Consider the following 72089-nt stretch of genomic DNA (forward strand, 5'->3'; position numbering starts at 1 on the left):
CCTTCAGATCTGAATCAATATGATCATTAGATGGATAAAGTTTCCAACTTTATCTATAACAAGGTTACAAACTTTCAAGATCTAAATTGTATGCACTAAAGTGACCTAAAGCTCATAATACTCAAAACTAGCTAGATCTAACAAATACATCATGAAGATTCAAGCTTTATACCTCCAGAAGAAAGATCAAGGTGAATAAGGTCTGGATCTACAATCTCCAATGCAACCGACACTTCTCCAATGAGCTCCTTCTTCTCCAAGATGAACCAAGAACACTATAAGGCACTCAAAAACTCAAGGATCTCATAAATGGGGCTAGGTTTTCCAAATTAGGGTTTGAGACGATGGAGGTTGAAGGTAATAAGGGTTTGGAATGAGTTAAGGTCTTTAAATAGGGCCCAAAACCCAAATATTAGGGTTTTCAAGAGGCTTGCATATGCCTAGCGTACTGGGTTGGGCCTCCGCGATCAACCATAACTAGTACGCCCAACGTACACCCTATACGCCCATCGTACTAGGCTAAATCCAAAACCTTACTAACTTCTCACGGTCCTAACTTCTTCGTTCCAACTATGTTTTCGACGATCTTTATATCCATAAAAAGGTATTGAAGAACCCTACATTATTATCTAGATATCTTGGACTAAAAACCTCTCGAATAATAATCTATATTTCATGACAGAACTCAGCCTATGACTTTTCCCTTTATATCCTTTGACCCAATATATAATTCAAGGGTTAAATCTCTTAACCATCATTACCTCCTTCCACAAGGACTACACTTTACCTCTTTAAGGCCCAAAGTCTTTATACAATCGATTTCTGTCCTACGGACCTTAAATAAGAAATGAAAGGAAACAGGATGTTATAATTCTCCCCCACTTAAAAATAGATTTCGTCCTCGAAATCAGATCTCGCTTCCACTTTATGATGCAACCTCTCACAACAATCAAGCTGTCCGAAAATCCTCAAAATTGATCAACACAAAAAATTCTCAGCCAAAAGCCGTCATGCTAATCCCGCACATAAGTGCACCACTATAATGAAAACTAACTGATCACATACCAAACTAGTCCACATTTCTACTTGGCTCCAACAGCCCAACTTAGTTATCCACTAACAACACTCAGGATTACCGCTGATCCACTAAACGACAACATCACTCGAGCTTACCCTGATCCCCAAACCATCAGTACTCGGGCCTGCCCCCGATACACTAATCAACTAAAACACTCGGGCCTACCCCCGATCCACTAACCAATAACATCACTCAGGCCTACCCCCAATCCACTAACCAACAATAACACTCGGGCTCAACAAGACTTAACTAATCCTACCATGTCTTCGGGCCGTGACTCAAACCTCCAAGCCCCAATTAAATAAGAACAGACAAGGAAGCCCTCATCATATCCTTCAACCTGGGCTCGTACACCCTAGAGTCTAAAGCACAAGAATGCCCTACATATGCAATCACAACTAAAACTAATACGACTCGAAGGGAAATCCAACAGCTGACGATGACCTCGACGGAAAATCAGAAGATTCAGCAGTTGCACGAACGTCTTGAACTTGGAGAAATCCGACTAAGAACCGAACCTTGGCACAAGGTCTTCCTGCTACGAGGTTCCACTCTCCCCCACTTGAGATATGCTATAATCTAACAACTTCACAATACTTCAATACTCAGACTCACTTGAACTCTACCACTCGATCCCAACCACTGATATCTCGATACATAGGAGAATCTGAACCCACACAACATTCATAAATTTCCAACACACATGCATTACGAGGATAATGATAATTAATCCATTCATAACAAGGAATCAGTTTTAACATAGCTAAATAAGATAATTCCATTCACCCGATCATCTAAGATTACAACTGAACTTTGAAACATAAACAAGAATTACAGATGAATACCAATACTGCAACAATTGCTAAATAAAAGAACTAATAACTCAAACCTCATTCTCCAAGACCCCGTCTGTCCCACGATGACCGTCGGACAATTGCCAAGCTAGGGGTGTAGGGTCCAGAACCTCACCGAAAATGAGAAATGGACAACGAGCTCTGATGTGGCCCTCCTGGCCACAATGGAAACAAACACGTGAAATTCTCCTGTAATGTCTACCAAAATGACTCTCCTCGCCACACCTACGGCATGCAACATGTCGAAACCTTAAATAATGAAACTTCTCGCACCTGCCACACTAAGAACTCCTCCCCTTAGCTGATCTTGAACCTGGGTTGGCAAACTTGACCTGCTTGGTCTCTGGCTGATACTGTCTTGAAGCTATTCCTTCCTCCTTCTGCTGAATCTCCAACTCAATCTCCCTCCTCCTCGCACTTGACTGCATCTCAGTCAAGGTCTGGTATTGCTGAGTAGATACAAACTCTCGAATCTCCATCTTGAGAACACTCAAGTATCGCGACATCTACACCTGCTCTGAAGTGGCATACTCAGGGAAAAAAGAGCTCTCTCTGTAAACATCTTGGTGATCTCCATCACTGACTCCGATGTATGCTTGAGCAACAGGTACTCTTCTGCTAGTCGCTCCCGCTCCAGCAGAGGAACATACTCTGCTCGAAACATATCTAGAAACTGCTCCCAAGTTACCGTGGCTTGCTCTGCATGCAAAAAGCCCTAGGTCACATGCAAATTTCACCTTTTGGCCCTCGGGACATGAACACGTGAAGAAGCATCGCTCCATGTCAGAAATCCATCTCGAAGAGATGATCGGGTCCCTGACGCCTATGAAATTTGGAAGCTTTGTATAACTAAACACTTGGTAAAACACCACCCCACCTCCCTGGGATCCTGTAATAGCGACGATTATTGTGGTTGCGGCAGCAGCTACATGTGAGATGGCGGCATAGCATCGATCAAACTCCTAGATCAACGCAGTCTTGACCAACCCAAAAAACTCCAAAATCTCCACCCTGATCGCCTCGGCCACACCAACAGCAATGATCTCGCCGATCTCCTCCTCACTCATACCTGCTCCTCCAGTGCCACCAGCTCCGGATCATGAACCTTCGATAACGGCCATATTGAAAAATACACCAATGAAATATCAGACATCAAACACAGTGCTCAACAAACCAGGATAACCTCCTATTAGTTCCTTAGTAACCTTGAGGTTCCTCCTAAATCTCATATGGGCCCTGTGCTTTCAGCAGTAAGGGCCTATACTACCTTCCACACCTATCCGTAGTCGATTTATAATTCATCCCAAGGTCCTAAGGCACTGCACTAGACACTCCTAGGTGTGCTAACACCCATGTGCTTCTACGAGCTACAACTAACTTCCTAGGTACTCCTCCTATGGTTACCGTCATTATTGAACTATAGGTTGCTTTTGTGCATGCTTGTTGTACACAATACGGGGTCAGATAGATTGTCGAATAATCAACTCTGCCCTAAGTCCACAATAGGGGGCCAGATAGACTGTCGAATTATCGCACTACAGGTTGTTGTTGTGCATGCTTGTTGTACACAATACGGGGTCAGATAGATTGTCGAATAATCAACTCTGCCCTAAGTCCACAATAGGGGGTCAGATAGACTGTCGAATTATCGCACTACAGGTTGCTGTTGTGCATGCTTGTTGTACACAATATGGGGTCAGAAAGACTGTCAAATAATCGAATCTGCCCTAAGTCCACAACCAAACAAGGAACATAAAGTAAGGCTATGTCGATCATTCTAAGGCTAATTAATCTCGACCATGTACAACTAATCAATATACATGCAACAATCACATAATCAAATAGTAAATATCAGTCAAATCACTATACCATAAGGCATCACAGACATCAGACATTACTATCCATAAGTTCCTAAAAGAACCTTAGCTTATCCAATAGCATTCTTTCCTAATAGTTCACATATCAGCAAAATAAAAACTCATCACATATATAACAAGTATGGGTATTTTGGTAACCACACTCCTATTCGGGCTTTGGCTAACTGTACACACCACATATTCCCGTAAAACCAATGTTAAGTCAAGCTCGACGTTCCCGATCCCAAGCCTACAATCAAACAAGAACATGACAAGAGATCGAGCCTATATCCCTAACCCAACCATTTTATTATAAATTCTTTTTCAAAAGGATTTTGTGAAAACTCTCGGATCCTAGTTACAAACTAGATTCACACAAGTGTTCCTCCAATTCGCTCAAACCAAGGCTCTGATACTAATTTGTAACATCCCAATTTCATAACCAAAATTTTTTGTTTTTATTAAGGTAAAAGTACCCAAATATAAAACCATTTTAACAAAACCATTTATTCCGAATTACATTTATTGAAAATCAGAGTATTATAATAAATGTGAAATCCTCAATGTTGCTGATGAGTGTGTACAGTCCCGCCTTCACCTTCCCACAATCACCGATGATACCTGGAAAACAACAACAACAACTAAGTAAGCATATAGCTTAGTGATTTTCCCCCAAACTACCCCATACGATAAACATACATGCATGTATAAGTGACCACAACCATCAGATTGGAATGCCCATGCCCAATCAGTCCTCAAACTGGAATGCTAAAAAGCAACGGGTCCAATCAGTCCTCGGACTAGAATACTCAAGGTTTATTGGCCAACCACCTCAACCCAACCGCTCGTCTTGAGCCTGCGTGACTTCAGCTTACAGTGTACGTGCATCGGTTATCTAGGCATACATCACAAATCAGGACCGCCTCAACCCACTACCACCATATTGTTGGATTAATGTCTAAGTCCATAACTATATTTGGTATGTACTTGACCCGACCCGACATGGTCCATTTGGGTTGCACTTCACCGGCACAATTTATATGGATAGTCTTTTGAGAATAGTATATTTATGATTTATATTAATATATTATAAGTTCTAATATATTAATATGGAATCATATTATTTAATTAGTATTGATCAAGAATTAATTTAGAATTAATTAAGTGATCAAAAAGAACTAATTAAATATGGACTCTTATATATATGGAATGGGCCAAGTTCATTTAGGTTGGGCTAAGGTTTCATGGATGGTCCATGGAGCTTTTAACCCATGGATCCTATGTAAATGAAAGGTCATGGGTATTAGGGTTTACATGGATGTAACCCTAATCCTCCATAATATATAAAGGGGTCCTTGGCTCACAAAATTGACACAAGTGTGTGAAAATAAGAGTGAGCCGATTTTAGTGTGCATACATATTCTCTCAAGTTCTTCCAAGGTGTTTTGGTGATTTGTGATTCCATTTGAGGCTTCCACACTATTGGGGCTAAGCTCTTAAAGCTTGAAGACATCAAGCTACATCAAAAGGTATGTCATCTAACTAGAACTTTGTAGTATAGGTGCTTCATAATATGCTAGTTAGGATGAAACCTTGGAATATTTAATATTTGCATGTATAATAGAGAAAACATAGATCCAAGGTTTATAGGGTTGCATGTACACCATAGGAGTGTTAGAATGCTCAAAACCCAACAGTGGTATCAGAGCCATGGGTTGTTTTCTGTTATATTGATGCAAATGTTTTATTTTCAAGTTGAAAAAAAAGGAAAAAAAAAACATGACGTTTGTCAAATTTTAAGATAATTACTTGTTGTGTGAAAAAAACTAATTATTTATAAAATTTGAATCATTTGCTATATGAGTTGAATTAGGTCAAATTTAGTAAAAGATAAAATGATATGATTATTTTATTAGTTTTAAAAGTTTGATCTAAATGTTTTAAGGAGTTACAAATTTTGTCATAAAATTTTGGAGCTTAAAAGTTTTTTTTAAAGTTGTGATCTTAAGTTTTTTGAAACTTCCATAAGTTATGGATATGAAAGTTTTTTTTTTAAAAAAAAAAAAAAAATTTGATTCAAAGTTTTTATGGAGTTACAAAATTTGGTATTAATGTTTTAAAGAATTCCATAACTTGTTCTTAAGTTATGGAACATGGAAAGTTTCATCATAAAACACCATTAATTCCATAAGTTATGGAATCCAAAGGTTTTCAAGAATTACAAAACTTGCCCTCAAGTTTTGGAATTTGAGAAAAGTTTTTTATGAAAAAAAAAGAATTGAATTCTAAAACTCTTGGGTTCATAACTTAAACAATTAATTAAATGGTTTTAATTTTGAGTTTAATAATTGGAATTCTGATGTTTTGTTGAATAGTTCAAATTAACTCTTATGGACTTTATTAATAGTTAATTAAAGCGTTTAATTAAAAGAGTATTATTAAATCCATAAATATATGGTTTGAGTTTAATTAAATTAAAAGTCTAGTTTAATTAATAGATTAAACCACCAAGTATTTTAAATGTCTAAAATACACCCTTATACTATTATAATATTAAAAGTTTAATATATTATATGTATAAGAGCAAGTCGTCTTACCATTAGTAGGCCTCATTCACGAAGCCGGTCTATAAGGGGGGTATAAGGTTACTGCCTATAAAATGGCAGTTTAATGGGTGTCCACTCTCACTCACCGCTTCCTTGACCGGTGGAGGGTCGTTAGCCGAACAGGTAGGACAAGGACTATAATTCTCCCTTCATTATAAGTATAATGATAAATACTAAGTAACTAAACACTTATAAATTCCCAATCTTAGTTACTTAGGAAAATGTGAATAAGGTGCTAATCCATGAAATTACACTTTGCATTTTGTTTAAGCTGTTAGTGGAGCGTGTGTGGTTAACCGGCACACTAACCTGGACTTAACATGGTAGGCAAAGGGTAACTTAATGTTTATCATAGTATCGTTGGAGCGTGTGTGGTTAACCGGCACATCGATTGAGGGGTAAATATTAAGGGTACCAAGTATATTTGCATGGTTACTTCACACCTTGTTTTGTGATCCTCGGCATCCCAGTCACAAAACCTGAAGGGCACACTCGAGATTAAAACATGTCATTGAAAAGTTCAATGAATCTCAAAAGAATCTAGGAGTTTCAAAACCAATTAAAACCTAATAATACATTTCGTTTATCTTGGTGGAAATTGGTGAATCATCATTCACCTACCTTCAAATATTTTATAGTTTGGATTACGGCATCCCTCTTCCAAGTTATAAAATAGTTTGTTGGGTCCTAGCCTTAATATATCATATTGGGTGTTATATTAAGGACTTAAATCAACTTTACGTGAATTTCTCCCATTGTTGATGTCTGGTTTAGACAACAATGATCTTCCCAAACCAAGCTTTCCTAATGAATATGACTTCCCAAGTTTGGCTCATGGAAGTCATACTTCTCTTCCTCCACCTCCTCCAATTATTCTCCCTAACCCACAAGTTCAAGGTCACTCAACCCCGAATGGAAAGCAAGGTCTATGTGTGATCACATCTTAGAGATGAAGTCACATATTGACAAGCCGGGAGAGTTGGGTGTCAAAGTCTTGAGAAAGTTGGATGTTCAATCACTTTCTAAGTCACATAGTGAATTCCTTTGGGACTACTATGAAACAGACTATGACATGACCCTTAATGATCTTATCTATTTGCTTGGTGCTGCTGAATCAGCAATAATTTGGAGCACTGGGAGAGCAAATTTGATTTGTAGATCAACTTCCCAAACTACCATGGACATTGACAATGGTAACATTGGATATCTAGAAAAGCCTTCTCTTCCCAAGGAAAGGGATTGACCATAGTCAACTAGGTTGACCAAATGGTAAAGAGAAAGGCTAAGTCTGCGATAGTCCCATGTACCATTCCCAAAGAGTCCCTATGTTTCTCTTGCCAAAGGAAGGGGCATTGATTGCGAAGCAGCCTATTTACTTGAAAGATCATAAGGTTGATCAAGTCAAGAAGATTGACTCTACTTCAGTTAAAGTCCACTATCTAACTCTGTTAAGTTTCTATTCTGAGATTCTTGTTACATGATGTGACTGGGTCACATGTTGATGTTTTAAGAATCAAAGAAAAGTGAAGAAACTTAAAGGAAGTATATGTTGATTCTGATCGTGAAGATGGATCTCGATCGCATGGTTCTGTGATCAGAATGTTGAGTTGTTGCTTAGGAGTTATGATATATTGCTTAGGAATAGATAACAACAAAGTTTTTCATGTGCTTTTGCACTGTAAGGATAGTTTTTCCGCAAAGTTTTTAAAATAAAAGAAAAAATATTTTGATTTTATTTATTTTAAAATATCCTTACAATGGCATTTGTGAAAAGGAAAAAAATTGTTGCTTATATGATTCCATTAATAGCAAGAGTGGAAATACGAATTTGATTCTTTCATTTGTGGTAGTGTCTAAATTTTCCAAATAATGAAAGATTCTCATCACCCAAGTTTCAGTTGGATAGAAACTTGGAATCATGCAAGTTGTATAGTATGATGAATGAGAACTTTCAAGCATTGGAAAATTAAGACTAATTACTTGTTCACATGGATGTGTGAGTCAAGTAAAGGACTAAGGGATCGAGTACACATTCTTGTACACTGATCAAGCCCACCACAAATGTAACTTGAGTGACACATCTTAAAGAAGGTTTATTAACACTAGTGAAATGTAAGAGTAAAAGGTTTTCTACTCTTGTACATTTGAATTTGGTAAGTTGTGATGTTTTGGATAAAACAGAGACCAACTTAGGCCAATTGTGTTAAGTGTTTGTCTTGATTAGAATCCACACTATCTCTTGAATATTTGGCAAGAAAGTCTTATAGGTCAAGGAGACAGTGGGAGTCTAAAAGATCCTGAAAGGGTTTCAAGAAGTAATCAAGAATAAAACATGTATTTCATCACTAGCACACAACTAGAGGTTTATAACCTATCGTGTTGACATTTTTGTGCCCATTCCAGTTAAGTTGGCTATATATATTTGAGTTCTACATGTTCTCAATTGTTTGCATAACTACTTGGAAGCAATGGCAGGCCCTTGTGCTGCCAGGTGGCAAGAGGTTAAGATTGCACAAGTTCAATCCATATGAGTTAGGATTTGTCACTAACCTAGTCTTGTGATTATGGTTTGACAAATTCACATGGATAAGAACACATACACCATAAAATCTAAGTGTCATAAGGTTTCTCTCCGATTCATGAAAATGATGGTGAGGAAATTCTTTCACTAAGTAGATTTTAAGTAGATAGCAATTGTGATATTTGCAGTTCTCAAAGTCGTTAGTGGAGCGTGCGTGGTTAACCGACACACTAATATTGACTTATGAGAAATGGCAAAAGGTCTAAACAATTGAGACTATGATTATGGCATCCCTTTTCATAGTTCTGAAATTGTTTAGACACACCTGTGATCTATCTAAGATAAGGTGTATGATTTTGATAAAGTCTTATCAAAGCAATCTAGTATCAGAAATCTGAACTTTGGTAAGAATGTCAATAAAGTATTGACTTCTAGAAGTCCAGTTGTTTTCTGGATACATGTCAAAGCTAGCGGGAGCATGAGTGTTATGCTAATAATCATCATGTTAGTGGGAGCATGATAATTATGATAAGTATTGCAAGTTAGCAATGTTAATTATAGAAAACAAAAGTTTCAATTCGTGAGATTGCAGGGGTTGAAAAAGTTGTTTTGCTATAATTAAGGGAGATGATATTATACTTCATGTCAATTCTAAAAGGCTTAGAGTGAGATTTTAAGCTTAGATTGAGATTTTAATCATCTTTAGTCAAGAATATACATATATATATATATATATATATATATATATATATATATATATATATATATATATATGAATTTCATGTTGGATTGGTTCAACTTAAGGAAATTCTATATATTGCGTTCTCAAAATTCGATTATGATTACGACATCCCTGTTCATAGTCAAATTTTGAGAATATGGAAAACAAAAAATTATTATGGCAAAAGACTAGAACCATGTCTTTATGTGAAACATCATGAATCGTGTCCCATTTACTTTGGGTACAAGATCGATTACATGTGCTATAATATTTACCCTTTCTGAATTTTCCAAATGCCTTGGGGAATTAAGGGGAACAATGTCTAGAATTAGATATGACTAAAGTGATTAAGCAATTGTCGAGGACAATCTAAGGTTTACCAAAGATTGGTTGCTCAAGGACAGTTGGAAGTATACTATTTAATATTGGAAGGACCATGTTGACATAGTCTGAAAAGAGGCAACTCTTGTTCAGAAGCGGTAGTCAAAATGGGAATATTGAGTTGTCTTCATAGGTGGAAGCAATCTGTGTAAGGTTAAAGAAACTTAATGCAAGAAGCATGTTCAAAGCAATGCGCTTTGAGTTTGAGACATCGTTTCCATGGAATTGATCTCTATTGGGATACTCTGTAATGATTGTTGCCAAGCCTTTGTGGCTTTGTGCATAATCATTACAAGAGGAACATTGCATATAAGTTTAAAATCTAAACAGATTTCGATAAATGATAGGAATTTGGAATTCTTACATTTAAGACAAGGATTTGGGAGTGTGAAAAGAGAATCATTGAAATTATGTTCAATTGATCTAGTTCACAAAGAAAAGGATCATAGACAAACATAGAGTTCATACTTGGTGTATGACAAAGCTATTGTTTAAGAAAAACATAGTGTACATGCTTGGTGCATGGGATAACTAGTGTTTTTAATTCAAGTATAAAGTTGATAAAACCGAAACAATGAATAATGAGTAATCGGTATGGTGATAAATAAAAGTGTTTATTTATATTCATAGGGTTTGATACCATATTTGATTCATTTATTCTTGTGTTTCACTTTGCATGTTTTGACTTCCAGAATAACTAAGTCACTCTTCCTGAATGATTAAGTTATTCAAACCATCCACAGTCGGTCATATGTTGGAAGTAGATATGAATCAAGACTGTCATGGGTTGGTTTGTAGAGGTCCAAGTTGGTGGACAAAGTGGTGCTACAACACTCATGAGTGCTCATAAGTTCTGAGTATTGGATTCAACCCACGCTCATTTGAATCACTTCATGGATTTTATCACGAGTGATCATGAGACGATAATATCTTATATTCTTCAAACCTAGAGATATGAGTTGTTACTATGAGTTGGTTATACATTGATTGCACGAAAACGCATTTGGTAACTCGATGTTATAAAACGTGCCTTTGTGTATGATTCAACAAGTAGTATAAAAAGCCATATGAGTCGAAGTTTATCCATTCCTTTTACCTTCGGGATAAAAGCGATATCTGTGGGCCCCTCGATGATTTAGCGATGACACATGTGAGTGCTTGGCCAAGCCAGGACTGATTTGATTTGTTCAATCAGTCAGTCATCATAAATCGAAAATCGGGAAACAACAAATGGACAGAGAGAATAATTATAATCCATGTCTCAGTCCATATGATATCTAGAATGGAGGAATATATGATCCCTTATCTAATGGACAAGTCATTGACAAGGTCAGAGTTCGACAACGGCTTTAAGAGCTACGATTGCCAGTTAGGTTTTGAAGTCATACTCAATAATAGTTTTAGACTTATCCAAGTGGGAGACTGTTGGATTAATGTCTAAGTCCATAACTATATTTGGTATGTACTTGACCCGACCCGGCATGGTCCATTTGGGTTGCACTTCACCGGCACAATTTATATGGATAGTCTTTTGAGAATAGTATATTTATGATTTATATTAATATATTATAAGTTCTAATATATTAATATGGAATCATATTATTTAATTAGTATTGATCAAGAATTAATTTAGAATTAATTAAGTGATCAAAAAGAACTAATTAAATATGGACTCTTATATATATGGAATGGGCCAAGTTCATTTAGGTTGGGCTAAGGTTTCATGGATGGTCCATGGAGCTTTTAACCCATGGATCCTATGTAAATGAAAGGTCATGGGTATTAGGGTTTACATGGATGTAACCCTAATCCTCCATAATATATAAAGGGGTCCTTGGCTCACAAAATTGACACAAGTGTGTGAAAATAAGAGTGGGCCGATTTTAGTGTGCATACATATTCTCTCAAGTTCTTCCAAGGTGTTTTGGTGATTTGTGATTCCATTTGAGGCTTCCACACTATTGGGGCTAAGCTCTTAAAGCTTGAAGACATCAAGCTACATCAAAAGGTATGTCATCTAACTAGAACTTTGTAGTATAGGTGCTTCATAATATGCTAGTTAGGATGAAACCTTGGAATATTTAATATTTGCATGTATAATAGAGAAAACATAGATCCAAGGTTTATAGGGTTGCATGTACACCATAGGAGTGTTAGAATGCTCAAAACCCAACACATATGTCGACATATAAACTAACAAGGATCAAGTAGGCATATAATATAGGAAAACATTAATCATACATCTCACTACAGCCTACTAGTCCTCACATAGCACACTGTCCTGCTAACAGCTAACCTCCATGAAATGCATTGCCATAAGTAACCAGAGTTGAGATAGCCACACGAACAGATGATCCTACTCTAGAGCCACAACCAAAAAAGGACAGGAAAGAAAGCCTAGCTCAAAAGTTCTCAAGCTTTCCAATATGACTACATACAGCCCCTAGGGCACTCCACCAAATGATAACCAGCAAGTACAGGTAGTCATACAGATCTACAGATCACTAATGCGTAGCAACATCCTATATACCAATATACAGATCTAACAGATCATTATAGCATATCAACATCCTAAAATATCAAGATATAGGTCTAACAGATCAATACAACACAACAACATACTATAAACTAGGATACATAACCAAGAATCCAAGGAATGTATAACCATATGTACTCATAGGTGAGATAGACACCCGAACAGATGATCCTACTCTAGAGCCACAACCAAACAAGGAACATGAAAGAAAGCGTAGATCAAGAGTCCTCAGTCTATCCTATATGACCTCATAATGGCATCATTCTACGAAATGATAACCAAAACTAGTGGGCCGTTATTGGTTCCTTCGAACCATGGGTACAATGAGGCAAAACTCATCTGAAACGAAGATCTCTGAAACACTGCGATACGGTCCCCTCTATGCACTGCTTGCACCCGCGAATCCACTAACACTAGAACCAGATAAAATCCTAATCACCAATCAAAACGTTCAATTTTGACTTAAAGTCAAACTTGGTCAAAAGTCAATGGTCAACGGAACTCAACAAAAGTCAAAGTCCAAGACATTGAAGTATGCCTACCGTACTCAACATACGCCCAGTGTACGCGATCTGATCCCACTCCTTCATTAAGCACTTAATCCCCTTAAGGTATTTTGTCCACGGCTCCGATCTAGACTCAAAACATCGACTTAAGTCATAAAGTTCCCACCTTTATGACTTTCCATGCCTAGAAAAGGTCCAAAAGCTAAAACCCTAACTTATTAATCCATTAAGACATCACAACTCTTTCATGGAAGTGATAGAAGGACCAAGATCACTTCCTATGGTTTCTAATAGCTCCATAATGGACAAAGTTTCCAACTTTATCCATTAGGATGGTCCAAACAACCAAGATCTAGTCTTTAAGTCTCAAAGGGACCAAAAGTGCATCTTTCTCAACTTAATCCATTAAGTCTAAGTCTGCAACCTTCAGATCTGAATCAATATGATGATTAGATGGATTAAGTTTCCAAATTTTTCCATAATAAGGTCACAAACTTTCAAGATCTAAACTTTATGCACTAAAGTGACCATAAGCTCATAATACTCACAACTACCTAGATATAGCAAATGCATTATAAAGATTCAAGCTTTATACCTCCAGAAGAAAGATCAAGGTGAACAAGGTCTAGATCTACAAGCTCCAATACAACCAACACTTCTCGAATGAGCTCATTCTTCTCCAAGATAAACCAAGAGCACTCCAAGGCACTAAAAAACTTATGGATCTCACAAATAGGGCTAGGGTTTCGAAATTAGGGTATGAGAGGATGGAGGTTGAAGCTAATAAGACTTTAGAATGAGTTAACGTCTTTAAATAGCGCCGAAAACCCAAATAGTAGGGTTTGCAACAGGGTTGGGCCTCCGCGATCAGCTATGCCTAGTACGCCCAAGGTACACCCTGTATGCTCAGTGTACTAGGCAAAACCCAAAACCTTCCTAACTTTGAACATTCATAACTTCTTCGTTCCAACTATGTTTTCGATGATCTTTATATCTACAGAAAGGTATTAAAGAGCCCCACAATATTATCTAGATATCTTGGACTAAGAACCTTTCCAATAATAATCCATATTTCACGACATAACTAAACCAATGACTTTTCCCTTTCTACTATTCGGCCCAATATAAATTTCATGGGTTAAATCTCTTAACCATCATTACCTCCTTCCACAAGGACTACACTTTACCTTTGTAACGCCGTAAACTTTCAAACAAAATTTTCGTAAAAAGAAAACCCAAATATCTCATTTCAAAATCACAATTTCCACAAACATCAAGTTATCAAAACACATGTCTCAAAAACTGTTTATAACACAAATCCAGGATCCTCAAAATAACATATCTCTGATGCAGGTGTGTGTACAATCAAGCCAACGCCTTCCCGTGATCCTGAGAAGTACCTGATACACATATCACATAACAAGGTAAGCACGAAGCTTAGTGAGTTCCCCAAAATACCACACACAGCTCATTAGCCACTCTAGTCTATAACTCAATAAGACCCTCTAGTTAATGTGAAGTGGGACCCTCCGGTCCCAACTCAATAAACTCATAATAACAATACACAACATAAAACACAAAGACATAATGCAGAATATTAAGATACACAGGTAAGCACGATAAAAATCTCAATCACACAAAGGTACCACCCATGGTAAGTATAGTGAGAAGACTCACCTCGTAAGCTAGCAAGTAAAAGTCTCGTACTCAGGAATCTCGAACTAGCTTCCGCCTAACACATTGGTTAAGTATCTCTAATCAATACTCCACTCATACACAAATACACCATAGGTTGCTCTCTCATTCTCTCCAACTCTTGGAATGGGTAAAAGACCATTTTACCCCTCCATGGTCTCCATTACTTATGTTCACCAAACCCTAAAGTCAACAGAAGTCAATCTCGAGTAAACAGACCCAGTTTGACCTGACTCGCCGAGTGCACTCTTGTAACTCGTCGAGTCCAGTCGACCCTCAGAAGTCTTCGTGAAGGTCCAGCTCGTCGAGTTAACCCCTAACTCGCCGAGTTACAACATAGCCAGCTCATCGGGAAAAACCCTAACCGACTCGTCGAGTCGGCTCCTCGACTCGGCGAGTCAATTCAGACTCTTTTCTCATTCAAACGATTTCAAGGCAGAAAACCTTCCCAAACTCTAGATCTATACTCTCAAGGCTCATTTATCACGTAAAGTTACATACTTTACGTCCATGCATGGCACTTAGGGCTTGAAATGCCAAAACACACCTTAAAAAGGGATTTTCACTCAATAGTATTATTATGGCTGAATAAAGCAGAGACTTTTGGACTCTAGGGACCTCACATGGTCCAGATCTGAAGTTCAAACCTCAACATGAACTCAAAATACTCTAAGTCCTCATATTAGATAGAAAAAGCCCTAAACTCCCAAAATCATGAGATCTACTCAACAAAATGAGAAAGGTGCCAGTTTTATACCTTTCCCAGAAGATCTGAGGTGAAATAGCCACATATCTAGCAACTCCTTCTCGTCCCTTGCCTTGGAATCCTTCTCTTCTCTTCAAAAGATTCACCAAACTCTCAAGGTTAGCTCAAAACTCTCTTTCTAAGCTCACATGCCAATTAGGGTTTACTCTCAGGGAGGTATAGCCGCAAATGAGGCTATAAGTGCCCTTAAATAGGCCCCAAACCCGGAGATTTAGGCTTTCTCATCACAACGTCTACTCGGCGAGTCGGCTCCTGGACTCGTCGAGTAGGTCATTAATCCCACGTGGCACATCGCGACTCTACTCGGCGAGTTGTAGCACCGACTCGTCGAGTAGCTCAATAGTCCTGAAAATAATTAAATAAATAAACAATATACCTGGAAGTCTGGATGTTACAATTATCCCCCACTAGAATCAGACTTCGCCCTTGAAGTCATGATCTAGAAATAACTCTGGATACTGCTCTCGCATCTCGGACTCCGGCTCCCAAGTCAACTCGGACCCTCTCCAATGCTGCCACCGGACCTGAACCAGGGGTACCTCTTTGTTCCTCAGAACCTTCACCTTTCGATCCGTGATCGCAATCGGTCTGTCAATGTAATTCAGGCTCGCATCCACCTGAATGTCCTCTAATGGTACCACTGCCGTCTCATCTGCTACACACTTCCTCAGTTGAGACACGTGGAAGGTGTTATGAATCTAGCTCAACTCCGCAGGTAGCTCCAAACGGTACGCTACCTTACCCACTCTGGCGGTCACCCTAAAAGGACCGATGTATCGGGGCCCCAGCTTGCCCCTCTTCCTGAATCGGATCACCCCTTTCCACGGGGATACCCTCAGGAGGACAAAATCTCCAACCTGAAATTCAAGCTCGGATCGTCGCCTGGCTGCGTAACTCTTCTGGCGACTCTGGGCCGTCAGTAACCTCTATCTGACCTGCTGAATCTGTTCAGTCTTCTTGAGCACTATCTCAGTGCTACCCATCACTCGCTGCCCCACCTCTCCCTAACAGATAGAAGTCCGACACCTCCTCCCATAAAGAAGCTCAAAAGGAGGCATACCAATACTGGAATGGTGGCTGTTGTTGTAAGAAAACTCAGCCAAGGGCAGATATGTGTCCCAACTTCCACCGAAGTCCAATACACATGCTCGAAGCATGTCCTCGAGAGTCTAAATCGTCCGCTCACTCTGCCCGTCTGTCTGCGGGTGGTAGGCTGTACTGAAGTGCAATCGCGTACCCAACTCCTCATAAAACTTCTTCCAGAATCTGGAAGTAAATCTCACATCCCGGTCTGACACTATCGATGTTGGCACTCCATGCCGAGCTACCACCTCTCTTACATATATCTCGGTCAGTCTCTCTGCAGAAGAACTCTCACTAATAACAAGGAAGTCAGCGCTCTTCGTCAACCGGTCCACAATCACCCAAATCGCGTCGACACCTCGCGCGGTCCTTGGCAATATGGTGATAAAATCCACGAAAATCTGTTCCCACTTCCATTGGGAAACCTCTAGTGGCTGCAACTTTCCATGAGGACGCTGGTGCTCGGTCTTAACCCGGCGACAGGTCAAGCACCTTTCTACTACCCAAGCCACGTCCCTCTTCATACAGGGCCACCAATAGTCTCTCTTCAGGTCCAAGTACATCTTAGTGGCTCTTGGATGGATCGAGAATCTCGATCTATGCGCCTCCTCCATCAGAACACGGCGAGCTCCGCCAGCATAGGGCACCCAAATCCGCCCTCGGGAAGTCATAAGCCCACGACTGTCTGTCACAAACTCAGACACCTGGCCAATCACCCGCTCCCTCTTGCGGTTCTCCGGTCTCACGACCTCCATCTGGGCTTCTCGAATGGTATCTAAAACTGGAGTCATCACCGTCATCTTCATACACACATCTCGAATCGGAGCGCTCTCGGCTCTACGGCTCAGGGCGTCGGCTACCATATTAGCCTTGCCCGAATGATACATGATCTCACAGTCATAGTCTTTCACCACATCCAACCACCTCCTCTGTCTCATATTCAGGTTGGGCTGATCCATGAGATACTTCAGGCTCTTGTGGTCCGTGTAAATAGTACACCGAACACCATAAAGATAGTGGCGCCAAATCTTGAGGGCGAACACCACTGCCCCTAACTCCAAATCATGGGTGGGATACCTCGTCTCATGAGGCTTCAGCTTCCTCGATGCATATGCTATCACGTGACCCCTCTGCATCAACACTGCACCATCCCTGAGATAGACGCATCGCAATAGACCACAAAGTCCTCCACTCCCTCCGGAAGGGCTAACACTGGAGCTTCGCACAATCTCTGGCGAAGAGTCTCGAATGATGCCTTCTGGTCACGCCCCCAAACAAAAGTAACACCCTTCCGGGTCAATTTGGTGAGAGGAACTGCAATCTTGGAGAAATCCCTGATAAATCTCCGATAATAGCCGGCTAATCCCAGAAAACTGCTGATCTCGGATGGGGATCTCGGCACCTCCCATCGCATAACCGCCTCAATCTTGGCCGGATCGACCAATATCCCATTCTAATTAACGAGATGTCCCAGGAACTGGACCTCTCGTAACCAGAAATCACACTTGGAGAATTTGGCATACAGCCTCTCCGACCTCAAAACCCCAAGAAACTCTCGCAGATGCTCCTCATGCTGCTCTCTGGATCTCGAATATACTAAGATATCGTCGATGAACATGATCACCGACCGGTCCAACATAGGCATGCACACCCGGTTCATGAGATCCATGAATGTCGCTGGTGTGTTGGTGAGCCCGAAAGGCATCACCACAAACTCGTAATGCCCATAATGAGTTCTAAAGGCCGTCTTCTGAATATCCTCCTCGCATACTCTCATCTGGTGATATCCGGATCTCAAATCAATCTTGGAAAACCAAGATGCCCCGTGAAGCTGATCTACTAAATCGTCGATCCTTGGAAGTGGATAACGGTTCTTGACCGTCAACTTGTTCAACTCCCGGTAATCGATGCACATCCGGTGTGAAGCATCCTTTCTCTTGACAATAAGGATCGGCGCTCCCCACGGCGAGCTACTTGGTCGAATAAATCCCTTCCCCAACAGCTCCTGAATATGTGAGGATAATTCTTGCATCTTTGGTGGAGCTAAGCGATAAGGTGCCTTAGCGATAGGCGCCGCTCCCGGAACCAAATCAATCCGAAACTCCACTTGCCTCGCGGGAGGCACACCCGACAACTCCTCGGGAAAAACATCAGGAAACTCGCACACTATCGGAACCTCGGACATAGATCTTAGCTTCTCTAACACTGTCCGCGAATCCATCACGTATGCCAGGAAACCCATACATCCCTGCTATAAACTCTGCCTCGCCCTGGCAGCAGAGCAGAAAGCTGACCCAGATCTGGTACCCTCGCCATACACTATAAGCACTCCTCCACTAGGGTCTCGTATAGTCACCAACTGACTCTCGCAGTCGATCACTGCTCCAAAGCGGCTCAACCAGTCCATGCCCACGATGACACAGACATCACCCATCGCGATCGGTACCAGGTCAATCGAAAACTCGAAACCAAAAATCTCCAGTACACATCCTCGGAATACATCGGTAGCAAAAACCTCATTCTCATTTGCTATAGAAACCCTCAGAGGTCGACTCAACGCCTCACGTCGGATACCGATGTGACGACTAAAGGCTAAAGACACGAAGGATCGACTCGCACCCGAGTCAAATAACACTAAAGCAGGTACAGAACTCACAAGAAATGTACCTAAATATAGCACATAATAAGCACAATAAATCTCGGAATAAATAAATAAGGAAATACGTACCAGCCACGACATCAGGTGTTGCGCGGACCTCCTCCGCTGTCAGTTGAAAAGCTCTCCCACGAGCCTTCGGAACCTCGGCCTTCACCGGTCGAACATCAGTGGCGCGCAATGCAGCAGGAGCGGAACCCTGGGCTGATCCCTGAACAAGCTGAGGGCACTCGGCCTTCCGATGGCCGGTTTGATTGCAGTGGAAACAGACTGCAAATCCCTTGGGGCAATCCTTCGCCATATGCCCATCCTTGCCACATTTGTAGCAAATCCCCGTCCGACAAGATCCCTCATGACTCTTGCCGCACTTGCCACAAGTGCGACCCTTCTGGCCTCCTGATCTCGAATCATCGGGCTTAGCCCGCTTGGCTTTCGGCTGCGACTGCGCCGGCCGCCGGTCTCTCTCCTGAGACCCCGCATCCTCCCTGGCCTAAGTCTCCAGCTCGATCTCCCTCCTCCTGGCATTTTCCTGAAGCTCAGCAAATGTTCGATAAGACGAGTTCGCCACGAACTCTCGAATATCCCTCCTCAGAATGCTCAAATACCGGCTCATGCGTGCCTGCTCAGTCGACACATGCTCAGTGCAGAACAACGCCTTCTCGTGAAACATCCGTGTAATCACAGTCACCGACTCTGTCTTCTCCCTGAGAGACAGAAACTCCTGGGCCAACCGTTCGCTCTCCACAGGGGGAACATACTCATCTCGGAACATCACAAGAAACCTATACCAAGTCACTGCAGATTGCTCAGCAGGAGTGAAACTGGCTGTCGCAAACTTCCATCAGTCCTTCGCTCCCAAGCAAAGCTGGTTCAGCGCGAACCGTACCCTCAAATGCTCAGGGCAAGAACAAGTGTAGAAACACCCCTCGATATCAGAGATGCACCTCATCGCAGCAATCAGATCCTGAGCCCCATCAAACTCTGGTGGCTTCATGTTGCTGAATTCCCGGTACAGTAACAAGTCACCTCCCTGTGGTCTGGCAGCAGCGAGAGCTGCGGTGGCTGCAGCAGCAGCGGCCTCAGTAACAGCGGCATACCGCTCATCAAATGTCTCAATCAAAGTGGTCTTAATAGACCCAAACATCTCAGGAATCTCCGTTCGAATAGTTGCGGTCACCTCCTGATGAATCATCCTGCGAATCTCATCATCACTAGTCCCACTGCTCCCGGGGTTGTGGCGTGTACCCACCATGATGTCTCTGAAACACAACACAAAATCATCAAAGTACGGGCCCAATACTACCTTCCACACCAACCAGTAGTCATCCCAAGTCCTCCTCCTAGGACCCCAGTTCACTATTACTCTATCTCTCACGAATAACGGACTACTCTCTTAGAGGATCCCTCATATACTCATCTAGATATCTCCCCTAGATTATTCCTTGACTCAAGATTTTCTCTCTCTAAGCGATCCTGCTAGATACTCTCACTCAGTGCATACTCAAAGCATATAACAGATAGCAACGACTCCTAGCTAAGGTATCACAAATCAGGAAATTCTAGCCCTAAAATATGAAGTACCTAGCCTATCCTCTAGAATGCATTACTAATATCTCATAAATATCTCATAACACAATTAAATAAGGGTATTTTGGGAAATCACCGTTCGGGCTCTGGCTGATCGTACACACCGCTTCAACTCGTTTTCTCTTAAAACCTCCTGTTCGATTTTAGAAAAAATCATTTCGTTTGAAATCTTTTCTCAAATCCTCAGTTTGAGTTCAGACATACCCGAAGGTGCATCCGAATCCCTCAACCCAAGGCCCTGATACCAACTTGTAACGCCGTAAATTTTCAAACAAAATTTTCGTAAAAAGAAAACCCAAATATCTCATTTCAAAATCACAATTTCCACAAACATCAAGTTATCAAAACACATGTCTCAAAAACTGTTTATAACACAAATCCAGGATCCTCAGAATAACATATCTCCGATGCAAGTGTGTGTACAATCAAGCTGACGCCTTCCTGTGATCCTGAGAAGTACCTGAAACACATAACACATAACACGGTAAGCACGAAGCTTAGTGAGTTCCCCAAAATACCACACACATCTCATTAGCCACTCTAGTCTATAACTCAATAAGACCCTCCGGTCAATGTGTCTTAGTGGGACCCTCCGGTCCCAACTCAATAAACTCATAATAACAATACACAACATAAAACACAAAGACATAATGCAGAATATTAAGATACACAAGTAAGCACAATAAACATCTCAATCACACAAAGGTACCACTCATGGTAAGTATACTGAGAAGACTCACCTCGTAAGCTAGCAAGTAAAAGTCTCGTACTCGGGAATCTCGAACTAGCTTCCGCCTAACACATTCGTTAAGTATCTCTAATCAATACTCCACTCATAAAAAATACACCAAAGGTTGCTCTCTCATTCTCTCCAACTCTTGGAATGGGTAAAAGACCATTTTACCTCTCCATGGTCTCCATTACTTATGTTGACCAAACCCTAAAGTCAACAGAAGTCAATCTCGAGTCAACATACCCAGTTTGACCTGACTCGCCGAGTGCACTCTTGTGACTCGTCGAGTCCAGTCGACCCTCAGAAGTCTTCGTGAAGGTCCAGCTCGTCGAGTTAACCCCTAACTCGCCGAGTTACAGCATAGCCAGCTCATCGGGAAAAACCCTAACCGACTCGTTGAGTCGGCTCCTCGACTCGGCGAGTCCATTCAGACTCTTTTCTCATTCAGACGATTTCAAGGCAGAAAACCTTCCCAAACTCTAGATCTATACTCTCAAAGGCTCATTTATCACGTAAAGTTACATACTTTACGTCCATGCATGGCACTTAGGGCTTGAAATGCCAAAACACACCTTAAAAAGGGATTTTCACGCAATAGTATTATTATGGCTGAATAAGGCAGAGACTTTTGGACTCTAGGGACCTCACATGGTCCAGATCTGAAGTTCAAACCTCAACATGAACTCAAAATACTCTAAGTCCTCATATTAGATAGAAAAAGCCCTAAACTCCCAAAATCATGAGATCTACTCAACAAAATGAGAAAGGTGCCAGTTTTATACCTTTCCCAGAAGATCTGAGGTGAAATAGCCACAGATCTAGCAACTCCTTCTCGTCCCTTGCCTTGGAATCCTTCTCTTCTCTTCAAAAGATGCACCAAACTCTCAAGGTTAGCTCAAAACTCTCTCTCTCTAAGCTCACAAGCCAATTAGGGTTTACTCTCAGGGAGGTATAGCCGCAAATGAGGCTATAAGTGCCCTTAAATAGGCCCTAGACCCGGGGATTTAGGGTTTCTCATCACATCGTCTACTCGGCGAGTAGGCTCCTGGACTCGTCAAGTAGGTCATTAATCCCACGTGGCACATCGCGACTCTACTCGGCGAGTTATAGCACCGACTCGTCGAGTAGCTCAATAGTCCTCAGAATAATTAAATAAATAAACAATATACCTGGAAGTCTGGATGTTACAACCTCCTTGAGGCCCAAAGACTTTATACAATCGAGTTCTGGACCATGGCCCTGAAATAAGAAATGACAGAAAACAGGATGTTAGAATTCTCCCCCACTTAGAATAGATTTCATCCTCGAAATCAGCTCTTGCTTCCAATACATGAAGCAACCCCTCATAACAACCAAACTGTCTAAAAATCCACAAAATTGATTGGCACAAAACCTTCTCGGGCAAACGTCATCATGCTAATCCCGCACATAAGTGCACAACTGCAACGAAAACTAACTGATCACATACTAAACTATTCCATATTCCTACTCGGTTCCGACAACCCAACTTAGTTATCGACTAACAGCCCTCAGGATTAACTCTGATCCACTAACTGACAACGGTACTCGAGCATACCCTGATCCACTAACCATCAGTACTTGGGACTGCCCCCGATACACGAATCAACTACAGCACTCTGGCCTACGCTTGATCCATTAACCAACAACATCACTCAGGCCTACCCCCGATCCACTAACCAACAATAGCACTCGGGCTCAACAATACTTAACTAATCCTACCAGGTCTTCGGGCCGTGACTCAGACCTCCAAGCCCCAATCAAACCAGAACAAACAAGGAAGCCCTCATCAGATCCTTCAACCAGGGCTCTTAACACCCTAGAGTCTAAAGCACAATCATGCCCTACAGATTCTATCACAACTTAAACTAATATGACTTGAAGGAAAATCCAACAGCTGGCGATGATCTCGACGCGAAATCAGAAGATTCAGCAGTTGCGCGGAAGTCTTGGACTTGGAGAAATCTGACGGAGAACCGAACCTTGGCACAAGTTCTTCCTTCTATAAGGTTCCACTCCCCCACTTGAGATATGCTAGAATCTAACAACTTATCAATCCTTTGATACTCAGACCAACTTGAACTCTACCACTTGATCCCAACCACTGATATCCTGATACACAGGAGAATCTGAAACCACACAACATTCATAGATTTCCAACACACATGCATTCCAAGGATAATGATAATTAATCCATTCATAATAAGAAATCAGTTTCAACAGAGCTAAATAAGATAATCCCATTCACCTGATCATCCTTGACTACAACTGAACTTTGAAACACAAACAGTAATTACAGATGAATATCAATACTGCAGTAATTGCTAAATAGAAGAACTGATAACTCAAACCCCGGTCTCCGAGATTCTGTCCATCCTACGACGATAGTTGGGTAACTGCCAAGCTATGGGTGTAGGGTCCAACACCTCACCGAAAATGAGAAATAGACAACGAGCTCTAATGTGGCCCTCCTGGCCACAATGGAAACAAATCCGCGAAGTCCGACTACAATCTCTACCAAAATGACCCCCTTCGCCACACGTGCAACATACAATAGGTCGAAGCCATCCATCATGAAACTTCCTGCACCTACCACACTCGAAACTCCTGCCCTTAGCTCATCATGAACCCGGGTTAGCGAACTTGACCCACTTGGTCGCCGACTGATATTGCCATGAAGCTATTCCATCCTCCTTCTGCTGAATCTCCAACTCAATTTCCCTCCTCCTGGCGCTTGACTACATCTCATTTAAGGTTTGGTATTGTTGAGTATATACAAACTCTCGAATCTACGTCTTGAGCCAACTCAAGAATCACGACATCTGCACCTGCTTTGAAGTTGCATACTCAGGGTAGAAAAGAGCTCTCTTTATAAACATCTTGGTGATCTCCCTCATTGACTCCGATGTCTGCTTTAGCAACAAGTACTACTGTACCAATCACTCGTGCTCCACATGATAAACATACTCTGCTTGAAACATATCCATAAACTGCTCCCAAGTTACTGCGGCTCACTCTGCATGTGAAAATCCCTGGGTCATATACTCCCACCAATCCTTCGCACCCTAGTGAAAAAGGTTCAGTGCAAATTTCACATTTTAGCCCTCAGGATATGAACACGTGAAGAAACATACCTCCATGACAGAAATCCATCTTGAAGCGATGATTGGGTCCCTGACGCCTCTAAACTCCGGAGGCTTCGTATAACTGAACTCTCGGTACTACATCACCCCGCCTCCCTTGGATCCTGCAATGGCGACGACTGTTGTGGCTACGGCAGCAGCTACCTACGGGATGGTGGAATAGCGCCGATCAAATTACTCGGTCAACGCGGTCTTGGCTAACCCAAATAACCCCGTAATCGCCTCCCTGATCGCCTCAGCCATACCGGAAGCAATGATCTCGTAGATCTCCTCCTTACTCAGACCTACTCCTCTAGTGCCACCAGCTCTGGATCCTGAACCTTCAATAGCGGCCATAATGAAAAATACACCATGGAAAGATCAGACAACAATCACAGTGCTCAACACACCAATCTACCCTCCAATTAGTTCCTTAATAACCTACAGGTTCCTCCTGAATCTCATACGGGTCCCGTGCTTTTAGTAGTAAGGGCACATACTACTTTCCACACCTAACTGTAGTCGATTTATAATTCATCCCAAGGTCCTAAGGCACTGTACTAGACCATTCCCAGGCATGCTAACACCCATGTGCTTCTACGAGCTACAACTAACTTCCTAGGTACTCCTCCTAGGGTTACCATCGTTATTGCACTACAGGCTATTTTTGTGCATGCTTGTTCTACACAACATGGGGTCAGATAGACTGTCGAATAATCGAATCCACCCTAAGTCCATAACCAAACAAGGAACATGAATTAAGGCTAAATCGATCATTCTAAGGCTATTTAATCCTGGCCATATACAACTAATCAACATACACACAGCAATAACACAATCAAATAACATATATCAGGCAACTCACTATACCATAAGGAATCATAGAGATCAAGCATTACTATCCAATAGTTCCTAAAAGAACCTTAGCTTATTCACTAGCATTCTTTCCTAATAGTTCACATATCAGAAAAATCAAAACTCAACACATATATAACATGTATGGGTATTTTGGGAACCACTCTCCTGTTCAGGCTCTGGCTGACTATACACACCGTATTTTCCTGTAAAACCAATGTTAATTCAAGGTCCACATTACCGATCCCAAGTCAACAATCAAACAAGAACATGACAAGAGATCGAGCCTATATCCCTAACCCAACCCTTTTATTATAAATTCCTTTTCAAAAACATTTTGTGAAAACGTTTGGATTGTAGTTTCAAACTGGATTCACACAAGTGTTCCTCCAATTCGCTTAAACCAGGGCTCTGGTACTAACTTGTAACGTCCCAATTTCATAACCAAAAATTTTCGTTTTATTAAGGTAAAACTACCAAAATATAAAAACATTTTAAGAAAACCATTTATTCCCAATTACATTTATAGAAAATCAGAGTATTATAATAAATACGGAATCCTCAATGTTGTTGATGAGTGTATACAGTCCCGCCTTCGCCTTCCCACAATCACCGACGATACTTGAAAAACAACAACAACTAAGTAAGCATATAGCTTAGTGAGTTTCCCACAAAATACTCCATACGATAAACATACAAGCATGTATAACGGGTCACAATCATCGGATTGGAATTCCCAGGCCCAATCAGTCCTCGGACTGGAATGCTAACATGCAACGGGTGCAATCAGTCCTCGGACTGGAATACCCAGGGTTTGTTGGCCTACCTCCCCAACCCAACCGTTGTCCCGAGCCTCTGTGGCTTCGGCTTACAGCCGACCCGCACCAGTCATCTTGTCCTACAGCACCAAGCAGGACCGCGTCAATCCACTACTACTGTATGCCGGCATATAAATAAACAAGGATCAAGTAGGCACATAATACATGTAAACATAAATCATACAGCTGACTACCGACTACTAGTCCTCACACATCACACTATCCCGCTACTAACTAACCTCCATGAAATGCATAACCATAAGTAACCAGAGGTGAGATAGCCACCCGAAAAGACGATCTTACTCTGGAGATACCACCAAACAAGGAACATGCAAGAAAGCCGAGCTCAAGAGTTCTCAGGCTTTCCTACATGACTACATACAGCCTGTAGGGCACTCCACTAAATGATAACCAACAAGAACAGGTACTCAAATAGATCTACAGATCACTACAACATAATAACATCCTATATACCAAGATACAGGTTTAACAGATCACTACATCATAACAACATTCTACATACCAGGATACATATGAAACATATCACTACAACACAACAACATACTATAAACCACGATACATAGCCAATAATCCAAGGAATGCATAACCGTATGTACTCATAGGTAAGATAGACACCCGAACAGATGATCCTACTCTAGAGCCACAACCAAACAAGGAACAGGAAAGAAAGCTTAGATCAAGAGTCCTTAGTCTATCCTACATGACTACATACATTCCCTATGACATCCTTCTACTAAATGATAACCAAAGCTCGTGGGACGGCATTGGTGCCTTCACTACTAGAAAAACAGCCTTTTACGACGCGCAATGTGTGTCGTAAAACGCTCAGACGACGCGCAAATGCGTGTCAAGGAAGGCCCTGTCATAACGAGAGACGACACGCTTTTTCGCGTAGTCTATTTACGACGCGCATTTACGACGCGTATTTACGACACACATTTACGACGCTCATTTACGACACGCAATGTGTATCAAGGAAGACCCTGTCATAAAGGAAGACGACACGTATTTGCGTGTGGTAACCTTACGACGCGCCTTTTAGGACACACATTGCGTATCATTAAAACCCCTGTCATAAATGAAGATGACACGCATTTGCGTGTCATAAAATTCAGCAACCATTTACGATATGCATATACGACGTGCCTTTACGATACTCTTTTACGCATAATACAAAAATATAGAAACAAATATATCCCAAAACAATCAATTTCATCCAATAACATTATGTCAAAAAAATGTAATACATTGATATTAAAGGGATCTAATTGTACATTGTTATTAAGAGGTTTTCCCTAACTATATAACCTAATATTACATTGCTATAAAGGGGCACCTTCTTGTTTCAGTAACTCGTCATTAAGCTGTCTGAAAAGCTCTAAAACCCTTCATGTATCCAATCAATCATCATGTCTCTTAGCTTCAATATCAATCCCAACTCTTGATCAAGAACAACACGGAAATCCTACACAATAATCATGTCAGTTGTACAATATCAGTATCAACTAATTAATAATACACATGGTATGTATGAGAGTGGAATCAAAATGATCTACCAATAAGAGTTTTGTACTGCCTTGAATCAAAGTATTTTTGGTGGCCTCAAGGGCAGCTTCCAAAGGATACTCCTTACATGTGTCATCTTCCTTTTGAATTTGCAGGAGAGTGTCTAGCAGTTCAAATAAGAAAAGAAAACCAATTGGTTTAAAAACTGTAGAGTAATCAACAAAAGAATAAGAAAGAAATTATTAAAAACACAAACATATTAATAACATAGTAGTTTCATTTGGTTTGTATCTATATAAAAGCATCATTCAGTTCCATTACTACTAAATTTTCAAAATTAACTTACAAAGTAATTTATGAGTACATTGCTAAATTTAAAAAATGAAAGTAATTATTACCAGTTTTAAAATTAGAGAATGGTCCCTCCCTTAAATATATTTAACTGCAGGAATAGTCCCTATTAAAATAACTTACAAAAATATTCCATATATAAAAATAGTGTATAAATAGCCCATGTTTAACAAAATTAACATTAATGGTCCCTGTATAAAAAATGATCAAATTGACCAAAATGGTCAAAATGATCAGATTGAGCAAAATGGTCGAAATGACTACTTTTAGCAAAAAAAATTATACTTCTTGTTTTAAGAGTTTCACGTTTACATCAGTGTATTGCTTTTATTTTTGTTTAAGTAGGACAGATTACAAAAATTGAAAAAAAGAACCCGGTAAAAATGACCAAATTGGATAAAAAGGGAATATTGAATACCTTGACAACATCAACATTTTTTTTGCTTCATATCTGCAGCAAAATGAAGGTATGTGAACTTGGCAACAGTTGTGACCAATGCGTCTCTCTGTGTCTGCATACCCACGACAGCTGTCACATGCACAACATGGCGAATGCCATGTATTCTATTAACATTGTTTGTCTATTTGCTTTGTGGTATTGATGAAGCATCTGATGAGACCATTTTCGGCTCCAGTGATAACCCTCTCTTCATCAAGCTAAACAATATCGGAAAGGGGCAAATCAGTAATTTGTAATTAATAAATGGATATTGATAATTTGTAATCATTTAAATACAAACGAAAACATCATTCTCACCTTCAACAAGGCGTTTACTGGATTTGGAGAAAGACCAGTAAAGCGATCGCTGGATATTACAAATAAATGAGTTAAATATGTGCAAAAGACGTAAATACCCTCCAAAAGTACATTGCTAATATCAAAAAAATTACCGAATTTGCATTGAGAATTACCTGCAATCCTTGAAAAAGCCCCATGAGTATAATAACATGGCCCCATTTTCAGTCCCACATATAACTTTTCTACCATTCTGAGAACCAAAAATAACCACATTAATATGAAAAAGACTAATATTACCCTCATGTAAAAACGCACATGGCATCTTTGATAACAGTTTTCAAAAGGCATCAATTTCAGGGACTAAAAGTGTGACAAAAAGACTTTTTAGGGACGAAAAAGGTGAAAAATGAAAAAAGGACCATATTTCTAAATTTCAACTAACCACAGGGACCAAAAGTGTAATTTACCCTACATTCTATTATCACTCTCTACTAAAAGAGTTGGTCTCAAAAACATACCTTCATTATCACTATTGATAATGGTCTCAAAAACATTCTATTATTTTTTTCCAACCCAACAAACTCTCTTTGTGCAAAAGACATGGATGCCCGCCTCGTCAAAAATAGTACTAAAAGACATGCTTTCTATAGCTATTTTTGATGATAAGGGTATTTACGCCTTTTGTACAGACAAAACATTGAAAACCAATTACCTTGCTACTTCGTAGGTTAGAAACAGATAGAGTGCCATCTCCACAACGTAAAAAATAAATGAAAACAAAAATGATTTCATTGTTAAAATGGCTTACATGGAATTTTCCATAAAAAAATAAGAAATTTATAAATAAATATTAAAAAAGGGACATTTTTTTCCTACCTTGTTCCCAATAGTTTCATGGAATCAGGCTCAAAGGTCATATCAATAATATACTCTTTATGAACTTTAAATGAAATGCAGCATGTCTGTTGTCTTGTATCCCATACCTACATTTAAAAAAATCAAAATAAGAAATAATAATAATAATAATAATAATAATAATAATAATAATAATAATAATAATAATAATAATAATAATAATAATAATAAAAGAAAAAGATATTACTAAATGAAGGAAAAATATAATAACAAACAAGAAACCTTTATATGCCCTTCATCACCTCACGAAGCAATTGTTGTTTCTGTGAGATTAACTAGCCTGTTCACAGCTTTCCTAAAAAATATTTATTGTTAAAGCAAATCTGATAATTATATATAATTAAAAAATAATAAAATAATAAAAAACACCTACTCATGAGAATTTTCAAGACGAGCAACTGGAGATCCTGTTTCAATATCAGTTGCAAGAATAGAACAATCTGGAGAACCTGTGAGGATCACTGATGACAAAAACACACATTCATAATCAAGTTTAAAGAAATAGCAACATACTTTACTCTTTTTATTATTTGTAAGAAAAATAGAAGTATGTTGCTACTGAGGGTAAAAAAGTAAATTACATGGTTCAAGAGTATATAAAGTATAAACAATGTTGGTTCATTACCACGTCCTTCATTGATAAATCTTACAGCTCTACAAGATTCAGTGTGTGCACGAACTTTCAACACCCTGAAATGATAATTTTTAGAGAAATCACATTATAAGAACGGTTTTTAATGACGAAATTACCCCTAAAAAAATGTTATATATAAACAAACCCACGGTTGTTCCGAATAAAATCAGCTTTACTCATCTTACATATAAACAAACCAAAGCATCAAAATCAGAAAAGTAAATAAATATATAAACTGGGAATAAATAAAAGATTGAAATTGAAAATTGAAATCCTGACCTTATCTTTGACCATGCTGTTATGGGCATCCGTATTGAGCATAATCACAGAATATGCAAGAACATATGCTGTGACAGCACTAGTGAAGGAATTAGGGTTGCACTTGCAATATCTTTCAACAAATTTTTCCATGATTCTGTCAATTTTTTATCCTTGCTGCCACAAAATTGTTAAAAATGTGAATTGAATATGCAAGTTTGATCAAACTCATACTGAAATAAATAATTTACTGAGTCTGTGGCAAGGATAGGAACCACAAAGAGAACTGACACAATCCATTTTTGCTCCTATAAAAACATATATAGTTACAAATGGATATAATTTTTCATTAAAGAATATCTAAAATCTTGATATTACAAAAAAATGTTATGAAAAATCAACTAATCTCAGGAGTGGTATACCGTTTGAGATGTTGAACAATTAGGATACTTGATAGAAGCAATGCACTATCAAAAGGTGCTGTAGAAGCAAAAGGGCAAAAATGAAATAAGCAAAAAAAAAGAATAATATGAGATTTAATTTGATGTAGATTTAAGTAAAATAAAGGGTATCAACATATGGAAACGGGGACCAACATACTATATAAAACTATAACACTACACCAAAACACAATAAAATAATATGACAAGAAGCAAGAAGAAGAACAAAACATAACAGGGGTATATTTCGTTTAAGCATTTTAACAAACACTTTGCGTGCATATATACAAATAGAGCGTAAACTCCAAAAACAATTCAAGCTGCAAGGAAGAAGTGAATAATGAAAGAGGTAATTATGCACACTTAAGTGTATATGAGTTTGCAAAATACATATTGGAATAGAATCTGAATTCAAACGAAGCTAAAGAAAATAGTTCACATTATTGCTATATTATGGAAGACTAATTAAACAAGTAATTTAGCAGAAGAGGGATGAATTAATACCTCAAACTTCCGGCTTTGAACATAAGATGTCATTACCATCGACAGAGACAGACGAAGGAGGAGTGGTGCGCAGATGAGGAAGAAAGATGTAGGGTTGTCATTTAGGGAAGAAGAACACAATCCAGGCGACCAGTCGCCTTCGTGAAGCAGAGGAGATAGAATATTCATGTTCGACTTTTGCATGCTTCTGGTAAGGGCAAGTGGAGAAAACGACATACAAAACTCCAACGATGGATTGCCTGTTGCCTTGATCGACATCGAAAAACGGGAAGGAACAGGTGGCGGCGGTCGGAGTCCAAGGGATTGAAGAAAGCAACGCTCGATGTAGGAAGGGGGAGGAAGACCGACGATAATTTTTTTGGGGAAAAGAACACACCTAGGGCAAAATAGCGGAAACAAGGAAGGATGGTTTCTAAAGAGGAGTCGCGCTTATCGGAGGAGAAGTGAGCTGAGTTTGCCGGCAAGGCGACGTGAAGTCGCGGAACAGATCGATTGTAGAGAGCACTGAGTGAGTGAGTTTTTGTAATGTTCTTGAAAAAAGCCCTAGATCCTTTAAATTTTGTGATAAAGAGACGCGCGTTTGTAAAATTATAAAGCGACACTTACAGAGGACGCGCATTTAAGATACAGCGCCCTCCGTGTTTTAATTTTTTTTCTTACGACACTAATTTAAGGGCACGCAACAATTCGTGACCTAAATCTTTAAATTTTTTTGAAGAGATGGCACTTTTTTAATGTCACTCTCTTTTGCGTAACATAAATCAATGAGTGTCGTGGTTTGCGCGTCGTAAAAGGGTCTTTTTCTTGTCGTGCTTCGAACCACGGGTACAATGAGGCAAAACTCATCTGAAGCGAAGAACTCTGAAACATTGTGATACGATCCCTTCTCTACACTGCTTGCACCCGCAAATCCACTAACACCAGAACCTCATAAAATCCTAATCACTAATCAAAAACCTCATAAAGTCAAACTTGGTTAAAAGTCAACGGTCCATGGGAGAAAAAAAAAGTCAAAGTCCAAGACTGTTAAGTACGCTCTGCGTACCCAACGTAAGCTGCCTGATCCCACTCCTTCATTAAGCACCTAATCCCTTAAGGTCTTTTGTCCATGACTCAGATCTAGGCTCAAAACATCGACTTATGTCATAAAGTTCCCACCTTTATGACTTTCCATGCCGAGAAAAGGTCCAAAAGCTAAAACCCTAACTTATTAATCCATTAAGACATCACAACTCTTGCATCGAAGGGATAGAAGGACCAAGATTATATTTTATGGTCCTATTAGCTCCACAATGGATAAAGTTTCCATCTTTATCCATTTGGATGGTCCAAACAAACAAGATCTAGTATTTAAGTCTCAAAGGGACCAAAAGTGAATCTCTCTCAACTTAATCCATTAAGTCCAAGTCTCCAACCTTCAGATCTGAATCAATATGATGACTAAATGCATAAAGTTTCCAAATTTATACATAACAAGGTCACAAATTTACATGATCTAAAACTTATGCAGTAAAGAGACCAAAAGCTCATAATACTCAAAACTAGCTAGATCTAATAAATGCATCATCAAGATTCAAGCTTTATACCTCCAGAAGAAAGATCAAGGTGAACAACATCTGGATCTACAAGATCCAATGCAACCAACACTTCTCCAATGAGCTCCTTCTTCTCCAAGATGTACCAGGAACACTCCAAGGCACTCAACAACCTAAGGATCTCACAAATGCGGCTAGGGTTTCGAAATTAGGGTTTGAGAGGATGGAGGCTGAAGGTAATAAGGGTTTGGAATGAGTTAAGGTCTTTAAATAGGGCCCAAAATCAAAATATTAGGGTTTGCAAGAGGCTTGTGTACGCCCATCGTACATATGGTATGCACAACGTACTAGGTCGGGCCTTCGCGATCAGCCATGCTAGGGATCTCAACGGGACCCAACGGGAGCAGAAATAGTTGCGCCCGCCCCTGCCCCCGAAATCACTTATTGCCCCCGCCCCCGCCCCCACCCCCGAATCCCTCATTTACATAGCCCCAGATTCCGCCCCCGAATACCTTCATTACCCCTGAATCCGCCCCCGCCCCCATTCCCCTGTCTTATGGCTTAAAATTGATTTTTTTGTTAAAAAAATTGTTATATTTTGGGCTAAAAAACTATTTTTCATAACTTTAAAAACTTAAAATCTAGTTTTTTTAAAAATTAAAAAACTTAAAAATCCAACATTACCAATTCAACATTGCAAAACGACAAATCGAACAAACTTACAAATATAAAATACGACAAATCCAACTTTACAAAAAAAAAAGTATGACATGTCTAAAAATATATGACCAATTCATTATCGTATCGTCGTACGATATGAAATGGAAAAAAGTCATGAAAACCTAAACTTAGATCATATATTGTCCATATATATTTTTATATTAAATATATATATATTATATAAATATTCAAACGGGGCCCCCACGGGAGTACGGGACGGAAATACCCACTCCCACCGCCGGTCCCGAAAATACAACGGGGTTTAATCCCACTCCCGCCCCCGTCCCGCCCCCGAATTTTTTAAAATATTAATCCCTTACGGAATCAGGGTCCCACAGGAGTGAGGTCCCACGAAAGTTTTTGACATCCCTAAGCCATGCCTAGAACCCCCAGCATACACCCTATATCCCAATGTACTAGGGTAAACCCAAAACCTTCCTAACTTCGAATGGTCGTAACTTCTTTGTTCCAACTCCATTTTCGACGATCTTTATATCCAAGGAAAGGTCTTGAAGAGCCCCACAATATTATCTAGATATCTTGGAATAAAAACTTCTCGAATAAAAATCCATATTTCATGCAAGAACCCGGCCTATGACTTTTCCCTTTCTCCCTTCAGCCCAATATACAGTTCAAGGGTTAAATCTCTTAACCATCATTACCTCCTTCCACAAGGACTAAACTTTACCTCTGCAAGGCCTACAACCTTTATACAACCGACTTCCGCCCCACGGACCTGTAATAATAAATGAAAGGAAACAGGATGTTACAAATTTTTTAAAGAATATGCAAAGGTCAATGATTGTTTTTGACATATTTGCTGGCAGACCAGCTCAGACCCTTATTGGTAGAAATCGTTGCATGAGGATGTGATAATCATGAGACTTTAACCCAATTATATTTAAATCATTAGGATGCACCTTATTCTTAAAGTTCGATCCAAAATCGTCGGGTAGTCTCACACCTCAAACGAACTAACAGAAACATTCTCGATTGAGTGGTTTGAAAGAGTAATATGGATGTTGTGGATACCTCTTGTTGTTTTTCTTTTGTAACCAAAGAGTCTCTTGAATACCCCATTTATCCAAATCTTCTATTTCTTTGTGCGTATCTTTTGATTTTTCTTTCCTGAATAAAGTACCCAAGAAGCTCTCACCCACATTTTTCTACACATGTATAACATCCTGATTGTGCTTTGGTTTAAGAGAAGACCAGTAATCAAGTTCGCAGAAGATACTCTTTTTGGTCCAATTTAACTCTGACTAAGTTTGGTTTCTTTTTACACCACCATCATAGTTAGGATGTTGCCTAGAATACGATCGGAGTGACGGTCTATTTGCTTTATTATTGATGCATTACTGTATCGTCTAGGAGGCTTTCTTGACTCTTTTTTTGCCATTAAACAATAAAGTTTCCTTCCATTTATACTTTCTATGTAAGAATCATCTGTGGCCAACATAAGCTATCTTTCTGGTTACAGAACATGAGGGTGTGTCTTTGTTGCAAGTAGCACATGCTTTATAACCTTGACTACTCCATCCAGACATACTTCTATTAACATGATAATCATTGACAATCGACAATAATATTGCACACATTGTGAATACAGTGTGTGTTGATACATCTCTTATTTGAACTCCTTCGACCCACAACATTTTCAACTCGTCCACCAAAGGCCTTAAGAAAACATCAATGTCCTTCGCAGGTGATTTAGGGCCATGAATTAGCAAAGTCAACATGAAAAAAGAATCTTTCATACACAACCATGGTGGTGTATTGAACGTTGTCAATACTACAGACCACATACTATAAGGCTAATTCATGTTACTCAATGGATTAAAGCAATCGACAGTCAAACCCAAGCGAACTTTTCTGGGTTCTTTAGCAAACTCAGGATATCGCTTATCAAATTCATATCATGCCTTCGCATCAATCGGATGACACATCCTACCATCATTCGAACGTCGAGTATTATGCCAAATCATATCATTTGCTGTTAATTTGGAACTGTACCTTCGATGAAGCTTGGCAGTCAAAGGAAAATAAGGTAACACTTTTTATGACACTTTCTTCCCCTTTGTGTTTTTGTCAACCCACCTACTCTCGTTACAAACAGGACAATTTTCCATTGACTAGTTCTCCTTCCAAAACAGAGCACAATCATTAAAACAGGCATGGATAGATTGATATCCCAATCCAATCTTTCTCAACTTCTTTCTAGCTTCATAGTGTGAAGCTGGAATCTTATTTTCTTTCAGGATTGCAAGTCTTAAAAACCCTAAAAATTGGTCAAATGAACTGTCTGTCTACCTGTTGATGAATTTAATGTGCATCAATTTTGCTACGAAGTTTAGGGAAAATATCCAACTGCAACCAGGGTATAACTTGGTATTGGCCTCTTCAAACAATGCATCAAACTCTAGGTCTAAACTAATTGCTTCTTGGTTTATATTTTATATATGTTGATTTTCCTCTCCCATAACATCATCTATTACATCAAACATCTCTTCATGTTGTTTTTCTTCTACTATAACTCTAGTACTACGATATTTTGAAGCCCAAAGGTTGTCTAAATCCGAAGGACGAAATTCCTCACCATGACAAATCCATATTAGGTATGATTCTTCAAACCCAAAATCATGTATGTAGGTATAAACCATAGTCACAATATGCCAAAACATATTCACATAATCTGTTTGCATGTAACACGTTTTCCCTTCATCATCGGCATGGTTCTTGGCAATCTCTATAAAGTTGTTAAGACCTTTTATGAATTCTAGAGACCTCCGATTTTGCAATGTAATCCAACTCTTATCAATTGTCACAACTGTTTCATTATTAAGAATTAGAATGTATGCATATTAAATATATGACTAATTTGTTTGGATTTAGTTACTAAAAGTTAGATTGTATTTTGGGCTTTGAAATTTAAATTGTGTATAAGTTGAAAGAATCATAAAGGTTCTTGTTTCATGTTGACTTTGATAATTCATGGCCCTAAATCACCTGCGAAGGACATTGATGTTTTGTTAAGGCCTTTGGTGGACGAGTTGAAAATGTTGTGGGTCGAAGGAGTTCAAATGAGAGATGTATCAATACACACTGTATTCACAATGTGTGCAATACTATTGTCGACTATCAATGATTATCATGTTAATAATAGTTTGTCTGGAAGGAGTAGTCAAGGTTATAAAGCATGTGCTACTTGCAACAAAGACACACCCTCATGTTCTGTAACCATCAAGATAGCTTATGTTGGTCACAGATGATTTTAATGTGCATCAATTTTGCTACGAAGTTTAGGGAAAATATCCATGAATATTCAAAAAGGTAGAGTAAAAATCGACGATTCAAAAAGCAATATCGAAACATGAATATTCACAAGAGTATGCTTCTAAACCCACTTTTCGAATACCATATCTCATATATGAATGTATATTACATGTTGACTGTTTAAGAAAAATTTGGTAGCATTTCCCCTTAGCTACTAAGTATATATAAATATATACTCGGGGAGTAAAGAGAAAATAACAACCAAATCTTTCTTAAACAATCAATAATGTAATACACATTCACATCCTAAATAAGATAAAGTTTTCAAAAACCAGTCCGAAAAACGGGGACAGCCCGAAATTAATTTCTAAATTAATTTCGCGCGGGTATTTCTAGGCTCTTGATGATTTAAAAGGATTAAACTTAAACTGAAAACCTATTTTTTATTATAGCATTATACTTTATATAATCAAGTTATTAGATTATAACTTAGTAGATTTAAGGTCTTATATTTTTTGTTTTTATTGTTTTACTGTTACATTATAACATTTTACTTTAAATAATTTATTAGAATTGTAAAATATTTTTATTATTTATAGCATCTTACTTTCCGATATTTTTATTATTTATACATCTTACTTTTGTTTTTACTTTTCTATTATGGCATTTACTTTTTCATATATATTTTTTTATTTATAGCATCTTACTTATGTTGTTTTTTCGATTATAGCATCGTACTTTACATCATTGCATTCTACATCAATTGCTTCACATTTTATAGCATACTACTTCTACATCTGAACATCCACATTAACATGCTTCAAACACAACAATTTTCCAGACTAACAAAATCAAATAGTTAATAGCATAAGTATTATCCAAATTAATAAAATCATACACAACCTAGAACTTCATAGCTTGTATATACACAACCCTAAAGAGGGACAAAAAAGGGGAAAAATCAAACAGTATATACACAAATCAATTTGCCTACTTGTATTGCTTTACTTTTTATAGCATTATACTTCAATTTTAGACAAAAATGGGACAAAACTATATGCCTATACACCCACATTAACATGCTTGAAACAAAATAATTTTCACGTTTAACAAAATCAAACAATAAATGGCATAAATACTATCCAGATTAACAAAATCATACACAACCAAGAAGTTCACAGCTTCTATGTACATAAATCAATAACACTAAATGTAACCCTAAAGTTTCACAAAATTTCAAACACATTAAGACTAAATATTTATGAAAAAACACAGCCAAATCACAAAAATCTGATTCATAAACTTTCAAAGTACATAAATCATAGATCAAACTTCACATTATGAAGCAAAGCCAAGTCACCATTCATACCTGTTGAAGAAGTGGAGTACACCGGAATCAGAAAACCACTGTTCGCCGGAAGTGAGAGTGTACCGACGACGACAGACGTAGAAACTGAATCGATATGAGCTAGAACGAAAATGTCGGAATGAAAGGTTGAAGGAGCAGACGGAGGAAGAAGTGATGGTGTTACCTGGTCGACATGTTGTCGACAACAAATTCGCTTGAGAGCTCGAGGGAGAGAGAACGAGAAACGATTGCTTGCTGTGTCGACAAATGGGGAAAATAGGGTTTATCTCGTTTCCAATTAGGCTAAACCGTATAGGGACGACTTGTCGTCCCTATAGCTTTCTACAAAACGATGTTGTGTGGTCTTTTCCAGATAAATACATTAAAAAAACTATATATTTAAATTTAATTATTTTTGGGACGATATGTCATTCCACCAGCTTTTCGGATACCTGCAAAATATTTTTCGTTCTCGCTCAACCAATAGAGACGATTTATCGTCGCTTTAGCTTCAGAAGTCAAACTTAATTTGTCAACCTTATAGCGATGACATGTTGTCCTTATAGGGTCCTCTATAACGACGACATTTGTCGTCCCTGTAGCTTTGGTCTCTGTAGAAGTTTATTCTTGTAGTGTATAAAGTTGTGGTAAACAACAAGACTCCTAGATTTTACATGGTCTACTTTTCTTGAGTTCACTCGAGCATTACCCAACATATTTTAGATAGGGTATAAATTATAATAGCTATAAATGATGTTCAATAGTGGCTTATACAAGAGATATGTGGACGGACTTAGCCTTTAGTTGTAAATTCGTTGGGTATTGTTCTCGAAACCCAGATGACAAATTGTGATGACAAGTCAACTTTTTAAATATATATTTCAGTTTTAAAAATTACTACGAAAAAGACAATTAGCGCCGACTGGTCTCATTGTCGCCGGTAATAAGTCGCCGCTACTGCTTCGTCGCTATTGATCAACTTGTCACCGCTAAAGAGAATTGTCGCCGCTAATGAGTATGTCGTCGCTAAAGAGTGCATTCGCCGCTAATGACATAGTCGCCGGTAATGATGAAGTTGCCGGTAATAGTGTCGCCGGTAATAACAATTTTCATTTTTTAATTTTTTTTAAATCAACGATTTTGGTTGCCGGTAATAGTGTCGCCGGTAATTACATAACAACATTCGATTAAATATAAAAAATAATAGTGTCGCCGGTAATTACAAAACAAACATCCGATTAAATATCAAAAGTAATAGTGTCACCGGTAATAATGTCACCGGTAATAATGTCGCCGGTAATTACAGATCCGATTAAATATCAAAAGTAATAGTGTCACCGGTAATAATGTCGCTGGTAATTACAGAAAACAACCAAAAGTTTTACAATATAACAAGTAGCAAAGCGTGACAACAAGTGTAATATGCAAATAAAACTCGTCCCTATATACCATCATCTTCATTCCCATCGTTTCCTCGATTATTCTGTGATTGAAAAAACGAATAAAGCTCATCCCTACATGTCGAGTCGTTGAGTATTGCACGAAGATTTTCCAACTACATAATAAATAACAACATATGTAAACTTATAAGTTAAATTATCAAACATAAACAAAAACTATCAAAGTCCATTGCTATTTTTAAATTAAGACAAAAAGCCAAAGTACATTGCTATTTCTTGCGCTTGGGACAAAAACCCAATTACCAAACTTTTTAGCAAATAATCACCACAAAACCAAAATTACCAAATCAACATGCATTTTGTGATGCCAAAGTAGATTTCTATTTTTAAACAAAGACAAAAAACCAAAGTACATTGCTATTTCTTGCACTTGGGACAAAAACCCAATTACCAATGCTTTTAGCAAATAATCACCACAAACCAAAATTACCAAATCAACATGCATTTTATGATGCTAAAGTAGATTGCTAGTTTATAAACTAAGACAAAAAACCAAAGTACATTGTTATTTCTTGCACTTGGGACAAAAACCCAATTACCAATGCTTTTAGCAAATAATCACCACAAAACCAAAATTACCAAATCAACATGCATTTTATGATGCCAAAGTAGATTGCTATTTTAAAACTAAGACAAAAAACCAAAGTACATTGCTATTTCTTGCACTTAGAACAAAAACCTAATTTCCAAAGCTTTTAGCAAATGATCACCACAAAAAACAAAAGTAGATTGTTTTACATGTGATGGTTGTGAACTTGTGATGGTTGCGATGGTTGTGAAATCGGCGGGAGAGCAGAAGGTTTACAGCCGATGCCTCTGATATGTCTACGTCGCTCTCCGAATACTTTCTCAAAAGCAGCTCTTTGTTGAGCGGGTGTTAACTCACTTTCATATTGGGTTTGTTCTAAGAGCTCTTCGACTAACCGATTCTGTAATTCCCAAAAGTGAGTAACAATTAAGTATAAATAAACACTTAATTATATGATAAAATTATAATTAAATCCTTACATATTGTTGTTCCGCCTCGGTAGTAACAAATACACCATCCCTATCGGTATGAGCCTTGTGAAACGTTTCCACTCTCTTAAGGTTTTGTTTAACATTAAAAATTAGATTATATTTTAAATAAATAACTACATGTATCGTACGTTACCTTCATATAGCAAGTACTGCTATACGAGCTCGACCCCCCACGATTCACGTTCGTTTGCATTTGACGGATTTTTTTGTTCCTGAAGCAATTATGTGTTCGTCCGTTTGGAAATACTCAATAGCTTTCTTCTAGTTATCAGCATCCATACCCTCTGGAGGGTTGGCTAATGCTCTCGGGATATCATCATACCCTCCGACTATCAAAAAATATTCTTTTGCATCAGCTTTCCGTTCTCGATAACCTTTTAACAAAGCTGCTTGAAAACTCTCTGTCAACATATTAGCTTGTACATCCTGGTACATCTGATCTAAATCAAACTTTGTCTACAAAAAAAGTTAACAAAGTAAAAACCAGTCATAATTAACCATATAAAATATTTTTAAATAAATAATTACCCCTAAATGTTGTATTACGGTGTCCTTTATTGCAGGGGAAACTTTTTTCCAAGTCCATTTATCAAAAGGGACCATATGCCACATTGTTTTTCCAATTTCTCGTGAAAACATGTATTTCGTCTCTCCTACGGGATCATATGTTATATCCCTATCATACTCCATGGTAATCGGTTTGCCCTTATTCTGTAATATCGCTCTTTCAAGCTTTATATTTTTGGCTTTGCCTCGGACTTTCGTACGTGCACGTTGCTCAACTAGAAATATAATAAAAAATTATTAGAAACGGTATTTAATTTATAATAACTGAATAAAAATAGTAAATAAAAACCCATAATAAGACTTACGGTCCTGCTCATGATCACCAACACCTCTACTACCTGGGAAAGGTGGGTCCTCAGCTCCATCACCCCCATGTCCACGGCCCATAACAGCAGCCATGGTATACACAAACAAAAGTCATATTGACAACATTTCCTGAAATTATAAGATATACAGATACAATTTTTATTACAAATACACATTACATAGAAATAAACATTTACGTAGGAATAAACATTTCTATTTAAACTAGGAATCCAAATAAAGTTCATATTACAAACACGTATTTTCGTAAAAATATTCTAATTAGAATCTTCCTCATATCCTTCAGTATCTTCTTCGGTATCATAATCAGAATCGGTATCATCATAATCAGTCTCGCAATCAGAAACATCATTGACTCTACCAGTTGGCGGAGGAACTTCAGTTGCACTTTCGACATCAACAATGACTCTAGGAAAGTTTTGAAAGTACATGCTGAAATCAATAGAAAGTGGAGCATTGGATGAAGAGATATTTTGAAGTACGTCGACATTGTCTACATTTTCGTGTGAACCATTGTCAACATTTTGGATAGAGTCATTGTAAACAAGTTGGACACGATCATCGTTCGATGGTAGATCCCAAATACTTCGATGATTAACATGATCGACAACAAACCGATGGTTATTGTTTGGCTCTCTGATGTAGAACACTTGTTTGGCTTGTGAGTCATATATGAGTTGATCATCTTTGTATGCTTCGCGTCGTGTGTCGATACTGGTGATATTATCACTAGAACTAACTCCTGTTCGAGTATCAAACCACTTGCAACGAAATAGTACTGTTGAATAATCATGCGTATACCTCAGCTCTATAATCTCTTCTAACTGGCCATAATATTTCTCGCCTTTCTCACCCACCGCTAAAACCCCAAAGTTTTGTGTTGTTCGTTGTGCGTCACGACTAAGTACCATAAACCTAACACCGTTGACTATGCATGCGGTGTAAGAATAAGCATTCATTTGCGGACCCCTTGCAAGAGCCGACAACTCTTTGTGGAATTCTGGAGAGTTTTCTATTTTCATTTGATGAACCTAGCAAAAATAAAGTAATATGTATTATGTATTCTTTAGATCAATGAAACAAATTTGTTTATTAATTTATGTTACCTTTTCACGAAACCAATTACAAAATTATCTCTTTTCATCACTTTGGGAATGTTCGGATTTGAATTTCCTATGTTGATGATAAAAAGATATAGATTTAAAAAGATAAAAAAAAAATTTAAGGATGAAAGTTAGAGATAAGAATAGTTACTTTATATAATGTGTGACTTCTTCACAACTATTCAATACAAACCATTCCATGTTATGCATGTCCGTTAAATTAAGAGTTTTGATTTGAGTTGTGCTGGTCGGTCGACATTTAGACTCAAACATCCAAAACTTTGTTTTTTCAATGACAACATCTTCATTTCTTTCTGGACGATTGAATTGATTCTTTACATCTCGAAGGTAAATCGAACAAAATGATAAAGCTTCTTCAACAACATTACCCTCAGCTATAGAACCTTTCGGCCTCGCCTTGTTTCTGACATAGTTTTTTAGTTTTTTCATGTACCTTTCAAAGGGATACATCCATATCATACATACTGGGCCTCCGGAAATCGCTTCATCACGTAAATGCAAAAGTAAATAAACCATAATGTCAAAAAACGCTGGAGGATAAATCAATTCTAACTTGCACAAGATTGAAATAATGTGTACTTTTGCTTTTCTCATATCCTCCACCTTCAATGTTCTGGAACAAAGTTGGTTGAAAAACGTACAAAGGTCTACAATAGGTGTATAAGTGTCTTTGTCTAACAACCCTCTAACTCCAATTGGTATCAAACGTTGCATAAGAATGTGATGGTCATGCGCTTTCAACCCAATAATGTTAGTATTGGTATCGTTCACTTTCTTACTGATGTTAGAACCAAACCCATCCAGCAGTTTAACATCTTTTATAAATTGACAAAAGAGTTGTTGACTAGATTTCGTGAAAGAGTAATTTGCATGGGGTCTATGAAACTTGTCACCATTTTTTTGCAACCATTCATTTCTCCGAATGTTTAGAATTCTCAAGTCCTCTTGTGCATTTGATGTGTCTTTACTTTAATCGTTCATTAGAAAAGTACCTAACAAACTCTCGTCCACATTTTTCTGGACATGCATGAGATCTATGTTGTGTTTCAATTGTAGAGAAGACCAATACTCGAGTTCGAAGAAAATGCTTCGTTTCGACCAATTCAACTCGTCATCTTGCCGCTTTGGCTCCCCACCTCCATGCTCAGGATGTTTACCCGGTTTACGAGTTCGTAGACGACCTAGTTGCTCTTGTATGTCGTCATTACTAAAGTGTCTCGGAGCGGGTCTTGTCTCTTCCATCCCGTTAAAGTCCAACCTCTTTCTTAACGGATCATTACCGTCTAGGAAACGACGATGACCGATATATACGACTTTATTTGTTGCACGGTACGAAGGAGTGTCTTCATTGCAAGTAGAACATGCTCTATACCTTTGCCCACTCCAACCTGATAGACTACTACGAGCTGGCCAGTCGTTTATTGTCCACAACAACATAACTCTCATCGTGAAGAACGTGTTTGTCGTTGCATATTTAATACGTACGCCTGATTTCCACAGATGTTTAAGCTCTTCCACCAACGGCCTAAGGAAAACATCCATATCCTTACCAGGAGCTTTCGGCCCGGGAATCAACAAAGCCAACATGAATGATGACTCTTTCATACAAAGCCAGGGTGGCAGATTATATGTGGTGAGTATGAAAGGCCTTTTGCTATATGGATTACATATGTTTCCAGATGGATTAAAACTGTCAGCTGAAAGACCTAGGCGTACGTTATAGGGTTCACTCGAGAAGTCAGGGTATTTTTTATCAAAATCTTGCCAATGTTCCCCATCAACAGGATGACGCATCACACCATCTTCTGAACGTCCGGTACTATGCCAAATCATATTTTTGGCAGTGTGCCTCGAACAATATAAACGTCGTAGTCTCGGGGTCACAGGAAAGTACCGTAACACCTTATGAGCTACTTTCTTACCCTTGGTGTTTTTATCGATCCATCGGCTCTCTTTACAAACGGGACAAACTTGCAATGAATCATGTTCTTTCCAAAAGAGAAAAAAATCGTTTCTGCACACATGTATCGACTCATACCCCAGACCAATAGACTTCAGTTTCTTTTTGGCTAGATAATGTGAAAGGGGGAACCTTGTTGCCTTTGGGAAATGCTAATTGCAACAACTCAAGGAGTTGATCAAATGAACTATCAGTCCATTTGTTGTTCACCTTGATATGCATTAACTTTGCTAGAAACTCAAGGGAAGAAAAGGTGCAACCAACATACACTTTAGTTTCCACTTCTTCTAACAACTGTGCAAAATCATCATCCACACCGCTACCCCTTGTATTCGAGGTTCCTTCATCGAGATTGGTATCATTTTCTCTCGACTCCCACATCACATCGTCGATTAAATCGGTCATTTCGTTACTTGGCAAGACGACTGGAGGAATAAAAGATTCACCATGATAGATCCAAGTTTTGTACGACTTACTGGAACCATTTATAAATATATAGCGTTCCACTACAATCGGGTACTTGAAGTAACGGTTATCACATTTTTTACACGCACATCTGATTTTACCATTACTATCAACATGTGACTTGGACTTCTCGATAAAAGCTTTGAGTCCTGCTTGGAACTCGGGATAGTTTCGATGTGGAATACTAGTCCAGTTTTTATCAATTGACATGATGTTGCTGAAACATGATTTCGGGTTTAGAGTTTAGTATACAGAATTAGCATTGTTTTTTTTACAATTACTTGTAATTTATATAGGCAAAAGTTGTAAGTATTAAATAAAAGGGTCAAAGATCCAACAAATCAATTTTTTCCACACGTTTGTTTTATTTATAGTAGCTGTACAAATATACACATGATTATTGAAAAAAATGTTTGTTTCTTTTAATATGTTTAGCGATTAGTTTTTATTGAATAAAATATTAAATAAAGCAAAATTAATAATTTGGTATATCCATAAAAAACATTTCTTACTATTGTACCTTTTTATATTTTTTATATTTATAACATTTTTTTGTTTTTTTTTTCAATTATAGTATTTTACTTTAAACAATTATATTACGTTGTTGTGTTGTTCTTTTTTACCGTCGAGATTAAAAAATATATATATTTTTTATTTATAGCATTGTATAAATATATTTTTTAATTATAGCATTTGTATATAAGTTTTGGAAGTTATTGGTTAATTTGGGGTTAGTTTGGGAACAAAGTAGAAACTTTCTAGTATTCTTATATAAGTTTTTAAACAATTTTATAACATTTTTCTTTGTTTTTTTCTAATTATAACAATAATTTTTTTTTCAATTATAGCATTGTACTTTAAACAATTATATTACGTTGTTGTGTTGTTCTTTTTTACCGTCGAGATTAAAAAATATATATATTTTTTATTTATAGCATTGTATAAATATATTTTTTAATTATAGCATTCGTATATAAGTTTTGGAAGTTATTGGTTAATATATAAGTTTTGGAACTTATTGGTTAATTTGGGGTTCGTTTCGGAACAAAGTAGAAACTTTTTAGTATTCGTATATAAGTTTTTAAAAAATTTTATAACATTTTTTTTGTTTTTTTCTAATTATAACAATATTTTTTTTTCAATTATAGCATTATACTTTAAACAATTATATTACGTTGTTGTGTTGTTGTTTTTTACCGTCGAAATTAAAAAAATATATATTTTTTATTTATAGCATTGTATAAATATTTTTTTTAATTATAGCATTCGTATATAAGTTTTGGAACTTATTGGTTAATTTGGGGTTAGTTTGGGAACAAAGTAGAAACTTTCTAGTATTCGTATATAAGTTTTTAAACAATTTTATAACATTTTTTTGTTTTTTTTTCTAATTATAACAATAATTTTTTTTTTCAGTTATAGCATTGTACTTTAAACAATTATATTACGTTGTTGTGTTGTTCTTTTTTACTGTCGAGGTTAAAATATATATATATATATTTTTTATTTATACCATTGTATAAATATGTTGCAAATTAATAATTTAAAAAGTAAAAAAGACATGAAAATATAAATATGAAACTATAGAAATATAACATTATAAGTTAAGTTGAAGATTATAAGTTAACTACAGAACTTATTGGTTAATTTCGGGTTAGTTTGGGAACAAACTAGAATTTTCTAGTTTTTTTATATAAGTTTTTAAACAATATTATAACATTTTTTTGTGTTTTTTTTCCAATTATAACAAAATTTATTTTTATTTTTTCAATTATAACATCCTACTTATACCAAAACCACATATTTTCACATAATACATAAGAGCATGAAATTCATATACTTTCACATACATATACCACATATACACCAAATACAAATACATTCACATACACACATAATAACATCCTACTTAGACCAAATACACATACTTTCACATATATAGATAATAACATCCTACTAATTATACCAAATACATAAATTTCACATTCATATACCACATATACAACAAACATACATACATTCACATACACACATAATAACATCCTACTTATAACAAATACATATAATTTCACATATATAGATAATAACATCATACTTGTACCAAATACTCATATACAACATATAAATCAAACACACATACATTGACATATATACACCAAATTTACATAGATTCATACAAATATCAAATATAGATACATATGGCATATTTCACATAATTATACAACTACACATAACTTTCAATTAAACTCAAATTTCATAATAAATTGGATTAAATAGAACCTGTAGTGGCGGAAATCAACGAATATGTTGCCGAAAAAATTGGTCTTCACCGGTACACTCACCCGTACAGTAAACCCAAAGACAAAACTACAAAAACCACTGAAATTGAAAAATAATTTGCAATTAATCATCAAATTAAGCTAGAAATCGAAGTTAACATAGAAAGACAAAGAGATATAAGAACTTCAAGTTACCTTTTTTCCCGAGATGGAGCTAGAAATCGTGAGTTAACCCGATTAATTGAAGCCCTAAACACCTTTGATCCTTAATCTCACAATGTGGGGAGATTTTTTGTTGGAATCGCTGGAATTGATCGTAGAAAATGGGGCAAGAAGGAGCAGCAGCGTTTTGATCAAACATAGGAAGCAAAAGAGCAGAATGCGTCCGTTTTTTTCTTTTTATCTGCGATAGCCTTTAGCGGCGACTATGTAGGCTTTACCGGCGACACACGTTAACAGCGGCGACTATCTAGAGGGAAGGGTACCGCGTCTTTTTTTAGACCACTATTAGCGGCGATTTTTTCGACTTTTAGCGGCGACAAAAAGTCGCCGGTATTGGTTTTGTGCGGATAAGAGGCCCAACCATTGGATTAGATACTCGATCGAACGGCTGAGGTCTATCAGAACGGGATAACGCGGATTCGGGTGAAAAGCCTTTAGCGGCGACACAATTACCGGCGACACTAGCTTTTAGCAACGACAAATGGTTTGTCGGCGCTAAAAGCCTGTGTCGCCGGTAATTGTGTCGCCGCTAAAGGCTTGGTTTCTTGTAGTGCTAGTTAAACATATATATGATATTTATTTGTATTAGATTTTTCTGATTACTCAATTTTAAATGTTTTCGTTTAAATCTCGAATTATTTAACGCCTGATCACATTTTTTTTTTTTTGTTTTTTGAAAATCTATCAATAAATGATCTTGGTCGGAATGTTGTTACAAACATGTCGGTCGGAAATCTATGGGAAAAAAAAAGTCAAGAAAATTGTCCAAATGTCTTTTTTATCGGAACTAAACTCAAACATAACCTTTTTATTAGGCAAACTTGACACCACATAAAAAGCATTTAACATTTTTACAAAATAAAAACAAAAAAACGTAGGCAAACTTGACACCACATAAAAAGCATTTAACATTACCACAAAACAAAAACAAAAAAACTTACGTGCTTCATAAGGTCTCATCGGCCATGAACTTTTAGACGAGTTGATCGATCTACTCCACTTTATTTTGTGTTCAAGCCTTTGTTTAAGACATGAAAGGAAATCTGAAAATTTGATCAAGCATTGTAATTTTCCTCTAAGTTTCACAGTTTCTTGCCAATGCAATAACCCACAAAATTGAAGAAAGCAAGTCTCCATCTGTTCTTAAGTACCAGAATTGCTACAATTCCCATAAACCCGGTTGTGAAACCGCCTGTTGCACCATAAATCCATATCTTCTCATCGCCATCATCGTCTTCATCTTCCTCAGCATTTCTTCCAGTTTCTGGGACTTCATCTTTGTTGCAATTGACTGGCAACGGACTACCACAAAGCTCATTATTGGCAGCATATATGGATGGATCAGTGAGTGTCTGGAGCTGACTTCCTGTTGGGATTCTTCCGGATAAGTTATTGTGTGACAAATTCAGATGGCTAAGAAATGTCAATGCCGACAGACTTTGTGGGATCATCCCAGAAAGATGGTTGATAGAAAGGTCAAGAGACTCTAACGAATTCATATCACCAATTCTATCTGGAATACGACCTGTGAGGTGATTGTTAGACAAGTTAAGACCAAGCAATCCCAAAAGAAGTGCCAACTCCTTGGGTATTTCCCCAACTAGATTATTGCTCGAAAGGTCTATGTTGACAACGTATCTCAATGTGGTTGTATACTCTAGCACAACTCCTTTCATAACCTGGCTCAAACTCAGTCCGAATGAGCCTGAAAAAGAAATACTGATGTCGCCTCCTGTGATCATTCCACTTAAGTTCTGGAAACAGCGAGGGATGGTTCCTGTTAATTTGTTTTCTCCAAGATCCATGATTTGGAGGGTGGATCTTTCACACAACTCTACAGGAATTGGACCTGTGAAGCTGTTTTTATGTAGCCTGAGGACAACAAGCTCCTTCATATTTTCACCAATCCATTTTGGTACACTTCCAGAGAATTTGTTTTCACCCAAATCCAACAAAGCTAAATTTGTGCAATTTGCTAGCGTTTTCGGAAGTTCGCCTTGGAAACTATTGTTGTTTAGAGCTAACCATTCTAGTGAAGAACCAAGATTGCCCAGAGAGCTTGGAATGACACCCGCGAGCCGGTTGGAACTTAATCTCAAAACATATAGGTTTCCGATATTTCCAAGGCAATCTGGAAAAGTTCCCGATAGCATATTTCTAGAGAGATCGAGAATAGCTAACTTTGTAATATTACACAGTGATTTTGGAATCGATCCATTAAAGAGGTTGTTCCTAAGAAGTAACAATCTTGACTGTCCAGGGTAACTTATGGTTAAATACTCGATTGTTTGGTTAGATGGAAGGTTTGTCAATGGGCCGTTAAGAAAGTTATGGGAGAGATCAAGCGTCATCATGATTGGAAACTGGCTAAGCCAATCTGGAAGTGGTCCAGAAATGCTAGTATTGGAAAGGACTAGAGTTTCAAGACTTGTTTGTGCTCGAATCCACTGTGGAAATTCAGATTCAATTTTGCAAGATCCAAGTTCAAGTTTTCTTATTTGGAAAGGAGGCTTCCAATCAGGCGAAAACTTGAAGCTCAACTTGTAGTTTGAGGTTGCATCAAAGTATTTTAACATCGATGTATTTGAGAAATGGGCTTCAGTGACTACACCAGATAAAGAATTACCCGATATATCAAGAGAACTAAGTTTGGAAAGTTTTCCAATGGTAGGAAGAGGCCCTTGTAAAAAGTTATTGGATAAACCAAGAGACTGGATCTCTGAGAGGTTTCCTAGCGATAATGGAAGCCCTGACAACCAATTGAAGGTGAGAGACAAGTTTTCTAGATTCGATAGTCGTCCTAGGGTGAATGGAATTGTCCCGTTTAACAGGTTTGAAGATAAATCAAGATTTTTTAACAACAGCAGGTTTCCAAAAGATGTAGGAATCGAACCGGTTAATTTGTTCATAGATATATCTAATTCCCGCAAACTTGTTAAATTTCCTAGAGCTTCGGGGATGGTTCCTGTTAACTCGTTCCACCCAAGATTCAACTCTCTCAAGGCCGTAAGCCTTCCTAGTGATTTTGGGATTTCACCATTTAACTGGTTCTCATTTAATTTCAGCATCTCCAGAGCAAATTGGGCACATTCGGATCCATTTGTTGATGGGCCCATGAATCGCCTTTCCATAGAATTGAATGAAAGATCCAACCGCTTTAACTGACAGAGTCTCCACACCCTGGTATCTTCAATACCCTTAAACCTGTTTTCTTCAAGGTTGAGATTGACAACCTTTTTCATGACTGGGATTGAAGAATTAAGTTCATTGAACGAAAGATCAAGAACTTGTAAAGAGGTCAAGTTTTGTAAAAACAGAGGGAATTCGTCTTGGACAAAATTGGAACTTAGATCAAGTGTGTGAATCGGAGAAAGCGTAAGATTCGATTCATGATGCATGCCATAGAAATGAGGATTAGAAAGCTCACATCCAGACAAGCGCAACACATGTAAAGAAGAAATCATATACAACAGCACTTTGTTGAAATTTGGAGCTTTAACAACACTCAATCCGCTCAGATCGAGATGTTTGAGTGACAAAAGACTTGTAACCCATGTGAAATCATCAACGACTAGATCCATGTTACTGAGATCAAGCACACACAAATTCGAAAGATTTCCAATAAAATGAGGAACAATGCCAGAAAAGCCCATGGAAGAAAGATTCAGAAACCTGAGTTGTGTTAGCTCGGCCAAAGAGGACTTCAACTTATTTACCCTTAACATCTCGGCATAACCCAAATAAGGGCTTCCAAGGTCAAGCGTAGTTACATGTCCGGTTGCATTATCACAGCCAACCCCTTGCCATTGGCAGCAGTTGTTTCCATTCCAAGATGACAGTCGACCAGAAGGGTCTGATACAAGGCTGCGTTTGAATCGGAGAAGAACTCCCCTCTCATGTTCGTAGCAACCAGAAGTGAGGTTTGTGGTTGCAAAAGTGAAGAAGAGAAGGAATTTACCAAGCCATAACTTCCTCATGATTGTTGTTTCTTAACTAAGACACTATTGAATGACGAGGTCAAGATTTGTAGATATATGTTTTTGAGAAAAGAGACTCAACGTCAAGGCAGAAAAAATAATATATATATATATATATATATATATATATATATATATATATATATATATATATATATATATATATATATGTCTTTTCCATGCACAGAACACGTAATATTCAAAATTTGCTTTTTCCCTAAAGCTTCCACTAAACCTTATCGCGTTAGAAACATCTTATCTTTAAAAAAGTATACTTTATATCAAACATCCATCACAGAAACATTTAGTTTTTTCTGAAATAATTATAATAGCTGACTCATAAAAACAGTAGCGGATGGGAACAATATTCAAGAATGTCCTAATATAACTAAAAAAACATCATAAATTGTCCCTGTGGTTTCCTCAGATCTGAAGTTTAGTCTCCATGGTTTAAAAACACCATAGATGGTCCATGTGCTTTCAAAATTTTTGACGATAGGTCGTTACTGCTAACGTCGTTAAGTTTTGTCAGTTGATTGAAGGACATTTTTGTCATTTCACTGCCACAAGGACCATTTATGATGTTTTTGGTTATTTAAAATAATTAAATATAATTATTTAATATGTAAAGGGTCTCTCTCTCTCTCTCTCTCTCTCTCTCTCTCTCTCTCTCTCTCTCTCTCTCTCTCTCTCTCTCTTCCTTCCCCAAATGTTCATCAAACCATGTTATTGCCATTTCCGATAAACCATTTCTTCCCGTCAATGGCAAATTGTAATTTCAGTGGTCAGATGAACACCATTTCTTCTCTCTCTCTCTCTCTCGATTCCTTCCCCAAATGTTCATCAAACCATGTTATTGCCATTTCCGCCCCTGGTTTCTCCTCTTCCCACGAACCAAGAAAGTTCCAAATAATGATCATGGAAACGAAGATGTGTGAAAGTTTTCATAACCTAAAGTTTATTGATTACAATCAACCCAGAACCAGATGCGAGAAATAAAGAGGAGAAAATGAGCAAGAAATTGACTTTCTTTAATGACTGCTTGTACCAGTCTTGCTTGCAATTGAGCATTTAAGGGGAACGAGACTCGGCCTCTTCACCGACGAAGATGGATGCGAAGCAACATGGGAAATTCGTCAGAGATGTAGAATCGATTTGAGTTCTGATTTTAGGGTTCTAGAATCGATTTGAGTTCTGCTATTAGGGTTCTAGAATCGATTTCAACCTCATAACACACACATATATAGCGTCAGAGATGGAGGTCTTCATAATCAAAAGTCCTTTTGTACATATTCGTTTATGGTTGCCGGAATCTAATCGGAACCCTAACAGCTTCTCGCACCAGATATGGAGTATTGTAGGATTTAAAGGCTAGGGTGCAAGTGGTTTTTGGAGTTTTTTCTGCTGGTGTATAAACAAGCTACTTGACGATGATGAAGATGGTGGCATGTGACCGAAGAAATGGGAGATGAGGGGGTGGGGAAGAAGTTTGTTTTGGATATTGGTATTAGGATGAACATGATTTTGAAGATGCAACAATATATGGTTATGTTCTTGATTTTTTGGGACAAGCAAACAACCGGAGGTAGGGATTTCCTAGGAAAATATGAAATGGTCGACATTCCTGGTGGGATTATCAGAGAGAGAGAGAGAGAGAGAGAGAGAGAGAGAGAGAGAGAGAGAGAGAGAGAGAGAGAGAGATTTTATATATTAAATAATTATATTTATTTTTTTAAATAAGAGAAAACATCATAAATGGTCCTATGGTAGTGAAATGACGAAAATGCCCTTCAGTTAATGGACAAAACTTAACGGAATTAGCAATAAGGACCAATCATCAAAAGTTTTGAAAGCACATGGACCATCTACGATGTTTTTAAACCACGGGGACTAAAGTTCTGATCTAGGGAAACTACAGGGACCATTTATAATGTTTTTTCTATAACTAATTATACTAGTACAAAATGTATTTAATTATGCGATGAGTTTCCAAAACCGCATTATTAAAACACTCAAAAAGTATTTTCGTATCAATAAGCCATGGAATCACATTATCTAAATAATTTGTTGGTGTGGTTTCCATATAACCGCATTAAAAACATTTATTTGTGCCTTTAGATTTTTTGGTTCCCAGGCGATGCTCCTTCCAAATTTTGATTCCCCTCACGTTGCATTTCTCTTCCACTATATATTTTCTTACCTTAATTTCATTTGGCAACACCACCCAAACATTGCTGACTCCATCCCATCATTTCTGATTTCAGTCGTCCCCACCCCCATCATTAACGATGTACGACTACCTCGACTTTGGGTCAACAACGTGATGACTTCTGATTTCTCTTTGAGGCGCCGACCTCCACAATATAATCCCCTTTGCCCATCGCCATCAACCCATCGTCAAGATTCTCAGGTTTGTGTCTAGGTATGCGTCTAATACTCTGGTTTATCAAATTTGATTCATTAAAGTTCTTAATGTATATGTATGATACCATGAATTCTTAAGTTAGGGTGTGGAAGCAAGAAGGGTCTGGGCGGAGAAGCGAAGAAGCATGTGAAGCTCAAAATTGAGCACATATGTTTGCAAAGGAAGATATAAAGGTGGAGAAAACTAAAGAAAAATGAAACACCCTCGAGTCTTGTATCTACGACAATCGTATCAATGCGAGTTTTTCCTTTTGTGTTGGTACTCATTAATATAACCTGTGTAATTTTCCTTTTGATTATATGAATTGCATACATTTTGATAAGATTACTTTGTGATTTATCTTTTAAGTTCCTACTCAAGTGTAGCAATAGATTCAGAGATGGAAATCATCTCTAAAAGACTGCAAGATCTTGAAGAGTGGCTATATGAAAAAGGTGATGGCTAATCTAAACATGTCTATATCAGAAAACTTGAATATCTTCAAAAGGTGATAAATGTGTATTTTGTAAAGCTTTAATTTCCTTCCAAAACAGCCTGCATACATCTAATTACATATGCTTGTGTAGTTATTACTGTTGGAAATTTAAGTATAAGTATTTATATTTTTACTAACATTGGACAAATATAAATATATACATATGTTGTACATATAATTAATTCTAAGTGGGTTTGTGTTCTCCTCCGTGAGAGTTTCGAAACGAAATATCGTATGTCCAAAATGGAGTATGTGTGAATGAGATATCGATACTCAAATATGGGTATTTGAGAATAAAAGTTAGCAAGTGAGGTGGGTGTGAGAATGAGTCCCATATTGGTAAAAAGACCATGCTCAAGTGAGTTTATAAGCTTGAATGTATGATAGGCTTACAAGCTTGTATATATGAATAACATAAGCTCAGTTATGATAACAAAGTTCATTAAAAATGATCATAAACTATTTACTAAATTGAATCTGGAATCGATCCTTTGAATAGGTTGTTCTTAAGATGCAATATATCTAACACTATAAGTTAAATTAAGTTTTGAAGAAAAGTGTTAAGTTAAAGTACGCTAGCAAAAGTAAATTTGGTTGTTTTTAGCGAGAAAATAGGGGATACATGGTTAAGGAAAGGTCTAGTAAAGTATATGAAGTGGTTAGAAAAAAATTGTATTAACAGTAAATAAAACCAGTGAAATGAAATAGGTTTTTGATTGAAGATTAAAAAGTAAGGAATAGGTGGATTAGTGTAGCTGATCGTACCTAAATACTAAGGCGATTTTAAGGCGAGTACCGATGACTTTTCCCCAAAATAGAGGACATGAAAATTTTTTTGTAAAACATTTTATGGTGTCAATGCAGTTTTGCGGCCTTTGTATAGCAGTCAAAGGTTAAGTTATAGGTTTGGCGTGTGGTGTGTGACGTAAGGGGATGTAATCGTTGATAACGACGAGAATGTAAGTAATGTCGACAAGGACTAAGACATATGTATGAAAATGAAAAGGGTTAAGGAATATTCGAAATTATAGGAAAGATTCGTACAACGAGGTAGCGCGATGTTTGATCAGGCATGAAAAGGTTGGACATGCAACATGTTAGTAATTTGATAAGGGGGATGGCTTGTGCTTGAATTAGGATATTTAAAGTAAAGATGGTAGGGTAAGAACTACCTAAAGAAAAAGTTTAGGGTAAAAAGGATATCCTAGATTAAGCTTTAAGGTCAAGATGAAACAATCTATAAATATAATCGTAGTGTAGACGAGAAGCCTCACGTATCGGTGAAAATGGGTTAAACCTCCGTGTCTGCTCGAGACTCATATCGGGGATGCTCGCCAATGGGATCCAAGTGATTACTCATGGCGACTCATATACCTCATAACGCGATGCTCCAATTGTATCTTGTGTCGGTATCGGAACACTTTTGCTAGTCATAACTCTAGTATGCAGACGATATAGGGGTATCGAGGTAAAAATGGTATTGGTGTCGACTTAAGATTGTCACTAGTGGTTCTCTAGTTGCTAACCTTACGTCTAAAGTCAACAGCTACCGATGAATACTTGTTATTAGTACTAATTGGATTGTTCCTAGAGTGACTAGTGATATAACCTAAGTCGTTAGCGTAGCACTTGATAAGAGATAAGAATATTTCTAAATAAAGACATTGTGAAAAAAGTGCACTTAGTTTCTAAGTGTACCTAGATGAATGCCTATAATAGACAATGCCAGGGGCGGATCTACACTATCAGAAGGGTATGCAATTGCATACCCTTGATTTTTTTATAAGAACTACTAATTATTCATGTTTCAAAAAATTATATATAGTTCCTAATAGGTTGCATACCCTCGTCAAACTGTTTGCATACCCTGAAACAAATAAAACAAACAGGTGATAAGGAGTCATGGTACGAAATTAAGATATTTTAGAGACTTCCTTATCTTAAAAAATTTAAAACTAAAAAAAATCACATCTCAAGCTTTTAAACGGGATAACCGGACAACATTTAACAAATCTTTTAAAATTTTGAAAAATTATAAGATAGAAACGTAATCCAAAAAATATCAACTGTTAAAAAACTCAATCCTAGAAAAATATAATGTGAACATCATTCCGCCAGGGGCGTAGCTACTAAGGCATAAGGTAGGTCCTAGGACCTACTTTTTTTTTTCTAGTTAACATGTACATATAATAGAAATAAGGAACCATCTTATTTTGTCAAAAAGACCTACCTAACTATTGTTGGCAAAATATATATATATATATATATATATATATATATATATATATATATATATATATGAACATCCATATCTTTTATATTTAACAAGGCAATCAATAGCCCAATCCAATAATCCAATGAATTTAGAAAAAAAAGGAAGGAGAGGAATAGTAAATTAGAAACTTTAATATTACAACTTTTGAAGTGATAGTTTAAATATTTTAGACATACAACCCGACTCGCTATTTTTATTATTTTTTACTCTTTCAATTTTTTTTTTTAATTTTCATATACATAAGGAACCATGTAGTTTTTGGTTCTAGATTCGCTACTGCATTCCGCATTCATAAAACTCAATCCTAGAAAAATTATAAGTAGTAATTGTTGTCTCCAGCTATGCACACTGCTGCTTTGCGTAGTAGGAAATAGGTTACAGAATTGGTTCTTGTGCCTGGAGCTTTAGCGTAGCATTATCCTGATGCACCCTAAATTACATTTTTTATTTATTGATCAAAGACTTCTTGTAAGTTATAACTTTGAAGGTTATGTCTTTTACTTTATTAGTTATGCATTGATAACTTAAAATATAGATAATGTTTAAATATATAATATTAGCAAATAAACATATATATATATATATATATATATATATATATATATATATATATATATATATATATATATATATATATTGTTAACTAAAACTATAAACAAAAAATGAACATTATTTTCATAATTTGCAAATTTTGCAATCGAATTTTGATTTTTTGAACAGTTTATGTAATTTGTAACATAAAATAACATTGACTTGCCCACTTTGTTATATGTAAACATAAATAGTCATTTAATTTTTGTTGAACATTATCAACTATGTAGGAACATTAGTAAAATATTTTTTTGGATAGGATGTTGCATACCTTAATTATTTTTTCTAGATCCGTCACTGCAATCCACATACGTATACCGAAAAATTTTGTTTTTCAAAAGTTTAAGTTGAAAATTGTTTTGAAGCCTCACATATAACTGTTTCTAGTCTTGCATTAATTTTCCTTAATTAAGCATAGTGGTCAGGCTATACTTAATTATAGTCCAATAATGTGTACTCGAATTAGTTATATCAGTGGCATGTTCAGTATTTTCAAAATGTTTTTGAAGTTTATTTTCTGTAGTTGAGTTCTCCCGATGAAAACTGGTATTCTCTATAACCTTTGACTCTGATATCATTTCCTATCACACCCCGCTAAAACGGAAACACGAGGCACAACAATATAAAGGGTCTCATTGCAAAAATTAAAATACAACACCAACCATAGTATTAAAAGATTTACAATTTACAATAAGTTTTAATAACTTTTAAAAGTAACTACAACGTATAAAAACATCATACATGCGAATGCTCCTCCAAGTGATGTGCCTCTATGTGCCACTTACTAGATGATCTCTGAAAAATCATGTAAAACGAGCGTCAACTATAGAAATAGTTGGTAAGTTCATAGGTTTACAAAAATGTGGTTTCATGAATCATAATCAAAGTTTTGATAGAAGTTTCCATTAATAAAAGTACATCACTAAAATGAGTAAATAAGTTTGCATGAACAAAGTTCATTGTCAACATGAGAAATAAAGTATGTTGCAAAAATGAGGTGCAAACTTCATATTCTCATGGAAAATAAAGTTCGTTACTAAAACGAGTAAACAAGTTTCGTATGTGCATAATGATTCCATCCATGAGTTCACAACCCAAGCCTAATGACCGAATCGTGCCCTATTAATTACTATGTCTATCGCTAACATAGTGAATAAAATGGTAAAATGTACTCCGCGAATCGTGTGAGTGATGAGTTTTCTACCTCCTAATAGCGCTATCCATAATGACCATGGGCTCAAATGAGTTAATGAGTTGTGTGAACTGATTCCAGGGACTTAACCGCGATAAGGCCTCATGAATTAACAATAGCTTACACATATATAACAAATCTTTTGATACAATTGAAAATAAGTATAACAAGTATAATTAAGTAAATAACATGCATTTCCACCCCAAAACATTTAAAAACCAAAAATAAGGAGAGGCGTAAATACTCACAATGATACGTGAAGGTATTTGTGATGCCTTGATCTAACTTCCCTCACATCCTACTACTGATTCCCTACGATAATGTTACACACTAGTGAGTCTCTAGTCGAAAATCTAACACCAGTATACTTACTACTACAATAGAATTATGCCAATATTGTGTCAATATTCTGATATTGATAAGTTCCAAACATTTTTCTATAAAAATTAGATTTCTATGAATCAATTTGTTATATAACAAATTCAAGTGGAAATTCTCATTATTGAAATGTTAAAATTTAACATTTTAGGAGGTGTTCTAATGATTAAATATTCAAAAACTAAATCAATTTAGTTCCAAAATTTCCCAAACTTTGTATTTCAGTTTCAACTGAAGCCAAAGATCTTAAGATAAATTTTCTTGAATTTTTGATTTGTCTAACTATTTTTCACCATTTTAAATCCTTTAATAATCACAAAATCATGGAAAAATAGTAAGTGTTCATGAAAATTTCATAGAAATTGTTTGCACCTATTTCATAGTGTCCTTAAACTGGGAAACTATTAAATGTCACTTTTGATCAATAAAACTTGGTTGTTGTAATTTAATTATGTTTTAAACCAAAAAATTATAATTAAATAGAAAAAAGTAATTAAAAATCACAAAACTTTTTATTTTTATACCAATTGTCACAGGCTTTAAAAAAATGTTTCATGAATTATATATATATATATATATATATATATATATATATATATATATATATATATATATATATATATATATAAAGGGTTAGGTTATTGTGTTCTAACTATCTATTGTGTGCGTGTAAGATTGATTCTGAACCAATCATTTTAGTTATTTTAAGAAAGTAATTAATGCATATTACATGTTAAATATATAATGAGTATTAATTATATCTTTAGCATTTAATATGCATTAATTACTTTTCTTAAAATAACTAAAATGATTGGTCCAAAATCAATCCTACATGCACACAATAGCTAGTAGGAACATTTGAACCTAACTCACTCTCTCTCTCTCTATATATATATATATATATATATATATATATATATATATATATATATATATATATATATATATATATATTTCCTATATTTAACCACTTGAATATTCACAAATTCATGGAAAAATAGTAAAAAGTTAAGAAAAATTGTCAATCTTTTTATAAAACTGTTATACAATGTATATAAGCTGGGAAAAATATCAAAAGTGGTTTTATATAGTAGAGTCCGATTTCCATGATTTATGTGTATTAAATATAAGAAAAATAGCATAAATATTGAAAAGATTAGATAATTATTCAAACTTTTGGTACAATTGTTATTTAATGCATACAAACCTGAGAAAAATATCGAAATATGTGTTTAAATTGTTTAACCTGATTTTTTGATTTTTGTATATTTATTCTAACAAAAATGGAAATAAATATGAAACGGTTTTTAAAATTGCCCAAACCTTTTTATTTGTGGTTAAACTGTAATAAAAGGTGTTATAATAATTTCTTGTCATGTGTAGAAAAGTTTAACTATTTTTCCTTGATTTATTCTCATAAATAAGTATTAATTCATGAAAAATTAATAAACAGTAAGGAAAATTCCCTAAACTTTTTATTTATGATGAATATGTAATATACGATATCCAGCTGAAGTCCTATAATTTTTGGATAAATGTAGCTATATTTCATCAATTTAACCCCTTAGAGATTCACTACATCGGGAAAAATAAGCAATTGTCATGGAAAAATCTGTAAAATTTTGCATAGTCTTTATGATTTCCGGAAGATGTGCAAATTAACAAATATGGTTTTGGATATTCATAATTTATTTTACTATTTATTTCTCTTCAACAAATTAAAAACGAAATAAACAGAAATCAACCATAGAAATGCATGAAACTTCATAAAATGTCTTTAATATTTTTATGGGTCGTTCCAAAAGTTTCTCAAAATTTATTGACCGTAAAACGTAGTTTATGTGAATTATTGATTTATTTTATTGCAATAATTATAAATTGATCCTATATATATATATATATATATATATATATATATATATATATATATATATATATATATATATATACATATACATGGTGTAGAAGATTGAATAGGGGTGAGACCGAATCAAATTTTTTATTTGGTTTTTGGTTTGAGTTTTGGTCGCATAAAAAACTTTAGACCAAATTAAACCAAAAATTCAAATTGCATTAATTAATTAATTAAAAATTATATTTTATATATTATATATTAAATAAAAATATTAAATAACCAATATAAAGTAAAAGACATTTTAGCCCTTTAACCAACTTTGGGTCGGTATTCAGTATTTACGACTCATAATCCTCACAAATTCACGAATCACACAGACATTACGCTTTTCGTTCTCAATTATACCTCCCAATCATAGAAAGTTTAGATCAATCTTCATGTTTGGAATGTTAGCTTTTTATACTTGAACCTTTTTAGTTTGTGTTTGGAAAATTACAACATTGAATGTTTTTTAAGATAAATATTTGGTTTCGTCAGTTTCCAAACCAAACCTACTTGAATAAGAATTTGGTTTTTTGTTTAGTCTAAACGGATTTGAATTCGATTTGTTTTTGTTTTCAAATTAGACGAAAAATATTTCAAACCGAGGAAACTGATTCAAGGAAACCAAAGAACCCATAAACCAAAACCGATTCCCACCCCTAAGATTGAAGCCATTCTTGAATTTTGAGTCCATATTTTAGTAGCAACCACAATGCATTTGAGGTCAACATGAATCACCAAAAACCTTAAAAAGTCGGTTGGTACAGAGGGGGGGGGGGGTCATATCCTATTTGTTCGATTGTGATGCTTTCCGATGTGCATTGGACCTCGACTAAACCTTTTAATTGAAAATGCACCCCCTTGGTCTATGTAACCCACACAAGTAAATAGTGCCAGTCGTGTAAACAAATCAATTTAGAAAAGATTGTATATTTTGGATTAGTGAGCATACCAGCTATCACATCATCAAACAAATCGAACTGACTAAGTATCCTTTAACTTGAATATCAAAGAGTTATTTTTATAAAATCTATATTACTTCAATTTTATTTTAGACTCGGACTTGGTCAACGACGGCGCTACTCGGTCAACCTTGAAATCGGGAAAAGGTTACTTTGACTTATTACAAAATAAAAAAAAGGTATTAAACCCTAAATTAATAACCAAATTCCTTTTTCTTTTTCTTTTTCATTTTCACTTTCCTGCTCAATAATTCCAATCTCCAATCTCGTGTGCGATTTATCTCCGACGAAGGCAAGTACCGACGATCACGTCTCTCTTCTCCGGCGATTTAGTATCCATCGATGTATATCTTATCCAGTGAGATTGAAAACGACGACAACCAAAAAAAGTTGTTGCCACCTTAGGATGCAAGTGTATTTGAAAATTGGAATCCAAAAACTTAAATTTGTGTTAATTAGCGTCTTATCCATGTTCGACCATTCTCTCTCATGTAAACATCTACTTTTAAATCTTTAATGTTTCATTAATTGTGAAATTAATTTGAATGTTTTAGGTTTTTAATCTTCGTGTGTTCTTAAAATTTCATAAACATGATATGTAAAAACCTAGAATTACTTATGGTTTCGTTTTATGTGTGCCTATTACATAATAAAAATTATCAATATCACAACTAAATCAACATAGTAATAGCAGGGGTTGCTGTTGTTTCCCTATTTTTGGTCCTGTTTTGACTTAAATACACCTGATGTTTGAGAAAATTTCCATTAATGTTGTTGATGTTATGATGCTTACACATGTTTGCTACTTTGTTACTGCTTCTTAAGTTTTGGTAGAGTTTTGACTTATATGACCATGATATGTCCATGCTGTTTCTAATGTTTTGGTTCGGGTTTGGACTAAAATACCCCTGATGTGTGGGAAAATTTTCATTAATGTTGTTGATGTTATTGGAAAACTATTCATTAATGTTGGAAAAGTATTCATTAATGTTGTTGATGTTATCATGACGGGAAGACTTTTCTAGTTGACAAAGCTAAAGAAGCTCATGTAAGCTTAATTTTAATTGATATGATAATATAAACTTAAAAAATCTTGTATAAACTATATATTAATGCAACAATAACATTGTAGGATTTTTTTTGTGTCTCGACGTGCTGATTTGGCACTTTTAGGAGAGAAAGTTGATGAAAGAGAACTGTTTTACACAGCCGTCGGAGGACATGCTCGTAAGAGAAGAATTAATGGGCTTGGATCATATGGCAGATCCATTTTTCATGAAAACTCTTATCAAACATACGCTTCACCTGAGACAACTTCTGAAAAAGATCATCTTAAGACGAAGATCCAGAAACTAGAGGAAACCATAGAGCAACAAGGGATGGACTTGAATGATCGATAAATATGGTCGATGATATGAGACACAAATAATCAGTGACATGTATTTTTATTGCATGTTTAAGATTTCTATTTGAGTTTGACAATTAGATTAGTTTTATTGGTGTTTTGGACAAAGCAGAATTTAATTCAATCTATCTTTTTATTAAGAATTTATGTAACTTTTTTATTGTTTATTGCAATTTCATAATGTTGATTTTATTATAAATATGCTTTGGGAATATTTTTAGTCACTTATGTATGTATTTTGCTACAAAATTAATCATGTCATCATTTTTGCTATTGTTATTTTTATGGAGTTACAACAAATATTTTTACAATGTTATGATGTAGTTGAATTGCTATGGATTTTGTTATGGAATCTATTTCGTCTCATGTTATTTTAGCAACGGAAGTAAACCATAGTAAATTTACTATGAATATTTGCAATAGAAGTGCATTGTAGTAAATTTACTACGGAATATTTGCTAGGGAAGTAAATCATAGTGAATTTACTATGGAATATATGCTACGGAATTACGTCGTAGTAAATTTACTATGGAGTATTTGCTACGACATTAAACATAGTGGATTTGCTACAAAAATTAGTTATAGATTTACTTTGTAGTTAATTTACGAAAAATTTACTACAGATCAGGGCATAGTTAATTCGCTACAAAAAAGTGTAGCGAATTTGCTACGATGTTGCTACGAATATAGTCCATAGCTATTTTTCTACGAACTCAGATTGTTGCAAATTCCATTACGAAAGTGCTACGGATTCCGTAACGAACCTTTACTAAAGAAGAATTTGCCTACATAATGGTTCCGTAGAAAATTTCGTCTCTAATCATGTCTAACTATGAAATATCATGTTTTAGCTACATAATTGTTCTATAGTTATTTCAGCTTTTTCTTGTACTGGTAATTTATGTTGGAGGCTATATAGTTCTTTTGTTGGTAAGTTATTTGATCGAATTGATGTTTTTATTCCGGATTCAAAGGTATTGCTTAGGATGTTTGACAAGTGTGTTTTCATGTGGTCTTTGAGTGTTTTGTAGGAAGATATCCCGTCACTAAAGCTGACAACTATTATAAATGTTTTTCTTAACAAAATCTTTCCCAGATTAAATCAAACGAATCTTTCAGTATTTTATGTTAAACCAGGGCCGGTCCTGAGGATATTAAATATTCTCGAAGGCTCGGGACGAACAAGAAAAAAGGGGCCTTTGTCGTTATTATAAGTTGTTAGTTTTAAATAAAAATATATAATAAAAAAATTAGGCCCTGTGCGTTTGCCTACTTTGCCCCAACTCAACGCCCACATGTGTTGAACACTGATTTAAACTGTTATTTTCTTTTGTTTTTGTTTAGTATAACCTTTTCTTTGAGTTTTGATTAACAATTATGTGGGTTAACTATCGTCCAAATTTTTTGTAGGGTTAAGAAGATGAAAATTATTGAAATTAACAAATTTCTTAGCGAGCTCCATTGAAGTAATGTTTCCAATTATTTTATTTATGTTTTTTGTTTTGTTTATGCAGAGTCACCGTGTAAAATTTAGGGAGACAACTTATTTGTGAGTTGGATCAACATATGTGTGGCTTTAACAAGTTTGACATGATGGAATTAAATGCATGATTAAGAAACAACTGTTTTATGCTTGTTTTCATCCAACAAAATGGTAAATCAAACTTGGGTGTTCTAGATTATTTTATTAACTGATTGGTACCTAAATGGTTTTTGTGTTTTGAAAGTTAATGAGTTAATTCTTCCATGGTTGGTTTCATTAGTTGATGTTGATATTTGCGTTAATTTGGTTAATACATATTGATGTTCTAATTTTAATTTTTTAAATCTAACTGTTCCATGGTTATATAATTGGTGAATACTTTACGGTTACATTCACATATATTACCCATATGGTGTTTGTCTTGCCACTTTTTTTTTCCGTAAAAGAGTTGCTAGAACCGGTGTCAAGCATGCAACAAGCCCCTATGGATAAAAGGCAAAATCAAATTGATTTGCAATTGCAAGAAAGATAAAATCAAATGGATTTGCAGATACAATAAATACAAAAAGAAATGGAATTGCAATTGGCGGTCTTTTGAGATAATTCAACCCACCCGGTAATCTACCGAGTAGTTTTTAGCTTTTGTTTCAAAACACTTGATTAGTCTAAGCTCTTGTAATGGTATTTTGACTATTTTAATGTACTAGAATGTTATGTGGTTGACTATTTTAATCTTAATGAATTAATGATATTTGATTAATATCATGTTTAATTAGTTTTGTAGGCTAAATTCATAGACGCATTTATTGGCACAATTAATTACTTAATGACTAATTAATTTCTTGTTGTTAGACAAACTAGTATAAAGTAGACCTCCACTGCCTCATTCGATATAGGAAAACATACCCATATTCTTCCTTTCTCCGCAACTATTTCCGACGATTTCTTCATGCCACTGTTTTAGTTGTTGTACCGTGGGAACAGACGGAGAATCTGTTTAAGGGAATCGAGTCCAACTCAATCCTCAGCCACTACGTTTATTTCTAACTATTTTGCAGATTATTCGATTCAGAAACGGAGCATAGAAATAAGAATTTTAGCCATATGAATATAGATACAAGGATTAAAAGGTTAGAAAACAAGGGTATTTTTGTAAAATAACTTGAATTTTGCTCAACGCATGTATTATGCCTTTATATCTTTTAAGACTCATGGGTTAGTTTTGTTTTTCTGTTTTTGTATTGTAATTTAAGGTGGTTTATTTGGGTATTGGTGGTGCTGTTCTTGTAGTTGATCAAGGTGTTCCTTTGGACATGAATAACATAAGCTCATGTATGATAACAAAGTTCATTAAAATTGATCATCAACTATTTACTAACATGATATTTGAAGGTTTCTTCTAGACGTATGGAAGAAACTTGTAGATGATTTATGGAAAAAACTTGTAGGTGCGGTTCTTTTTTTATGATTTAATAGTGCGGTTCTAGCATTTAATAGTGCTGATACTTTTTTTTGGAAAAAACCATTTGTTTTTTGGTGCGGTTTTATAACCACACCATTAAATAAAATATTTTTTGATGCGATATTTGTTGGTACAGTTAAATACTCACACCATTTAATTATTTTGACCACATAAAAAAAAGGTTTATGTACTCTCTAGTAGTACTAAGTAATAATTAACGACCAACAAATCCTGATACATAAATTTATTGCTATTAAGTATTAACAATCTATGATTAGACTCTATACATACTTCCACTAAACCTTATCGCAATAGAAACATCTTTTCTTTAAAAAAGTATACTTTATATCAAGCATCCATCGCAAAAGAAGGTGGTGAAAGAGTTGGTTTCCGGTGACAGAGTAGAGGATTTTTAAAACATACGGTTTTGATGGCTATTGTGGGTTATTTCTTAATTTTTGGTTAAAAAATGAGAAGTCATTAAGAAAATTGACTAGATTAGTCATTTTCTCATATGTTTATTAATTAGGATTTGTTAATTAAGAATTGTTGGTTGTTAATTATTAGTTAGTACTAATTTGTTATATTACGACATTTTTTTCTTAAAACAATAAACCTAATTTACTTCTAATCTACTTCTAATTTCATTTATGATTTCAAGGAGAATAACAACATCTGATATTGTTAGACTACAAGAAAATGCTCAAATAATGTTCTCTACCGCTATTGGTTTTGTGAGCCTCTTAACCCTATTTCATAAAAAATGTTTCTAACATGTGAATGTGTGTTTGATATATGGTATGCTTTTTTTTTTCTTTTTTTTTTTGAAAAAAAAGATAAGGTGTTTTAAAAGCGATAAGATACTTACTTTCATAGTGACGGCGGACCTCTAGCTTTTTCCAAACATGATCTACTAACAAAACTTAAATACTTAAATACATATTTCTGTACTTTTTTAATATGTATATGGTATACGGGCCTTCAATGTCAGGTGAAAAGAGCGATAAACACACAATACAATGTTCAAAACAGATAAATGATGTTCATTAGTGGCTTATGCAGAGATCTATGTGGACGGACTTGGGCTTTAGTTGTAAGTTTGTTTGGTATTGTTCTGGAAACTCAGATGCACAATTGTGATGGCAAGCCAACTTTTGTATTAGATCTTTTGGCATTTTTTTTTTAAATTAGGATTTTAAATGTTTTCTTTTAAATCAGCATTATTTAACACCTGATTAATGACGAAATTTGTCAAAAAATTGTTTCAGAAATCTATCACTAAATGATATTTGTCGGAAAGTTGTTACAAACATGTCGACTTTATTTAGATTTTTCTGCATTTTATTTATTTATATATATATATATATATTTTAAATTTGGATTTTAAATGTTTTCTTTTAAATCTGCATTATTTACGGCCCAATTAATGACGGAATTTGACAAAAAATTGTTTCAAGAATCTATCACTAAATGATGTTCGTCGGAAAGTTGTACAAACATGTCGGTAGGAAATCTAGGGGAAAAGTAAAAAAAAGTGCAGAAAATTGTCCAAATGTCTTTTTTATCGGAACTAAACTCAAACATAACATTTTTATTAGGGAAACTTGAGACCACATAAAAAGCATTTAACATTTAAAAAAAAAAAAAAAAAAAAACTTGACACCAAATTTAAAGCATTTAACATTTCCACAAAATAAAAACAAAAAAACTTACGTGCTTCATAAGGTCCCATCGGTCCATGAACTTTTAGACGAGTTGCTCGATCTACTCCACTTTATTTTGTGTTCAAGCCTTCGTTTAAGGCATGAAACGAAATCTGAATGTTTGATCAAGCATTGTAATTTGCTTTTATGTTTCACAGTTTCTTGCCGATGTAATATCCAACAAAATTGAAGAAAACGAGTCTCCATCTATTCTTAAGCACCAGAATTCCAACAATTCCCATAAACCCGGTTGTGAAACCGCATGTTGCACCATAAATCCATATCTTCTCATCGCCATCATCGTCTTCATCTTCCTCAGCATTTCTTCCAGTTTCTGGGACTTCATCATGGTTGCAATTGATTGGCAACGGACTACCACATAGCTCATTATTGACAGCATAAATGGATGGATCAGTGAGCGTCTGGAGCTGACTTCCTGTTGGAATTTTTCCTGATAAGTTATTGTGTGACAAATTCAGATGGCTAAGAAATGTCAATGCCGACAGACTTTGTGGGATCATCCCTGAAAGATGGTTGATAGAAAGGTCAAGAGACTCTAACGAATTCATATCACCAATTCTATCCGGAATACGACCTCTGAGGTGATTGTTAGACAAGTTAAGACCAACCAACCCCGAAAGAAGTACCAATTCCTTGGGTATTTCCCCCACCAGTTTATTGCTTGAAAGGTCAATGTTGACAACGTATTCCAATGTCTTTGTATACTCGAGAAAGACTCCTTTCATTACCAGGCTCAAACTCAGCTCGAATGTACCTGTAAAATGATGAAATAATTCAGAAGTCATAAGTTGGTTTGGTTTATTATGTTATTAGCATGTTTTAAAATTTGAATAAGTAAAAGCCATGTGGGCTATAGTACCGAGTCTTAAGCTTGGTGGAGTTAGTTGCTAGTTATTTGCATATTTTTAGCCTTTAAATAGTGTGTTTCCTGTACGTTAAGTGTGATTCCTTTACTTTCAATTCAGTGAATAAAGCTTCAAGCTTTAAGTACTTCCTGTGCTCTGTGTTTCTTTGTTACTGTTTTATTGTCATTTTCAAGTTACAGGCTTGTGAAAAGCCAACATTTGGTATCAGAGAGAATCTGGTGCATGCCAAAATATCAACCTCGTGAAGAGATGGCTGGAAGCAACAGTGGCAATGGTGATAAAGACGGGCATGTGACACTTAACTATCCAATGTTATCAAAAACAAACTATGGAGCATGGGCGATCAAGATGCGGGTCTTTATGATGGCTCAAGGTGTTTGGGATGCTGTAGAACCCAGGACCCCCAATACTCTTGTCGAATCAAAGAAAGATAACATGGCTTTAGCTGCCATTTATCAGGGTATACCTGAAGATCTGTTAATGGTCTTGGCGGAGAAGAAGACGGCCAAAGAAGCCTGGGAAGCTCTCAAAACAATGTATGTGGGAGCTGATAGAGTGAAGGTGGCCAGAATTCAGACGTTGAAGGCTGAATTTGAAGCGTTAAGCATGAAAGAGACGGAATGTGTTGATGATTTCACTGGAAAAGTGACCAACACTGTAAGTACTCTACGCACCTTGGGAGATAAGATTGAAGAAGCTCAGGTAGTGAAGAAATTACTTAGAGCTGTATCATCCAAATTCGTCCAGATTGCCTCAACACTTGAGCAATTTGGAGATTTGGAATCTATGTCTGTCGAGGAAGTAATTGGTAGGCTTAAGGCGTATGAAGAACGAATAAAAGGTAGCAGCGAGAGTGACGATCGGAAACTCTTGTTGACCCACAAAGAATGGACCGAGAAATACAAGAAAAGGGCAAACGGAGATTCGAAACAAAAATCGAATCGTGGTGGCTTTAGTAATTCTCGTGGAGGTAGAGGCAGAGGCAGAGGAAGGAATGGAAGTGGTCGTGGTGGTCGTGGAAGGGGAAATTCACACCATCAGAAAGAAGGAGGTCAATGTTCATCAAATAATCGAGACAAAAGCGAGATTCAGTGTTATAATTGCCAAGAATTTGGCCATTATGCCGCTGAATGTAAAAATCCAAGAAAGGAGCGAAGTTACGAAAGCAATTTAATTCAGGAGCATGAAGATAATGAACCTGCACTCTTATTCGCAGCGTATGAAGATGGAGGCAAGGTGTTCCTGAACGAAGAAGCTGTCAGCCCTAAACTGCGAACCCATGGTAATTCACGAAATTCCTCCCGCATTTGGTATCTTGATACAGGGGCAAGCAATCATATGACAGGGGATGAATCCAAATTTACAAACTTGAACAAGTCAATTCAAGGTTTTGTAAAATTTGGTAATGAATCTAGAGTACGTATCGAAGGGAAAGGTTCAATCATATTTAGATGTAAAGATGGGGGAAAACGCAAACTTAATGAAGTATACTACATCCCAGATTTGTACAGTAACATCATTAGCTTGGGACAATTGGCTGAAGGAGGAGATGAAATAAAAATCAAAGATCCATTCTTATGGGTTAATGATTCATCTGGAAAATTGCTAATGAAAGTTCGTAGGTCAAACAATAGACTCTACAAGATAGAGTTGGAAGAAATTGGCGCAGTATGTTTGAAAGTCGAAGTTGATGAAGCAGTATGGCTGTGGCATAAACGTATGGGACACATTAACTTTAACTCAATGAAACTAATGGTTGACAAAGGTTTGATTAATGGGGTACCAAAGATTATGGTTCCTTCTTCACCATGTGAAGGCTGTTTAGTGGGGAAACAAACAAGGAACCCGTTCCCAACATGCACAAACTTCAGAGCAAAGAAAAGACTTGAACTCATCCATGGTGACTTGTGTGGACCAGTCTCACCACCTACACCAGCTGGGAATCGATACTTCATGTTGATTGTCGATGATTTCAGCAGAGTCATGTGGGTATTTCTGATGAAAACAAAGGACGAGGCATTTCAAACCTTCAAGAATTTCAGAGTCAAAGTTGAGACCGAAACAGGGGAAAAATTAAAGGTGTTGCGAACTGACAGAGGAGGAGAATTCCTGTCAAACGATTTTACCAGGTACTGTAATGAAACAGGGCTGCAGAGACACTATACGTCTCCCTACTCTCCACAGCAAAATGGAGTAGTAGAGAGACGCAATAGAACAGTACTGGAAATGGTGAGGTGTAATCTCAAGACTATGGAGGTGCCTGATGTACTGTGGGGAGAAGCCGTGACTCACTCTGTTTACATCCTAAACAGAGTACACACGAAAGCTCTGAAGAATGCTACTCCATATGAAATGTGGACCGGAAGGAAGCCACATGTCGATCATTTGCGCATATTTGGGTGTGTAGCTCACATGAAGGTTGCTAAAGGTCACTTGAAGAAACTGGAAGACAGAAGTATACAATTGGTTCATCTCGGAGTAGAGAAAGGAACAAAAGCCTATAGGTTGTTGGATCCAAATACAGGAAAGATGTATGTAAGCCGTGATGTAGTATTTGAAGAAAAACGCAGGTGGGATTAGGAAACGAGTACAAAGATCAAAGCTACGACGGGGATGAGCTTCACTGTTGAAGGTTTTGATCTCGACAGAGATGGCTATGACGAAGAAGGTGAATGGGTGTCGGACACACCAGATCAAGAAAATGGGTCACCGCAGTCAAATGAAAACTGGGATGTATTTGACCAGTCAACGAATTCGGGTTACCCGAATATAACCCCTCCAAATACCCCGATAAATTCCCCAATTTCACCCATTACACCCAATTCTCCAAATCCCCAATCTCCCCAAAATTCTCCGAACAATCCAAGCACAGGCTCAAGTTCCACCGGCGGCGGTGCTCCAAAATGATTTCGAACACTCA

At 36.6% G+C, this 72089-nt stretch overlaps 5 protein-coding genes across 7 annotated transcripts; all 5 read right to left on the reverse strand.

Annotated features, from left to right (window-relative positions):
• Positions 1–27691: 27691 nt before the first annotated feature.
• On the reverse strand, positions 27692–30987 carry LOC145116758 (WD repeat-containing protein 55-like). Its single transcript, XM_079053084.1, has 11 exons — positions 30838–30987; positions 30550–30614; positions 30298–30385; positions 30147–30219; positions 29886–29992; positions 29722–29759; positions 29183–29259; positions 29028–29076; positions 28689–28927; positions 27970–28082; positions 27692–27878 (listed from the first exon to the last, which is right to left on the reverse strand). The coding sequence occupies exons 1-4, from the start codon at positions 30864–30866 to the stop codon at positions 30168–30170; spliced, it is 234 nt and encodes a 77-aa protein (XP_078909210.1). The 5' UTR covers positions 30867–30987; the 3' UTR covers positions 27692–27878; positions 27970–28082; positions 28689–28927; positions 29028–29076; positions 29183–29259; positions 29722–29759; positions 29886–29992; positions 30147–30167.
• Positions 30988–39951: 8964 nt separating this feature from the next.
• Positions 39952–48524, reverse strand: LOC145116484 (uncharacterized). 3 transcript variants are annotated; one of them, XM_079052825.1, is made up of 8 exons: positions 48031–48524; positions 47837–47935; positions 41989–42118; positions 41645–41898; positions 41250–41572; positions 41105–41179; positions 40835–41025; positions 39952–40191 (listed from the first exon to the last, which is right to left on the reverse strand). In XM_079052825.1, the coding sequence occupies exons 3-5, from the start codon at positions 42080–42082 to the stop codon at positions 41378–41380; spliced, it is 543 nt and encodes a 180-aa protein (XP_078908951.1). In that variant the 5' UTR covers positions 42083–42118; positions 47837–47935; positions 48031–48524; the 3' UTR covers positions 39952–40191; positions 40835–41025; positions 41105–41179; positions 41250–41377. The 3 variants fall into 3 exon arrangements, with proteins under 3 accessions (XP_078908951.1, XP_078908949.1, XP_078908950.1); XM_079052823.1 differs by having other exon boundaries at positions 41105–41572; XM_079052824.1 differs by lacking the exon at positions 39952–40191 and having other exon boundaries at positions 40577–41025; positions 41105–41572.
• Positions 42265–44964, reverse strand: LOC145112812 (uncharacterized). Its single transcript, XM_079048943.1, has 3 exons — positions 44124–44964; positions 43134–43180; positions 42265–43038 (listed from the first exon to the last, which is right to left on the reverse strand). The coding sequence occupies exons 1-3, from the start codon at positions 44962–44964 to the stop codon at positions 42265–42267; spliced, it is 1662 nt and encodes a 553-aa protein (XP_078905069.1).
• A 615-nt stretch (positions 48525–49139) lies between the features above and the next one.
• LOC145112813 (uncharacterized) lies at positions 49140–52034 on the reverse strand. Its single transcript, XM_079048944.1, has one exon. It carries the CDS (start codon positions 52032–52034, stop codon positions 49140–49142), a length of 2895 nt encoding a protein of 964 aa, XP_078905070.1.
• A 16400-nt stretch (positions 52035–68434) lies between these two features.
• LOC145112814 (receptor-like protein EIX2) lies at positions 68435–69028 on the reverse strand. The gene has a single exon (XM_079048945.1). It carries the CDS (start codon positions 69026–69028, stop codon positions 68435–68437), a length of 594 nt encoding a protein of 197 aa, XP_078905071.1.
• Between the last annotated feature and the right edge of the window lie 3061 nt (positions 69029–72089).

This window comes from Lactuca virosa, chromosome 5, assembly GCF_052849685.1.
Source record: "Lactuca virosa cultivar CGN04683 chromosome 5, Lactuca_virosa_CGN04683_v6, whole genome shotgun sequence".
In the NCBI taxonomy this organism is placed as follows: domain Eukaryota; kingdom Viridiplantae; phylum Streptophyta; class Magnoliopsida; order Asterales; family Asteraceae; genus Lactuca; species Lactuca virosa.

Coding starts and splice junctions, on each gene's coding strand:
- LOC145116758 (XM_079053084.1), bottom strand. CDS start 30,866: ATGCCCATAACAGCATGGTCAAAGATAAG. Junction 30,615..30,837: donor ACAGCATGGTCAAAGATAAG/GTCAGGATTTCA, acceptor TTATCATTTCAG/GGTGTTGAAAGTTCGTGCAC. Junction 30,220..30,297: donor CGTCTTGAAAATTCTCATGA/GTAGGTGTTTTT, acceptor AATATTTTTTAG/GAAAGCTGTGAACAGGCTAG.
- LOC145116484 (XM_079052825.1), bottom strand. CDS start 42,082: ATGGCTGCTGTTATGGGCCGTGGACATGGGGGTGATGGAGCTGAGGAC. Junction 41,899..41,988: donor TGGTGATCATGAGCAGGACC/GTAAGTCTTATT, acceptor TTATATTTCTAG/TTGAGCAACGTGCACGTACG. Junction 41,573..41,644: donor CCGTAATACAACATTTAGGG/GTAATTATTTAT, acceptor CTTTTTTTGTAG/ACAAAGTTTGATTTAGATCA.
- LOC145112812 (XM_079048943.1), bottom strand. CDS start 44,964: ATGATTTGGCATAGTACCGGACGTTCAGAAGATGGTGTGATGCGTCAT. Junction 43,181..44,123: donor TGTGGACGAGAGTTTGTTAG/GTACTTTTCTAA, acceptor TCATCAACATAG/GAAATTCAAATCCGAACATT. Junction 43,039..43,133: donor TGATGAAAAGAGATAATTTT/GTAATTGGTTTC, acceptor TATTTTTGCTAG/GTTCATCAAATGAAAATAGA.
- LOC145112813 (XM_079048944.1), bottom strand. CDS start 52,034: ATGAGGAAGTTATGGCTTGGTAAATTCCTTCTCTTCTTCACTTTTGCA.
- LOC145112814 (XM_079048945.1), bottom strand. CDS start 69,028: ATGAAAGGAGTCTTTCTCGAGTATACAAAGACATTGGAATACGTTGTC.